The sequence below is a fragment of the Ascaphus truei genome, chromosome 5 (genome assembly GCF_040206685.1).
Source record: "Ascaphus truei isolate aAscTru1 chromosome 5, aAscTru1.hap1, whole genome shotgun sequence".
Lineage (NCBI taxonomy): Eukaryota > Metazoa > Chordata > Amphibia > Anura > Ascaphidae > Ascaphus > Ascaphus truei.
Window position 1 is genome coordinate 60,472,844 of NC_134487.1, and position 72,089 is coordinate 60,544,932.

The window sequence follows — 72,089 nt, forward strand, 5'->3', positions numbered from 1 at the left end:
AAGTTCTCCCGTCTGCAATTTTATCGCAGTCTGAGCTGCACCAGGAGACCTGCCTCTCCCTGCATATCTCTTGCAGACGATCGCAGTGTTTTTATAAAAACTTTAATACTGGTGTGGGGGAGCAAGAGGTTTGTGGAGCAGAACCACGTTCATTTCAGGTCCGGGGACCCACTGTTTCCCGAGAAACAAGCCTCGTTATGTGGCACCAGTTTAAATGTCACGGTCATGTGATGCTGGAGATTGCATGGGGATACCGGCACCCCATAATGGGGTCTGTATCTCTGGAAGCAGGGGGTCCCTGAAATCAACGCGGTTCTGCTCCGGAGACCCCCTGCTTACGCACGCTAGTATTAAAATAAAAATAAAAACACCTTTATTACCTTAGCGGCTAGTCGCTAAGGCAATGAATGGGTTAAACTTGAATAGCCTGTTTATTGGGGGCAGAGGGGGTGGATGAAGGGGGTAGTAGCCCCAGGGTGGGTGATGGTAAGGTTGCAGGAGTGGTCAACCCCTTCACTACCATAGCAGTGGGCATCACTACTCAACCAGTAGGCCTAACCACCCACCCTTGGGGCAACTACCCCCTTCACCCAATCCCTCTACCTCCATTACACATTAAAAAATACAACAACCCTAATACCCACCTCCTCTACCCCCAACACATACAGTACAGTAATGGGCAAAATTACTATTATCCAAATCTGGATAATAGCTCATTTGAACATTCAAAATTAAACATTATCCAGCCAGCAATAAAGTAAATAAAACTTCTACTTACCCCTGCCAGGATGAAGGTTGTTCTCATCACTGATCTCCATGTCCATGTCCTCCGTTGGCATGAACACAACAATAACAAATACAATCTAATGGCCCCTAACCCCTTAATCTCCTTAGTGGTTAGTAACCGCTAAAGATATTAAGAGGCTAACCCCCCTCTCTCGCTACCCACCAGGACTGCCTAACCACCCACCCCGGGGCAACTATCGCCACCCTCTATCCATTGATTTGCACAATGGTACATCATGCCCATATAATATCGGCATGATAAGCCACTGTAGCAGTCAATGGGCAACCTCACAAAATACAACAGCACCAAAAAGAAACAACAATAAAAGAAATTCTCAAACAATAAATCAATACAATTAATCAAACACCAGAAGAATAAAATTAATCTAACACCAAAACACCACAATAATAAAATTAATATAACATCTAACCACTAGAAAAATGAAAGAAATCTAACCCCTAACCAACAGAACAATAAAATAAATCTAACCCCTAACCAACAGAACTATTAAATTAATTAAACGCCTAAACAAGCCTAAAATGTAATAAAAACAAGCCCTCCAAATACATAACAAAAAATTAATTGCCTGTCAATGTATTTATCTATACTTTAAAGGGGCATAGATAAATACATTAGTAGTCAATAGGCAAGCAAAAACATAAACATTAAGAAAATACAATAAAAAACCCTGAAAAATTAATATTACATACATTCAATGTTTTTCTAAATTTCACCATCCGAATCCCAGCGTATCTGGAAGTTCTCGATCGGCAACGTGATCCTCAGCGATGCAGATATATACCACGTGACACTCTCACAATCCCATTGGTTCCTGTAACGTGAAGGCAGCATTTTTTTTAAAGGATGTGACATCATCCCTTAAAGTGAAGTCACATCCTTTTAAAAAATGGAACATGTCATATGGTACTTCAACCAATCGGATTGTCCCCAATCCAATTGGCTGTAGTACCATGTGATAGCAGCCATGTGGTTTTAAGGATGTTACGTACCTCCCTTGGGGATGTCACATCCTTCATTTTTTTTAAAAGCCTGTCACATGGCACAGCGTCCAATCGGATTGGAGTTGTACCATCTGACCCTAAAATGTGATATCACAGGCCTTATATAAGGCCTGTTCCATCTCATTTTAGCTTAAGAAGCCGACAAGACAACATTCGTTGATGGATTTACAATGGGGATTACAAGAAAAGAAGAAGATTGAAGAAATAAGTTTTTTTTTTCCTGATGCGGAGAATCACAGAGTGACTCATTCAATCATAAAATTGAATTAGAGCTTTTGGAATAGAAATATCCTAGGGGTTACTTTGTTAATTTTTCTAATTGTGTCATTATCACGGGAGACCAGACAATTTACACTTTTTTTACCAGGATCATTCACTGAGCAAAACAGGTTGATGAAATACATTGTAAATTTATTCACATGAAAAGGCATACACACATTGTAACACAAACTACATAAGAAATACACACTTACTTGGGACCTTGGCAAAAAAATAGACTTACCTATCTTAAATAGATGTGAATCAAGAGTTTTTAGTTGACCGGACTGTCCCGAAATGTCCTGGAACTCAAATCGGCATGAAGTTCCTGACGCCACTACTGTTTTTCCTCTGGAGGACTTGAAATCTTTTCACCGGGAGTTAGCTCCACTCGTCCTGGAACTAAATTCGGCTTGTAATCCCAGCCACGACCGCTACGTTCAATTCTCAGAATTTGGACACGAAAAGATGGACTTCACCTTGGATTTCTGAAGCCAGTGTCTTTGCTATTTCTTTCAGAGTATCTTTTGGTCATTTCAAATTTGTCACTGCTGTTTTGGCGCTTAGAATCTGAAGCCCGGATTGGCTGAAGGTTTCTTATAGTACTTCAGAGTTCATTCATGAAATACTACAGCCAATCCGAGCGTGGGAAATTTCCTGCTAGCCAAGTAGAGCGATGCCAGTCGGAAGCCAGGCAAGCGGTTTCTTTTTAATCAGCCAAGGTCATGCGCAAGATGGCCGTCTTGGCCACTTGGTATTCAGAAGCCACCCGCTCGGCTAGGCGCCTTCACGGCTGGGAAAGACAATGGTAGTCCGGAGGACTTTCATTCATCCCAGGACGTAGATACTTCCCCTAGCCATCCTGCCCAAATGGTCTTCACACCTCTAGCATCCTCCGCGGCTTTCATGTCCCTTGTCTGGGTAGACACAGTGGCACCAAGCTGGTAGCCCAGTGACATCGGTCCGGAAATACCCAGCTCATTATACTGTGCACAAGCATATATGTTTTAAAACACACTGTTTAATAAAAAGATACACTTTAAACTATTATGTCTGCTGGTATGGGGAATAGAATAAAAAGCTGCACTTTTTCTTACAAGCCATATTCCCCATACACTATAAAAATGGACTTATAATAAAATCCCTCACAACGTTATGTATGGTTGGAGTACCCCAGAACCCCTATAAAGGTTCTGGGTGACCTGGGCATTACGGGGGTATCCCCCTTAACCTAGGGACCCCTTGACAAGTTCAGGGACACTTCACATCCCTATGCCGCATTTACCTTTCTGGTCTGTGCTGAAGCAGGGAATCCTAGCGGTGAGTCGCACAAGTGTTTTCAAGGGGAGATTTTGCCGGAGGCCTGCTTCCCGGGTACATTTTTGGGGTATCCAGCGACTCTGGAACCCGACTAGCTAGGCACATACTGACAAGTCTTTCTCCGTAAAACCACCCCTGAAACTCATAGCCTAGCAATCTCTGCTTGCTGGCACTCCTGGAAAGGAAAAAACACATAAATTCTTTATTGTCGCATAATTTCATACAATGCAGATACAATCACTGGGTTCAAGAGCTGACACTCCAGAACCCCAATACATGGATCGTAGGTAACCAAACGGGCTTAAACCTTTATTGTGAGTCTGGTTACCACCTCATCGTCACAGTCATGTCCTGGAGACAATAATCCTCAAGTTTCCTGAATTGTTTTTCTTTCTTTCATTGATAGACTATTGCAAGGAAGACAGAATAGTATGCAACAAATGTAACCAGTTTTTATAGTATTGCGATTCTGCAACTATTTTGCAACCTGTTTGTCTTTTAAATGTTCGTAAATGTGTTATGCTAATTGTTGGTGTTTCAGTGGGCGTGGGAACCGGTATCTGATTGGTTGAGCTCTGACAGCACGCAGCCAATTCACTTCCGGCTTCTTACATAGTTACATAGTAGATGAGGTTGAAAAAAGACATACATCCAGACATACGACCTTGACAAAGCGCTTGCAGCACGAAACATGTTGGCTCGCTTTTGCCCCTTTTTGTGGTCAAATAAACTAATTTTGGCGTTACCCTCTCTACCTCGGTTTTGTTTTGGTGGTGCGACGCAAACTTTACCTACTTTTCTGCCATATCAGCGGACCACACACCTGAGGACCCTAACCTTCTACATGGTAGACAGACAGAACCCCTATAGAAAGCACTCTGATCCAGTGTGAAATGGTGAAATTCTTAAAATGACTTTATTAAATGACACTATCGTTAAAATATTGGGGTTTAAAACAATGATTAAATAGTACCAAGTGATTCTTACTCTATGGATAGGTATATCCAGATGAGTGTACAGTGGTATATTAATGTCCAGTGTTAGGATAATTCACCGGCCCTAGTAGTCCTCTATGGAGTGGGTCTGCTAGGGTTGTAATATGGAGGTAACGGCAATTATAGCCACAAATGTAGTGCCCCTGTAATTTAGTACTAATAGGTGCACTAATGAATAGGACCTGTACTAAGCTGTTATTGTACTACAGCTATTAGTACATTATAGATACGATATAACAGATCTAGGTCTAGGTGCACCTAATGTTGTGTTCCTAGCACTAACTCCTTTGATGGAGTTTATGAATATAGTAACGTAGTGCTTGACACATATAAATTCCAAGTATAGTAGGATGATACTCGAAAGAACATTAGTACTGTGTAATATATTGCAGGTGAATATGGTGGCACTGCTGTAACTACTGTATAAGCTTATACTGAGTTATCAGCTGAGTGCTGATCCTTGTAGGGTACATATACCGGTCAACTGGAAGACCTTCCCCTAATTGGATCAGTGCTCCTCACATGTGGTGGTAGTCTGGCACTCCAGGGGTTAATTCCTGGTGTGGTTGCCATTTTGCTTAGTATATTTCCCCCTTAAGCTAAATCAGCCCTCTGATTACCCAAGCCTTGACAAAGCACTCGCGAAACGTGCGCGTCGGCAAACACGTGACCACGTGCACGCGCGGCACCGGAGTTCATGTACACTGACTCAGAGAGATTCAGAGAGTCAGCGTGTCCCAGCCCGTGCACAGTAATGGACTGTCATAAGATCCAATGATCTTAAAAGTCACCCAACAGTAACGGCACACAGCAATCCTGGCAGTATATTATTACACTAACATAGGAAGCCTGAATGCTAATCCCCTACCACAGCATTTAGCTTAAGGGGGAAATATACTAAGCACTACATTTGTGGCTATAATTGCCGTTACCTCCATATAACAACCCTAGCAGACCCACTCCATAGAGGACTACTAGGGCCGGTGAATTATCCTAACACTGGACATTAATATACCACTGTACACTCATCTGGATATACCTATCCATAGAGTAAGAATCACTTGGTACTATTTAATCATTGTTTTAAACCCCAATATTTTCACGATGGTGTCATTTAATAAAGTCATTTTAAGAATTTCATCATTTCACACTGGATCAGAGTGCTTTCTATAGGGGTTCTGTCTGTCTACCATGTACTAAGTTATATGCCCCTTGTAGCACCATTTCCCAAACTTTACACATAAGCTGCAGCGGGGGTAAACCATAAGTGGACCCTAACCTTCTACCAGCAGCAGCAGCAGCAGCAGCAGCAGCAGCAGCAGCAGCAGCAGCAGCAGCAGCAGCAGCAGAGAAATACCAGTATATAAGTGAGTTTTACTCTTTCTCCTCTAAAACTGGATTTCAATTAGAAAGATCAAGGGGGATTGTTATATATATATATATATATATATATATATATATATATATATATATATATATATATATATGTGTATATAGGAAGGGCTTAGGCGTATTATTTTGCATTATCTACATGTTCTGGGAATTCACTCTCAGAGAGAGTTTATCAGGACAAATGCTATCTACAAAATATTAGCCCATAAACTAACTCCCCCTCTACAATCAAGCTTTCATTTTTGATTTGAAAGGACTACTTCTTTCAGTATCTCAAAATATATTTACACTGTTCATTAACTCTAATTGAGCCCCAGAATCCATCTGGACTTTCTTATTGACTTGTGTGGCATTTGCTGGACTTAACCTGCATGGCTGGCGCTAACATCATCTGATGCACATCTTGCTGGGAGTCGCTCCTGGCTGAGCAGCACCGTTTTTGCGGTGCTAAGAGGTGGATCACGGAAACCCATCTGACCAAGGCTGCAGATGGTTTCCCTGTAAGACAAATCTGGTGGGCAGCTCTTTCATGATTTACAGAGGACGGTTTCAACTTACCTCGATGTCCCTGATTGGATGGTGACGCGGCAACCCGCAGCTTCTCCACGATCCTTCAAACGGTTTTATATGCTTTAAACCTAATTTATTTCTGTACGTGCATATCTCGCCACTTGTTATTTCAAGATTGTACTCAATAATACGATAATACAATAATAAGAGTTCTATGAGAACTCTTTGTCCTTTTCCTTTTTATTCCTCCTAGACATGATGCGCGGTCATCAATTCCGAACCGCAGCCGACTCTCATATATCCCAAAGGGAGGTTATTTGTATTTTGTATTACATATTGCTTTTAGTTCATGTTCACAATACATCACTCTCTGTGTGATTTACCAACAATTTCTATTCATTTCACATCATAGTTTTTCTGCACTATATGTTTCAGTGTTACTACTTGGTATACACTTTTAAAAGTTATATTACTTCAAAATACAGCTCAACCCCGTTATAGCGCGGTCCTCGGGGGCCACCCGATCCAACCGCGCTATAACCGGGGTCGCGCTAATTTAAAAAAAAAAGAATGGCCGTCGTGCGCCCGATCGGGGGGAGGAGGTGGAGTGAGGCGCAGTGAGGCGCCGGCAGCCCTACACGATCCCCAGCAGCCACCGTGCTTGCCCCTGCAGCTCCGCACCAATCCCTCCCCCCCCCAGCAGCTCCGCACCGATCCCCGGCAGCAGCCCCGCACCGATCCCCGGCAGCAGCCCCACACCGATCCCCCCCAGCTCCACACCGATCACCCCCAGCTCCACACCGATCCCCCCCAACCTGCACCGATCCCCGCCAGCAGCCCCGCACCGATCACTCCCCCAGCTTTGCACCGATCCCTGTCAGGAGCTCCGCACCTTTCCCCCCCCACCCGCAGCCCCGCACCGATCCCACCCAGCAGCCCCACGATGCCCCCAGCAGCCATGACACCAGAGGTAGTGGTGTAGGGGGGGGGCAGGGTGTGTGCAGTGTGTGTGCTGGTGCAGTGTGTGCAGTGTGTGCAGTGTGTGTGCAGTGTGCTGTGTGTAGTATGTGTGTGTGCTGTGTGCAGTATTCTGTGAGTGTGTGCTGTGTGTGCTGGTGCTGTGTGTGCTGTGTGCAGTCAGTGTGCAGTGTGCTGCAAGTGTGTGTGTGCAGTGAGTGTGTGCTGTGTGCAGTCAGTGTGCAGTGTGCTGTGAGTGTGTGCAGTGAGTGTGTGCAGTGAGTGTGTGCAGTGAGTGTGTGCAGTGAGTGTGTGCAGTGAGTGTGTGCAGTGAGTGTGTGCAGTGAGTGTGTGCAGTGAGTGTGTGCAGTGTGTGTGTGCAGTGTGTGTGTGCAGTGTGTGCAGTGTGTGCAGTGTGTGCAGTGTGTGCAGTGTGTGCAGTGTGTGCAGTGTGTAAAAAAAAAAATCCGTGTTATAAGCGGATCCTCGTTACAAGTGGATCCGCATTATAGCAGATCGCGCTATAACTGGGTTGAGCTGTACTATTATTATTTGTACTCTCCAGGTTTTTCTATTTGTACTAAAATGTGTTTTAAGAAAGACTCTCCCTAAAAAGGTGGCTCCTTTGATGAATATCACCAGCAATGGGCCCCTGGACCTGATATGCATGGACTTCTTGTCTTTGGAGCCCGATCATAGTAACACCAGCAAAATTCTAGTAGACCACTAAAGATCAATGAGCTTCAACAGTTGACAAAGTGTTATGGGGAAAAAAACTTTGTACATTATGGGTTACCTGCAAGTCTTCACTCCGATCAAGGAAGACATTTTCAAAGTCGTCTCATAAAAGAATTAGTCTTTATGTGGGATAAGAAAATCTCGGACTATGCCATATCACCCACAAGGGGACCCTCAACCAGACATGTTAAACAGGACACTGGTAAATATGTTGGGAACTTTAAAGACTATAGAAAGTGGAGTCAGCATGTACACCATTTAGTACATGCATTCAACTGTACTCATAACGAGGCCACCAGATTCTCCCCTTACTACATCATGTAGGGATGAGAGGCCAGGTTACCAGTTGATGTATGCTTCGGAGTATCAGCAGATAGAACATCACCTACTACATATATGCAGTATGTTCAATGGCTGTGCATATTTTAATAATTTCGAATATTAACACCTGGGTAGAACAACTGTCTGATCAGAAATAACATTTGTCTTATGTACCTCACATGTGCTAATTGGGCTTTCTGGACAGAACTTAATTCAGTCAGGTAACTTCTTAGATCTATATAGCTGGGGACAGACTAGGGGAGCAGCCTGCTGCAGAGGCAGTAACATACATGTAAAGAAGCCCATATTTAAAGTGGCCCTTTTTAAGTGGCATGTAGTGTGAAGTTAAACACGGAGTTCAACAAGAGTGGAACAAGTAGACAACAGAAAACCTATTGGCCCTGAATTCTGGATTTGAACTGCGCTGGAAAGGGGGACATTTTCTATCCCAGACCTCACTCACATCTCAACACTAAACTATTGCTGCCATGCCGCCTCTACTATTTATATTTGCTGTGGCCTCACTTCTTTTCAAAATACGCGTTTCTTTCAACCAGCAACGTTATGTCTCTAACTCTATTCATATATCTCTATCTCTCCTTCCTTCTCCACTTCTCCGTTCACATGAACTCTTTTCCTACCTGTGCCCTCTGACACTACACAACTATATCCCCTGCACTAAAACACACCCCTACAAATCATCCTCACACCTTCTCTTTTCAGTTCCTCTCTGTACATTACTTCTTTTTTTCTCACTCTCTGCTCCTCTTTGCTATAACTGAGACTTGGCTCACTCAACCTGAATTTGCACTGGAAGCTGCCCAAACTTATGGTGACCTTTCTTTCTCCCACTCTCTGCACCCTGATGGCAAGGTTGGAAACGTAGGGCTACTCCTCTCCTCTATCTACCATTAACGAGCGCTTCCTATTCCTCCCTCTCTTTCTTTTCCCTCCTTTGAGACTAACACTCTCCAGATTTTTTCTCCTCCCCCTGTCCAGGTGGCAGTCATCTATTGCCCACTGACCTCGACTCGCCCCCTTTTGTCTTTCTCTCTCACTTTGAATCCTGTCTCTCCTTCTTTCTCTCCTCGGGCTCCCCTATTCTTGGGGACTTCAACTGCCATATTGATGACCCCTCTCACCCTTGGCTTTCCACTTTCTCTCTCTAACCTCTTCTTTTGGCCTTCAACACTGGATTGCAGCCAGCAGGTGTTGGACTATCCCCGGATACAGTCCGCAGCAGAGGCACAGGTAAAGGAGCCGCTAGGCACTTTCTCCTATAAGATTATGTAATTATCTGATATACGACTGCATTTTTTACCATCATGTGAGTGGGCATTTGCACACACATATCACTATTGATTTTTGTTATTAGCACGTCTGCATTATTGATGTGTATTTTGGTTTTTCCCCCCCAATATATCTGGAGAGTTCCTTGCGCTGTTCATGTTTTTGTGCTGGCCACTACTTAGACCTGTTTTTCACAAAAATGTAATCCCGGCTACAAATGTGTGTATACAGGCATACCCCGGTTTAAGGACACTCACTTTAAGTACACTCGCGAGTAAGGACATATCGCCCAATAGGCAAACGGCAGCTCATGCATGCGCCTGTCAGCATATCCTGGACAGCAATACCGGCTCCCTACCTGTACCGGAGCTGTGCGCAAGCAGGGAGACTATAGAGCCTGTTACAAAAGCGTTATTTATATCAGCTATGCACGTATATGATGATTGCAATACAGTACATGCATTGATAAGTGGGAAAAAGGTAGTGCTTCACTTTAAGTACATTTTCGCTTTACATACATGCTCCGGTCCCATTGCGTACGTTAATGCGGGGTATGCCTGTACTGTCAACAATGCAGAGTTGGTCTGTTCCACCTATCACAAGGTGTGATGGGGACTGGGAGACGCTGTCGCTGGTCTGCTTGGCAACACATGACAGAATATATTGATTTGGATGTGAGGAAGACTAGATGGAATATTGGAGCATGCTGTCAGTTTCCAAGACACAGAGAAAAGTTGAACTGCCATTCTGAGACTGAGAGACAGCCCAGGTGACAGTGAGAGGGGCTACAGAGAAACAGTCTGACACTCAGAGAGGTGAAAGAGGGTGATTGTATTAGACTGCTAGTCAAGGAAATAGAAAGTGAGAGACAACAGCAGAAACACATTTCTCTACATACAGAGAAAGAAAGAAAGAAAGAAAGAAAGAGAGGGGAGTGGATACCAGAGCAAGAGAGATCAAGATACTTGCCGGGCTGTCAAAGCACAACAGGATAACAGACATTGAGGAGGCCTGTGATTGTAACTTGAGTATCCATTTTTTACACAGCTCACCTTACAAATGTGTCACCATTACCAGACCTGCAAAGTGACTACACGCCATGTTGATAATAGAGCTCCAACGGAGTGCTGGAAAAAAAAAAAAAAGCTTAAGGGACTGCTATATAAGACCACTGAGATGATTTAAGGAACAACAGCGCAGCGTCCTCCTTTACTGTATATTCTGTATATAGCGGACACAATACAAATACCACACATGAATCTGGAGTATAAAATCAGAGGAAGGTTCACCTGTTCCTCCAGCAATGTCGTGTACCTCATCATGTGCATGAAATGTCCAGGGGGCTGCTACTTCATAGGGGAGACGGGACAGGGGTTAAACAAGAGAATGAATCTGTATCGCCACAGCATCACACACGGAACAAGAGACAGTCCTGTCGGCGAACATTTCTCTGACTCTGGCCATAAGATGAACAATCTGAAGGTGGCCATACTCAAAGGTAATCTTAGAACACCAAAAGAGAGATGGTTGCATGAATACAAATTTATGCAACTGTTCAGGACACATAGCGGTGGACTAAATCGAGACTGCAGCTTCATGAGTCTCTACTCTGAAACAAGAAAACTCTCTTCCCATGAGTGCTAAAGGCCATATACATACTGTGCTATATGAATGCACACACAGCTGTATTTTACACATACATATGTACTGTGCAATGTAATTATATCCTTATTTACCAATAGGGACCACATAGTATCTACACACATTAATAGTAATGCAACACCCTCTTACATTTCTACACCTACCCACACCATTGGTATACACTCCCACACACACCTTTTATAAAGCGCTGTATACACTGTGGGCACTTTATAAATGTATATTTACAAACATACATACACACACATACATCACTAACATTCAGAGACCATTTAACACCTTAATAATAATAATAATAGCATGTTCTTGTATAGGACTGCTAGTTTTACGCAGCGCTTTATAGAGACATTTTGCAGGCACAGGTCCCTACCCCGTGGAGCTTACAATCTACGTTTTTGGTGCCTGAGGCACTGGGAGATAAAGTGACTTGCCCAAGGTCACAAGGAGCCGACGCTGGGAAGTGAACCAGGTTCCCCTGCTTCAAACTCAGTGCCAGTCAGTGTCATAAATACATACACACACACACACACACACTGGTCTCGTCTGTTTTTTGTTGTCTGGTGGGTCTTACTATGATGTACTGAGGGAGGATGGACCCACACACCACCCTGACAAATACAGGCAAATGACAGGGGTTACATATGTAATGGCATGCTTATATGCAATGTATGGTTATTATTATTTCTTCAATAATTGTTGTAGACTTTACAGTACCTTCAATATGTGGTGTGTGTATTTAATTGATTAAAAAGGGTGGGAAGACAGATGGGCCCTGGGCATATGGGCATAACGAGACACATAGACACTAGCAAAAAAATAAATGTTTAGATACACACGGTACTGCGTGTATATGTGTGTGTGTGTGTGTGTGTATACACTTATTAAGGTTATGGTGGGTAAAAAAAAGTGACAAAAACCCTCCACAGTAAAGCATAAAGCAACTGTAAATATTCCTGTACATTCATTTGCATGTCTTAGACAGGTCTGCAACCCTGTCTTTCACCATTATCACCCAGCACACAGCACTTCCACTGCATATACATATATATATATATATGTATATAAAAACACACACACACACACACACACACACACACACACACACACACACACACACACACACACACACACACACACACACACACACACACACACACACACACACACACACACACACACACACACACACACACGGAAAGGTAAACTTGCACACATAACATAAGAAATGTGTGTCTCAAATGCAGACATTTACACATATGCAGTCATAGAGAAGTCACATCATGTATTCCGATGCAGAGACTAATGCCTTGGTAGAGAGGAATGCAGCCAGCTGCCGCTCCAGACCTTACTTGCACTGTTTATTCCCCCACTCCCTCCTCCTTCTTCAGTCCGGCCTGTCTGTCTGTCATCTGCATTACCGGGACAAGTACACTAGCTGCTGCTCCCAGCTCAGAACAGACAGGGGAGATATGAACGGCAGCTATAAATAATATTACAACTGCACTGAGGTAAGGGGTCATTTACCTTCATTTGAAAAGCTTAAGGGACATCTAAGGCTGACTACAACTTGATGGGGTCTTGCAATTGTCCATCCCTCCAATTATTTGCTCCTATACCATGATCTACACACACACAAGAGAATAGGATGCACAACAAGGTGTGATTTGTACTGTCTATAGCTGTGTTGGAGAGAGATGGGAGGAGGAGAGAGGAGCTAGCTCAGTCACACACAGGCGCAGAGGATAGCCTCAGCCCTGCAGGCGGGGCTATTGAGTCTTCAGTCCTTCATTGCATGCACGGCACTGACAGCACCACATTCAGGGAGCAGCAGCCTGCAAAGCAAATGCACTTCTCTTCATCTGCACCTCCACAACCGAAACACAGCCCACCCATACTAAGATCACACCCCAAGTATCATGACAAGGAGAACTACAATGGCATTGTGATGTTTCTTTTCCTGTGACTGTCCACCCTGGCCATCCCTTCATGTCCACCACTTTAATCTGACCTCATAACGTCCCTGCAACCTGTTTACTCCGAGGCGAGGAGGGATTATTTTCATTTGCGATTATCGAAAAGAGGGAGGAGAGGAGTTTCTTGGTCTCTTTGCCGTGAAGCAGAGGATATTGCTGTACAGAAGAAGAGGACGATGTAAAGAAACAACCGGGATCAAGCCCAACAGTTTGCACAACCACCGTGGCACAGAAAAAAGGGTGGAGTCCTGGGGTATCTGTGACTCTATACAGCATCAAAGACCTCAACTTTTTACAAAGCAGCCTATGCTCTCAGGCTAGGTAGAGGACACAGCCATAGCATGCCAATGTGCTTCGTATTGTATTTCTTTTGTTGTGATCAATTACCTGTAAGAAAAGGTGGAACTTGATCCAGGGGACGGTGTAATTTATTTACAAAGTATTGTTATCTTCCTGGTTCATTTTTCATTGCTATAATCTAGCAGACTGGGTCAGATGACATGTTTGGAAATACATTTTTTTCCTTCTAACGGGAGGTTTATTTTAATCATGCAGCACCCCTTGCACATTGTATTCTCCTTATCCTTTGTTTGGGCTTCTGCTGCTGCTTTAATAGTCACTGCCCATGAACGGCAAACAGGTTCAGTCAACCTGGAGCATGAAGATGTGGATAGTACAAATTGGTGGCGTGTTCATGCCCCCCCTGTTAAAGTTTATCATGACAAGAGAAACGTTCAGAGTATTTATCTGAACTCTTCCCGTGAAGGGACATTAAAGAAACTTCTTTGTAGATCCAAGGTAACTGTGTTAAAGGGGGGCTTGAATGGTCCCACCGACCCTGCATTTTTGGGGCACATTTCCCCCCAACAAGATGACAGTAGAAAAAGAGACCCCAAACCTGCACCTCATGTGCAATCTGAAACCCTTTTCCAGGACCATGGAAAGGAACATTCAGAGAGCTATGTAGCCATAGAAACGAGATATATTGTTGATGGACCTGAGAAGGAAAATAAGGATCACAGGGTTATGTTGGGCATCCATAATAAAAGAGGCAAGAGGGAAGCCAATGAATCTCAAGGGAGGAAGAGCAATGAGAACACACTCAAAGCCAGGAATAAAAACATAGTCTCTATGGATTTAAATGAAACTTTGCAAAGCCAACACGTAATGAAAGAGGCAGATCCTCAAGCTTTGCCATTAAATGACTCAGCTCCTATTGCAACCAATGATCTTAAAGTGTTCTCAGACAACATGGAAATTAATCAAGCCTTGGTACCAAAAAATTCATCAAGTAAAAGAACCCAAATAAAGAACCCTTTTTACCCACTGACAGAGGATTCATATGGTGCATATGCTGTCATGTGTCTGTCTATTATTATATTTGTCATTGGGATTATGGGCAACATGGCCGTTATGTGTATAGTCTGCCACAATTATTATATGAGAAGTATATCCAACTCACTTTTGGCAAACTTGGCATTCTGGGACTTTTTGATAATTTTTTTCTGCCTGCCATTGGTGATATTTCATGAACTTACTAAGAAGTGGCTACTTGAAGACTTCTCCTGCAAAATTGTACCATACATTGAGGTAACATTTCTAATCTGTTATACCTGTATATTAAGTATTCAGTCGCTTAATGTTTCAAATCAAAATAATTATGTGTGTCTGTTGAAAGCAGCAATTCTTCCCCCCTCCTTTTTCCTTATTTGTATATGTAAAGCCTGTGGCAATGAATAAGGCTGCGGTTATAGTGCCTGGTGACGGCGACCCAACGTTGCTCCAAAACAAATCCATTGAATCCGTCGCATGCGCTTAAACTAAGCGTGACGGCGACGGAGCGAACAAAAATTTGGAAGCCAGTGAAATTTGATTTTTTTAACATGTGACTGTCACTAAACCAATCACAGAGCGCTGCCTGCCCCCTTTAGTGACGTCACTGGCCTTGTCGCCAGCGACGTCTCTTAAAACTAAAGTTTAACTTTCGCCCAGTGGTGATGGCAACGGGTGACGTCATCGGTCGCGTCGCCGTCGCTGTCTCCGGCACTATAAACGCGGCCTAATTCTACATTCTTACCTAAGGTGGCAATCGTTTAGTGCTCCTATTAGGAATCTGTACAAATCCTTATGGTGTTACTAGCATAATGGCTGCTTCAATCAGTGTAACTCAGCAACTACAATGTATCCTTATATCACTACGGTAATATTGTTTATTATTACAGTTTCCAGCTCAAGCTGCGGGAAATATTAACAGCAAATTATCACAAATAGGAAAGTGTTACAAATATCTTGCACTGCTTGAGAGGTCGGCTAAAACCTGCTATACAAATCAAAATATGCTTTAAAACTAATTAAAAATGGCATTATTAGTTGAATAATAACAATTAAAAAAAATGTAGCAACCATTATCTAATACTACAAAACTGATTTATTAAAAAAAAAAAAAAACATATATGATTTCACATGTTTTACTGCTTTAATGGTGTGTGCGCAGATGTGTGTATATACTGTATATGCAGGTATAAACACACACATGCATACAGTACATATAGCCCTTTCCTTCCAAAATCTTCACTTTAATTAGGAAAAATAGGTAACATAAAGAAAACAAGTTGAATCTACCATCTAATTTGACATCCCAAGACATTGTCTGGAATAAAAAAATGCTGAAACTTATTTTCCTGCTTTGAATTATCATGCATATTTGTTTCTTATTTAAAAGTGACCCAGCTTGAGTTCAGTGCCAGCATGTTGGCATTCACCCAGGAGCTCTGCCAAGCAAGCTTACAGCCAACTGGCTTTCGTCCTGTCACTATTCACATTGTGCATGATTTACAGAAATGGAGAATTAGTGGATATTATCATGATTGTAGCCCACCATCCACCAATGTCCAATGTCCACTGTCTGTGTGTCCACTTCCTCAAGTGTGTATGTGTGTATATGTGTGTGTGTCTATATATATATATATAGACACACACACACACACACACACACATATACAAACAAACATTTTTGGGAAACAAAATGTCTTTTTATGCATTTATAGTAAATATTTTTAGAGGCAATTACAGTTCCAAGTGGGATGTGAGGCCATAGCTAGATTGCCCACTAATGATATACATATATTTTTAGAATAATTCACAAGCTGTCTATGTTGTCATGCTGTTTTTTTCTCTCAATGTAATTTACTTTGGTCTTCATGTAGTTGTTGATGCTCCAGTTATCTGGTAAGTGAAAAGTAACATTTCAATAATTAAAGAAGATTTATGCCTCTGGTACATAATATGAATATGCACACAAATATTGAAGAAACAGACTACTGGGTTTTAACATAGATAGTGTTGTGTAAATCCGTGCATTTATTTGTGTAATGTACAATATTATTTTCACCACTTGCAAAGAAACAGAAATACATGACAGTAGAATTAATTGGATGGACAAGTCATTACACATTTAAGAATGTATTCAATGTGAAGATATTGATCATCATTTTATTTTTACATACAGTACTTCTCCAAATGTCACAGTCTTAGCAGGCAGTTATCCTGAAGGTTGTTTTTAGTAGAAAACAGGTGTGGTGTAGCATTAAAGAATAATAAATAGTGATGGCAATGTGTTCCTTTACAAAATCTAGGTGTTGTAACTTGCCCATGTCCAACATCTTTTTTTAATGCTGTGTACAGCATTTACTTTTTTTTATCTTTGTGTTGGTATTGTGTTTTTTGTCAGGTGGTAATGTACGTTTTGTTGGAGAAACATACAGATTCTTAATGAATCTACCTTTTTAGATACGATTTCAGTATATTCATAAATGGAATCCCAACTTTAAAAGAGCTGAAATTTGACACTTGGCTAGTTTATAATTTACAGTACCTACAAAGTTCCAGCTTGTGTAGACCACAAGTTCGAGGTCCAAAATGAACCAGAGGCAGAGGCATGTTTGCCAGGTTAAAACTGGGTGATTGATACATTTTGTTTAAATCACACACAGGTATATAAAAATTATTAGAAATTTAGTTTGCAATCATGGTAACTGAGGTTTTTACATTCCATTGACTATTCCTCTGTGTGTGATGATAACACGGTGTGAAGAATAGGACCTTGCACTGGCAGAGTGCAAACCTTTTGCCCTCCTCCTGATTGGTTCTGTTATATTAAGGTGAGATCAGACTGGACAAAAACCTTGATTAACCTACAGCTGCAGCGGCCGTTATTCAAACAAATCACGGCGCCGATTTCGTGTGCTCTGCTGTACTCCACGCAGCATGAACGTGGCCAATCGCCCCAGGCACCCGCGCTACTCGCGATTGCTTTGTTGAATTTCGTGGATTCTGTTTCTTCTGGTGCAATGAAATGAATGAATTGCAATGTGTACAGTACTGTGCTACGTTGTCAATTTCAGGTGTTTAAAAACCTGAACTCTAAAATGTCATTTTCTGCACTCGCCGCACTCACGTCTTAAGGCGGTAAGGATGGAAGACATCCCGTGCCATGACATCGGTATTCCGATGTACACAACGCGAGAAGTGTTTGAATAACGGCCGCTGCAGCTGTACATTGTGTTTTTCATGAAATGAAAAGTAATATTGCCAAAGCACAAATAAAATGTGTACTCTTTTTTTTTTTTTTTTTTTTTTTGTAGATACAAGATTTAATCATGTTGAAAATAATAACAATACCACTCCTAATAATAGTGTAATAATGTAATACAAGTAATAATCGTGTAATCATTACTACATTGTTTAATTAGTATTCTTTTTTTTTTTTTTTCCAAAATTTTTTATTAGGCAAATACTTATTTCACATTGTACATGTCATGTATGTTAATACAGCCTAATACAAGTTTTCTCCATTTTTTGGTTAAAGAAACCAGAAAGAGAGAGGAAAGCTCATCGCCCCCCTGACCCTCCTGGGGTTGTGAGGGGGGCGCGAGTATGGAAACAGAGAGTAAGAGTATGGAAGGGGGGAGAAGGGAAGGTGGGGAGGGGGGGGGGATACCTGTTGCTTATCGCGTCCTCAGAATATTTCTATTGGAGTTTCTAGACTCGTTCTGTTTACTTTTCGTTTTTGGGTTAGGGACGTGGGGGTGCCATATGGGTTAACCACGGGTCCCATGTTTTATTAAAGGAGTCCGTGGATCTTTTCAAAAAGGCCGATAGTTTCTCCATATTCATTACTTCTTGTATCCTATTTTTTATCGTTTGTTTTGAGGGGGGAGACACTTTCTTCCAGGCGGCCGCCACTGCACATCTAGCCGCTGTTAGGATGAAGGAGATTAATTTACTTGTTGGTCGGTCCACATTTTCTAGGGGCCTGGCCAACAGGTAGGTCAGCGGGTCAACAGGGATTTTGAGGCCGGTGACCTCTTCTATTAATTTTTGAGTGGTTCCCCAGTATTTTTGAATTTCCGGACATGTCCACCAAATGTGTGCCATGTCCCCCTTTTGACCGCAACCTCTCCAGCATAGATCGGACGCCTGGGGGTAGATTTGATTTATTCTAACTGGGGTAAGATACCAGCGGAACAGTATTTTATATATATTTTCTTTGATTGTGGTACATATGGAAGTTCCTGAGGCATTCTCCCAAATTCTTTCCCAGTCCTCTCGGTCTATAACTATTCCCAATTCTGCTGCCCAATGCAACATATAGTCATGTGTGGGGGCTTCTATAGCCCTTTCCAATTCTGCGTAAATTTGTGTTATAAGACCTTTCTGGTGGCCTGTTTCTCGACAGAGCCGCTCAAAAACTGTGAGAGGGGGAAATTTCAACGTTGGGGATAAGGTTCGAATAAAGTGCCGAATTTGTAGATACTTGAACACGTCCAACCTTGCTATTTCATATTTGGTTTGTAGATTTTGATAGCTCAGGAATTCTCCAATACTCAAGAGGTCAGCGATCGCTCTAATATTTTTTGCTTTGAATTGGTCCAATTGTCTGGGCTCACAACCAGGAGGGAATTTCGGATTTTTGTGAATTGGTATGAGTTGGGATTGGGGCGAAGTGAGCTTAAATTTATATTTGCATCTCGTCCAGGTCTCCCATGTGTGTCTCATTGGGCCTAATTTAAGTTTACTATTCTGCATGTCTTCCCTGCTCAGGGACCAAAGGCAAGCTGGCAGTGAAGGCGCTCCGGCGTAGTATGATTCTATATCTAGCCAACAGTATTGGTTTGGGTTGGCATTCCAGACTACCACCTGTCGCAATTGTGCGGCTAGGTAGTATTTTGTGATGTCTGGGACACCAAGTCCTCCTCTACCCCTTGATGCCAGGAGAACTGTCCTAGCGGTTCTGGGTTTCTTACCCTGCCAAATGAAGTGGAAGATTAGTTTTTGTATGTTCTTTAATTCTGAGCCAGGGATGTGGACCGGGAGCGTCTGGAAATAGTATAATAATCTGGGGAGTATGTTCATTTTAACCGAGATCATTCTCCCGATCCATGATATTTGATATCCTCCCCATTTCGCTAGGTCTTGTTTAATTTTCCGGAACAGGGTCGGGTAATTTTGTTGATATAGGGATTGGTAGTTCCTCGCTATCTTTACTCCCAGATATTTGATACTCGAGGAGCTCCAATGGTAATTAAAGTTTAATTTGAGGAGTTTCACCTCTGGCTCTGGCAGGCTTAAATTTAGTGCTTCTGACTTATCGTTATTGATTTTATAGCCTGATATATCTCCAAAATCTCGGAGTTCTTTTTGGAGGTTAGGTAGGGATGTTTGGGGTTGCGTCAGGGTTAAAATGACATCATCTGCGAATAGTGATATTTTGTGCTGCCTGTGTCCAATTTCTATTCCTTTGATGTCTCTATTGGTTCTTATTGCCGCTGCTAGGGGTTCTATGGTTAGTGCAAAGAGAAGAGGAGATAGGGGGCATCCCTGTCGAGTTCCATTAGTAATCTCAAATCTCTGGTTACTGCCCCCTGGTAGTTTTACTGTTGCAGATGGATTTTGATATAATCTACGGACTCCTTCTAGATATGCGTCTTTGAAGCCGAATTTGCGCATAACATGGTCCATGAATAGCCAGTCTATTCTATCGAACGCCTTCTCTGCGTCCAAGCTAAGGAGTAGTGCTTTGGTCCCTGTGAGATGGACATGTTCAATAATGTCAATTATCTTTCGGGTATTGTCCGAGGCCTGTCTGCCTGCTACGAATCCCACTTGATCTTTATCTATTAATCTTGGTAAAATGGGGTTCAATCTATTTGCGAGTATTTTGCTATATAGTTTGAGATCACAATTAAGCAGGGAGATTGGACGGTAGCTTCCACATTGCATCGGTTCCCTGCCTTCTTTATGTATTATGGCCAGGGTGGCCAGGGACATTGACGTAGGGATTTGATTTCCTTCCATAAAATCGTTAAATATTCTTAGGAGATGCGTGGATAATACTAACAAGAATCTCTTATAGTAGACATTAGTGAAGCCATCTGGGCCAGGAGACTTAGTGATTTTTAATGATTTGACCGCCTCTTCCAGTTCCTCTTTTGAAATCTCAGCATTGAGGACTGTGTTTTCCTCCTCCGTTAGTGTGGGGAGCTGACACTTATCTAAGTATTGTGCTATTAATTCGGATGCTACTGATTCGGGGCGGCCATTTTTGGATCTTAAGTTATAAAGTTCGGTGTAAAATTTTGTGAATTCGGCTGCTATTTTATTGTCACTATGTTGTATCTCACCAGACTTACTCTTGATCGCCGTGATTTGGGACCGTTTATGCACCCCTCTTAATTTAGTCGCTAGAAGTCTGTCTGCCTTGTTCCCTTTATCATAATATTGTTGGTTGGTCCATTTGAGGGCTTTCTCAACATCCTCCAGCTGGATTTGTCTAAGTTTTGCTCTAGCTGTTGTCAATGTTTTATATATTTTTTTTGAGGGGTTAGCTTTATGAGTTTGTTCTATTATTTTGATATCATCCGTGAGCTCCTTTATTAGTTTTTGGCGGGCTTTTTTCCTGTGGGATGCGATGGAGATGATTTTCCCTCTAATGGTTGCCTTATGGGCTTCCCACAGGGTTGCTGGTGAGGAGACAGATCCTGAGTTAAAAAAAAAGTAGTCTCGAATGGCAGCTCTGATCTCTCTTTCTATCTCAGGATGGTTGAGTAGTGAGTCATTTAGCCTCCATGAGTAATTTATTGTCTTTTCGAAGGGTGTTGTCAAGGTTATGGTAATCGGGGCATGATCAGACCATGTGATCGGTCCTATGTCGGAGTCAGTTGTTGCCGCCACCACATTTTTTGTGGCCAGAAAGTGGTCTATTCGAGAGTAGGTCTGGTGAGGTGCTGAGTAGAAAGTATAGTCTCTCTGGCCCTGGTGTTGAGTTCTCCAGATGTCCACCAGTGAAAACTCGCTCAAGATTCCCCTAAACCTTTTCCCTGTGATTTGGGAGGGGGTTGTACGGGGGGGACCCATTGTGGTCGATCTGTCCTCGGTAGGGTTGAGGACCATGTTTAGGTCCCCTCCCACTATCATCGATGACAGATATCCCGGGTCTATGCCCTCGAGTACTTTCTTTAGGAATTCGGTTTGGTTCTCGTTTGGGGCATACACATTGATAAGAGCGATCGCTGAGCCCGCTAAGGAGCCATATACCACTAGGAATCTACCCTCTGGGTCCGCAGTTGTTTTGATATGATTGAATGGGGTGCCCTGTCTGATCAGGACAGCTACACCCCTTTTTTTGCTAGTAAATGATGCGAAAAAACACATTGGGAACACTTTTTTGAATAAATTTGGGGGGTCTTGTGATGTGAAGTGGGTCTCCTGTAGAAATATGATGTCCCCCCCTGATCTTTTCATATCTTGGAGTGCTAGCCTCCTTTTTCGGTTATTCTGGAGGCCCTTCACATTGAGTGAGGTGAATTTAATTGTGGCTTGGCTAGCCATTTGGGTTCTTTTTTAGAAGGTACCGTAAGGCCTCATCTTTCCCATTTGAGGGGCCCTGATTCAGTAAGTCTGGGTCTAGTTTATATCTCTGTAGGTGTGGGAGTTGCGAGTTTGGTTCTTTTTTTTGGGGGGGGGTAATACCCTAAGGCCTTCTCTTTCCCACTTGAGAGGCCATGGTCCAGTAACTCTGATTCTGGTTTAAATTTCTGAGGGTATAGAGGTTGCGCGTTTTTTTCGATTAGGATAGGTATCTTAAGCTGAGGGAGGGGGGCGTGGGAAGGGGTAGGTGGGGGCAGGGCGGAGATCTGCTGGGACAGGGTCAGCAGATAGAGGTAAGTTGTATCAAGGCCTACAAAAGGCCTTAACATATTTTTACCAGCCCTAAGAACGGCCGGCATTTGGACCAGGTGGGTCCCTTGGGGGTGGTTCCGGGTTCGTCAACCGTTGGCGGTCAGCGGGGTCCAGACTCTCTATAGAATTTACTTAACCCATTTTGTATAGATCCCCAGGCCATAGGTGAGGGGAAGTAAAGAAGGCATAGGAACATTTCAAGTAATTCAAACATTTCTCCTTTCAGAGAGACAACCATATTGTAACCATGCGTTGTGGGAGTGGAGTAACCTCTTAAGTATCTAACTGAAACAGTTTCCGTTTTCTTTTGGGAGGGAGGAGGGGGGGAGAGGGGGGAGGAGGGGGGAAGGGGGGAGGGGGGGAAGGAGGGGGCGAGAGGGAGGGGGGGGCGAGAGGGAGGGAGGGGGGCAAGAGGGGGTGGAGGGAGGAGGGAGGGAGGGGGGGAGGGGAGACGAGAAGGGGTGGAGGGAGGGGGGGCGAGAGGGAGGGAGGGGCAAGAGGGAGGGGTGGAGGGGCAAGTGGGAGGGAGGGAGGGGCAAGAGGGAGGGAGGGGGGGGGGCAAGAGGGAGGGAGGGGCAATAGGGAGGGAGGGAGGGGCAAGAGGGAGGGAGGGGCAAGAGGGAGGGAGGGAGGGGCAAGAGGGAGGGAGGGAGGGGCATGGGGGAGGGAGGGGCAAGAGGGAAGGAGGGAGGGGCAAGAGGGAGGGAGGGGCAAGAGGGAGGGAGGGAGGGGCAAGAGGGAGGGAGGGAGGGGCAAGAGGGAGGGAGGGGCTGGAGGGAGGGAGGGAGGGGGAAGAGGGAGGGAGGGGCTGGAGGGAGGGAGGGAGGGGGAAGAGGGAGGGAGGGGCAGGAGGGAGGGAGGGGCAGGAGGGAGGGAGGGAGGGGCGGGAGGGGCGGGATGGGGGGGAGGGAGGGAGGGGAGGGGCTGGAGGGGGGGGGGGGGATGGGAGGGGCGTAGGGAGGGAGGGGCAGGAGGGAGGGAGGGAGGGCAAGAGGGAGGGAGGGGCAAGAGGGAGGGAGGGAGGGGCAAGAGGGAGGGAGGGGCAAGAGGGAGGGAGGGGCAAGAGGGAGGGAGGGAAGGGCAAGAGGGAGGGAGGGAGGGGCAAGAGGGAGGGAGGGAGGGGCAAGAGGGAGGGAGGGGCAAGATTAACGATACATCCTTTCAAGGCACGTTTGACTCCTGGGTGCATACAATCTCAGTTATCAGTCAGGCATATTATACAGTAGAAACGTTCATTTATAGTAAAGGCACCCCTTTCCCCCCCCCCCCTCTCAGTTCTGCGCCCCTGCACTTCTTTGAGTGGCAACATAGACAGCAGTTTATAAACTCTTTGGGGGGGGGGGAAGAGAGGGGGGGGGGAAGGGGTGTGTAGGGAGGGGAGAGGAAAGAAGGGGGGGAAGGGGAGGAAAAAGAGAGGGAGGGGGGAGGAAAAAGAGAGGGGGGGAGGAAAAAGAGAGGGGGGGGAGGAAAAAGAGAGGGGGGGGAGGAGAAAGAGAGGGGGGGAAGGAAAAAGAGAGGGGGGGAGGGAAAAGAGAGGGGGAGGTAGGAAAAAGAGAGGGGGGGGAAGGTAGTTCAGAGCCTGTTCATCCTCTGACTGTATACATTTTAAGTTAGCAATTAAGCATATATATTTTTGTGTCATCACTTCACTTTTTCACATTATTGAATTCCAGAGGAGACAGCTGTTTGAAACATTTGACATTTTCTTTCAAGAAAAGTGGGGGAGAGGTCCCATCTTCATTTAGTGTACCAATTCCATTATCCTTAACACTTAAACCTTATGATTTAGTCTTGTGGAGCATATATAGAGGGAGGGGGGGAGGGGGAGGTGAGGGGGGAGGGGGGGAGGGAGAGGGGGGGGAGGGAGGAAGGGGGAGGGAGGGAGAGAGGGGGGGGAGGGGGAGGGAGGGGGGGTTAAGGGATGGGGGGGTGAGGGATGGGGGGGGGTGAGGGATGGGGGGGGGGGGTGAGGGATGGGGGGGGTGAGGGATGGGGGGGGGGAGACCTTGCTCCTCAACTCTGTAAACATGGGCCCACAACATTGGAGCCCTTGGGAGTTTTTTAGTTCAGTTTTAACCGTACCCTGGGTCCACACTCTCCTGAGGGGGGGGGGGGGGGCAGGGGAGGCACAGTTCGGTTAATTCCTCTTCGCTGTCTCCCTCCCTCCCCCCCGTCCGCAACACGCGAGTTCCAGGCCAACAGGGGGGACGGATGGGGGAGGGGGGCTTATTATCCCGGTGCAAACCCGGGCCCGCGCCAGTGTAATCTATGGGGGCTTTATGGTTCTGCCCTGACCGAGCTCCAGGCTTGCCCGGGGGGCAAATTCCAATGCCCGTTTTGGGGTGACCTCCAGGTTCTCCTGGGGGAGGGGGGGGGGAAGGGAAGTCGCAGAGTTACTTACAGTTCGGCTGTTTTTTCCGCTTTATAGACTCTCCCCCCTTCTCCCAGACCGTAACAAATGAGATCCTGGCTACTCTTGTCACCCGGGCCTCTCAACCACTGCAACAGCACCTCGGTAGGTAACAACAACTTGGAAAAAACTTTTAAAACTTTTCAGAACTTTTTTTTTTTTTATTTTTTTATTTTTTTATAAACCAGGCTTGGGCTCGTCAGGGGATCTGTGACAGCATGTGAAGATCCCTCCTTGCTGCCTTCCGATCGGCCCACAGGTTTCGCTTTCGGTGAGATCCCTCTCCGGATCCGTAGGTTGTTCTTCCCGCAGAACTCGCGATGCGTGAGCGGGGTCGAGCAGTTCGGCGCGGCGGCGGTCAGGTGAGTAGGGCGGCGCCTCCCTATCCTCTCAGCTCCTGGCTGTTCTTGGGCGTGCTGAGGGCTCTCTTCTTCCCTGGTCGTTGTCTTCGTCTGGTTCTTCATTCTGCGCAGAGGCCCGATGCCGATCAGGTGCCCAGGAGGCTGGTGGTGTCAGACCCAGGGCTCTCACATACGGTTCCATATCTTCCGGGAGCCGGATCGTCAGGAATTTGCCTTTGTGACTCGCCGTTAACTTGAAAGGAAACCCCCAGCGATATTTTATGGCGTTGTCTCGGAGGAAAGTTGTTAAGGGTTTCATCTCCTTCCTGCGAAGCACCGTAATCCTGGATAGATCGCTGAATATTTGGAGCTGATCTTCTAAGAAGGTGAGTAATTCTTTTCCTCTGCATGCTGTGAGGATGCTTTCTTTAGCAGAATAGCTATGTAATCTGACAATCACGTCCCGCCTTCTGTTCGGGTCTTCTGATCTGGGCCCCAGAGCCCTGTGGGCTCGATCTATCTCCAAGTCTCTGTCTTCCAGGGATTCACATATAGATTTAAACAGGTCGAGTAGATATGGGCGGAGGAGGCCAGGGAGAACCGTTTCAGGGATATTTCGAATACGCAAATTCTGCCTTCTATCCCGGTTCTCCTGGTCCTCTAGTCCATCTCTGAGCCGTTGGAGTTCCCTTTTCAGATTGAATATCTCCTCCTCCATTCCAGTTTGGCGCAGGTGACTTTCCTCCATTTTAGCTTCCAGCGTGGTGGTCTTTTCAGCTAGCCCGTTTATCTCCTGCTTAAGGTCGTGGACTGCTGATTTTATCTCTAATTGTAGGGAGGTGTACAGTTTAGTATGCATTGCTGCCATCAGGTCCTCCATGTATGTTCTAGTGAGGGGTTCCTCTGGAGCGGAGGTCTCTTTAGAGCGGGGTGCTTTACTCCTTGTAGCCGGTTCCCCTCGTGGGCTGTCGCCATTTTGTTTTTCGTGCTGCGGCTCAGGGCTCTTCTGTTGCGGCGGGAAAAATTTAGTAACCGCTTGGGTCACAGATTTCTTTTGCTGCTTGGACATTCCCCTGTTGTTGCCCCAGCCGGGGAACAAAAAATCAGGTGAAATTATTCGGTGAAAGGGTGCGTTTATCTGCCGTTAATCAGGAGAGTCTCTGGAGCTCCCAAACTACTCCACCATGTCGGGTGACGTCACCGGAAGTTCCCCCAAAATGTGTACTCTTAAGATGGTCACATTTGCTTAAGGGATCCAATTATATTGTGATATTGCTTACAAAGTGAGATTTGTGAAACTGTGCCTAAGGCAGATATATGACTTTATGAGAGCACTCTAAGGATTTCACCAATACCAGAATTGCATATCAAAATAAGCAAGATATAGAATGGAAGCAATGATTGGCTGCATATATTTTAACCTGCAAAAATGGCATGCTTATATTAAACACTCAACTCATTAGCAGCAACAGTAACAATATTTGTAAGCAACATACTGTATATAGTGGACTATTTGCTACCTTCTGTATGCTACTTTTGAGTTATTTTGCAAGATGCATGGGATAGGTGGGTAACCAGATGTTTTTTTAAAGGAAGACAGATCCATATTCAAAACAAACTTTAAAAATGTCACAAATACATCAAAACATGATGCAAACTGGAGTTGGGGTATCAAAACATGTGTAAGTTTTATGTATGAAAAAACAAATTAAACTACTAATAGTATGTTATTGTGTCCTTTCGAGTTCTCTGTTCTTTGTCCTTCTTGTGCAGTTAAATTCGCCATTACATACTTACTGTACATACAGCCCCTACAGATATGTACAGTATTTCATTGTTTTATTTTCTAAATAACATATTTTTTGTGTAGATATTTTAATTGTATCAATGAGCTTTTTTTCCACTGTGTGTGTCAGTTTGCTCCATTTCTTGAGTTTGAATGGAAGATCTGTTCTAGCTTGATCATTGGGATGTAAACAAGACTTAAAAAATATGTTCTTGGCCCTTTGCTGGCTGCCTTGTGTTTTGCTATTATTTGAGTTATGTGTGAAGGGTTGAGAATTGGTTCATAGTTCTGCCATTTCCAAATTATGTTCTTTCCCCAAAGCGATCTAGAACTTGGTTAAGAAATAATCATAGCTATATGTCTAGGCCCACACAATTATCTACTGTGTAGATGTGATAAAAAGCTGTATTTGTACAGTTAGTACACTGATCACATTATTCACAATGGTGCACTGGATAACACTTTCAAACACAAAAATGATTTCACTAAAAATCATGGTTGCATGTACTGTATATTGTTACAGAAATCAAGCAAGTGGGACACACAATAAAGAAAGCAATTTCATACTTGTTTAAGGAATTGCACTGAGATTTACATAAACATGCTTTATCAGCAGTGTTACTGGACACATGAGACAGAGCATCTTCCATATTCACAAATAACGTGAGGGAAATGCTTAAAAAAGAAAAAATAGTATTTGCTATTTATTCTGAACAATACATGGATCATTACTGATACATTTTTGCAAACCCCACAAGCATTTCTGGCATACTGCACATGATTAAAATGGGTACAGAGAAGCACTAAGCTCATTCTGTTCCTTTAGTATTTTTGATTTACATTGGTGCACATTCATGCTTTATTATTGGACATATTTCCTGAATACAAGTAATTGGATTGTCTAATGATTAATACTTAAATATGTGCCAAATGCATTTTTTATATTTAAAGGTGTACTCTCATTCACTTAATGAATAATTAAGTTGCTGTGTAACAACAGTTAGTCCCACAATATGCTCAGTCTTTATAATAAGAAGTCACTGACTAATGCAATGAAAAACAAAAAGTCAAGGGACCACTTATTTTCAGTCCACTACTTTAAAATATTCAGCTTTAAAAACTCTTTGAGTTGACGTTTCCTACTTAATCTGAAATATACAGTGTCATCGTCTAAACGGTGATTACTCTTTAAGTTCCATATACTGTATATGATCGGTCTGTTAAAATATAAGGCAATCCCCATTGGTCTTAACAAAAAATGCAAATAAAGAACAAGTTAAAAAAAATATATATATATAAGGCAATGAATATAACTATATATCGCTTGAATGGGAAAATAATTTTTCCCATTTAAAAAAAAAGTTGTTTTTTATGTTACCAAAAAATAATGTAGAAGCAATATCACATGATAAATATCATAATAATGTATTGCTCATTTAAATGTCCTTATTACTTTTAAGAATCACACTCAAATACAAACTCCATCAAGAACTACAACAGCCATCTTTAGGTAAACTGATTCTAATAAACAATGGCAATAATCAAAGGGCCCTAGGTACAGAATTCTTGGCTAAACACAAACTGTACTATAATTATTTCTAGCTACAGTACACCCATAACAAGCACATATTTTTCAGACTCCAAGCAGAATACTTTACATTTAGTATTGAAATATTATAACTAAAAGGTCATAACAAAGGTTCTCTGTTGTATTGTATTTTGTCAAGTAACAATGGTCTTTGTTTGTGGACTTGTGGAGAAGTACATAGGTCTTGTTAAACCACAACTCTTTTGTTCCCGTGTGACAATTGTGGAAATAAGGCACAATATCAGCATGAAGTACAGTAACTCATAGAGGATGTGACAATGTAGTACTTCCATATATTTCAGTTGCCATATAGTCATTTTGTTTTATTGATTTCTACAAAAGTTTGAATTGTGCATTTGTTTTTGAATTTGTCTAACATTGCAAGACAAACAATCTGCAGCATGACAATAATACAAGTATACTATACACTGAGGTATTTTTCATGAGCTGCAAAAAAATAAATACTTGGGTAAGAAAAAACAGCATACAATATAGTGAGGATTTTGTTCATTAGATGTGCAAATGAATCTACCAAAAAAGATAGCTGTGGGCTTTTTAAATTATGGGAAGAAATGAAACAGTTTCTTTAGGCAAGTGAGCTTTTTTCCCCACAGTTCTTCAAATGAATCCTTAGCACATCAATAAATGTATCAATATTTAGTGAAAATCCACAAATGTTACTAAAATTCGAAGATATAGCTTAAATTCTGAAGATGTGAAAGTACAGTAGCTGCTCTTGTCCAACTCTAGTTACTTCAGGAACACAATATGATGATCTTAGTAAGAGCATGTCAGAGACCAGAGATGTGCATCAGCTATAATTTGAGCCTGAAAGCAACAATATTTACTACAGTAGGTCAATTGAAACATTGTTAGCTTCTGAAAATGAAAGTCTCTAAATAAGAGAAAAACACACTGAAAAAGAATAATACATAATAACATGGTTTTTGCAGTTTGAGCTGAAAATGTCAGATTTTGTTTCAATTTCTGCAGGGTCTGCAGTTACGCTCCAAATATTGGTGTTTGATTTTTTGATCATGCATCTCTTAGTGTCAATGTATCAAATTAATTTGCACCTACTGTACTTGGATACATGGATGCCTTGTTTATCTCAGTGAGCAATTTGGGTGGTGTCAATAATACAGTAGGAATAAAGATGGAGTTACACATCCACATATGTAGTATAATGGCATATATCAGCTTCTACATTTCGTATTTATGTACCGAAGAATGATCCAACACTTTTTTTCTAGTTTGATATGTTCGCAAGCATAAAATTGCTATGTATCGAGGCACACTACATAGTTTAATACATTAACTTCTCTAAAAATTAAGCCGTTTTGTTATATTACTGTATGCATACGCAATCTATATCAGAACACCATGTGCATAGAAGTATACAACTGTTGGAGTTCCTAGTGAATTCATTTCTTTATACTGTGACTTGATACATTGTTTCGTGAACCTACTTTGTATTTTCAAGGTCATAAATGTATAAAGATTTCTGTTAATATACATAAAATTTACTTTTGTATGTTACCAGGCTTTCTAAGGCAGCTGCAGTGTCCCTCCATTGATTGCACAAGAAGACAGCATTGTAAAGGTTAAATCTAACAGTGATACTAATGCACATCACATAGACACAAAAGAAGAATTTAAAAGGACAAACACGTACTTACACATTTTGTCTAACACAGTAGTAACAGAATATTTCACAGTGAATAAATTAACTATTTGCTGTGCTAAAGATTACTCACTGCTTGTGAAAATGAATTGGGAGCTAAAAATGTGAAGTCAAGGGAATAAATAGTAATTACAGAATAAGGTCACCATTTCTGTTTCCTACCTGATTGTATTTGGTGACATGTTGCTTTTACATTTATTCACCTTATATTTTTATTCTGCTTATTCACAAGGAGAGATGCATTATGATATATATTGTCGTTTTTAAGTATTTGACGGGTTTCTGTACAAACACAATATACAAAAACACATTGCATGAAGTAGAATTCACATTTAAAGACATGCCCTGTGAATGTTGTATAGTTGATAGGGCCTTGGGAGAGTCAAGTAAATTATTAAATAAGTGAGGGGCTGAGTATGAGATGAAGGACTTGTTTTGTGTGATGTCACGGTGTGTTCAGCAAGTGCTTATAAAGCAGTGCCCACTCCCACCTTCCTTTAACTTTATTGGTTCTCTGATAGGAACTGGGTGGGATAAGGGTAAAGAAAACACTTGATGGACCGACACTCCCCCATTCAGAGGTGCAACTGTCTGACAATGTGGGATTGAACCTTAAAGAATGAACAGGTAGCTGATGAATTATCTTAAAGAAGCAGTATCACTCAGCCAGTCAAATATATAAAAAATGTATTAGTGTAACTGGCTTTCTTAGAAATATTTAATCATTCTAAAGCAACTGTTTAACGTAATTGTATCTTGTGAAAAATGTATATGGTTTCTTCTTCTAAAGGGACTGTAGATTTGAGCCTACGTATCTGTTTGACTAATGTTGGCATCAAAATTCCTTTGTAAACAAAGAACAAAGTAAAAATAATAATTTACCTGGGGCTTTGTGGACTGACAAACATTCTTATAATCAAAATACAGATGCAGCCAGATATATTGTCGAGTATTCCTCCAGGAAACCGCAGGTGGCAACTGCCTGACCACTGCCTTTTGCGGATTCCCGGTGACCAGACTAATTGCCCATCAAGATTAACAAAGCGGGGGTAACTGCTTCTAAATGGGACTCCCGCTGTGTTAGTCCTACTAGGCTGCATCAGTCTGGAAGAGATGCGCAGTGAGAGTAGACAGAATTAGTCACTCTCTCTGCACACCTCTAACAGGCGATCACACTGCTTTTATTTTAATAATGTAGGACTGAAGCAGGGGGTCTCCAAAGCTGATCCACATTAATTTCAACCCCAAGGACCCCTGCGTCCTGAGTCATAGGCCCCGGTATGGGGTGGCGGTATCTCCGCAAAGTTGAAATGTCCCGGTCACATGACGCGGGAGAATTAAACCTGCAGAGAAATACTGGCACCCCATACCGGGGCTTGTAACTCGAGAAACATTGGGTCCCCAGGGCTGAAATGAATGTGGTTCAGCTTCAGAGACCCCCTGCTTCAATACTATGTAATTAAAATAAAAGCAGCTTCATTATCTTAGCAGCTAGCCTCTAAGGCAGTGATTCCCAACCAGGGTTCCGTGGGGTAATTAAGGGGTGACTGGTGTTTTAACGGTTGGGCATCGGCGCTTACATGTTGGTGAAGAAGAGGTGGAGGATGATGGCCTTTATCCTAGCAGGGGTAAGTAAAACATTTGTTAATGTAATTTGTACTGTATTTTACTGTATACTGTATCTGAATGGGCAAAAGCACTAGTTGCCATATTTGGCAACTAGGGCATTTGTCCATTCCTTTGTGGGGGGAGTTGTTGGAAGTAGAGGAGGTGGGTAAAGTGGGTAGTTGCCCTGGGGTGGGTGTTTAGGCCTCTCAGGTGGGTAGTGGGAGGGGTTAACCCCTTAATTACCTTGGCTGTAATAACCAAAAAACAGGATAGGTAGCGCTAACTAGACTATAATGAGTAGGTTTGTGACTGGTTAAAAATGGAATATTAAATACACATAAGTGTGATACTAGAACAATAAACCTTATATATTGTAATACAGAGATATAAGTGGCTGCCTATGATACAATTCTGACCCCCTGGTCAGAGAAATACTAGATGTGCGAAGAAAATATATCTGTGGCGCCTGACATATAGATAACATGTAAAAAAGGATATGTACAGCCCAGACTGGTAGATATGCAGATCTCAGGATGTCTCGAAATGGTGATATTCGTGCTTAAAAATAATAAATAAAGTGCATAGCATAATACTGTGTGATAAACATGACAAACATAACATATAACAAACAGCTGAGATGATCAACAGGTGAACAGATTAATTGGCATTTAATAAATAGACATAAAAAATGACATATAAAAATAACAATAACATAAATTGTACATGAAATAAGTAAAATGAGATAGGTCAAACTGATATATCTGCTTCAATGGTAGAATTGCCCACACACCAGACAGATGATAAGGGCAGGCAGTGGATAATTTTGAGAGTATACCCTCTCCTCTGTGGCTTGAAGCAGCTGGGTGCGTTGTTCCTCTGTGTTGGACAAGTTCCACGCATCGGCTGGTGTGTGGGCGGAACGCCCCTATTGATGCACTACTTAGAGTGTGCAGTCAGCCGGTAAATGACGGCAACAGATTCGCCAAGCGTGACGCAATTGTCATGCAATCCGTAACAGCAGATTCAATAAAACAGCAGCCAATGGGGGGGATAAATCAGGAAATCAGCAGTATTGTCAGCGTGACCACCCTACGCGTTTCAGAAGCGCAGCTTCCTTCTTCAGGGGTAGGGGCTGTAATAACCGCTAAGGTAATGAAACATTTAACCCCTACTGAAACCCTCCTGGTAGGCCTAACCACCAATCCTTGGGCAGCTACACTGGCGACACACTTTATTCGAGCTCGGCTAGTCCCACGAATTCGGGTATACCCGGGTGTATTGAGGTTTGTGACTGTTTTCTGCCCGAGTGCATTGAGGTATTTTCCAGGCAGGGATTGAAGCATTTTATTCCCGCTGGCTGCAATACTGCACAGTATATATATATATACTGCATTACAATTCATGAATTTATGCCATCTGGTAGACACGCGAAGCATTGCAGCCTATTAAATCCTAATCATTATCATTTAACAGATCAGCCGCCCGTCAGCCAGGCATGAACCCAGGCTGGGAAGGCAAACGCAACGGGGCTTGTCAGAGGTGAGGAGCGGCTCATTCCAGGTATCTGCCAGGTACATACTGGGTATTTGCTCGAATAAAGTGTGTCGGTGCAGTACGTGCCAGATATATAGCCTACCAGGTGCAACAACCAATGGCTGCCTTACCACACAGTCAAACATTCTGAACAACCAGAATGCTTCCTCAATGAGAAGAGCAAGGAGAGGAGGAGACCAAGAGCGAGACAGCAAGGAGTGAAGGAGAGACAGCAAGGAGAGGAGGAGACAGTGAGAGACAGAGACAGTAAGGGGGGGAGGAAAGATAACGAGGGGAGGAGACGGATAGAGAGAGACAGCAAGGAGGGAAGGAGAGACAGCAAGGAGGGGAGAGGAGACAGGGAGAGACAGCAAGGAATGGAGAAAGAGTGATGGCGAGGAGGGAATGGGGAGCAGTGTGCACACAGGCAGGATGGAGTGCAAAGGGAGTAGGGGAATGACAGCATGGTGAGTAGAAGGAGGAAGCAGAGAGACAGCAAGGAGAGGATGAGACAGATAAGATGAGTAGGAGAGGAAGTAGTGTAGTGTGCACAGAGAGGATCAGACACAGTAATGCAGTGAATGCTAAGAAGGGGCCTGGCCAGTCGGCCGACCCTGAAAGTAATGTCCAACTGCCGGGCCTCCTCCGAATTGTACAAATAGACCATACACAATGTCCTTACAGCTAATGATTGGCAATATTATTTGTAAGGAAATATATATTCTGGTCAATAAATCAAAGCAGAATTTATTTGTGTAATATGCTGTATCTCCAGTTTTCAATATGATTATCAAGCCATATGATTATGGCTCATGCTAGACACCTAGTCTACTAAAGAAATGTTTGAGTGAGCATCAGCGCTGTGCATAAAAATTCTTACACTAGGATGCAATTATTATTATCATTTATTTGTAAAGTGCCATCATATTTCATAGCATACAATGGTGGAACAGTAGTTAGTTACAGAATAAAATACAAAATAAGAACAAATAAATACAAACTGATACAATAGGTGTGATGGTAAAGGGTAACCAGGCTATACAATAAAGGTTAAGCCCATCTGGTTACCCCTCAGAACCATGGGCCCCTTGCAGCTACCTAGCACCATATGCCAGGGGCCAGGTATTATAACATGGAAAGTTAAAGTTTCCCCTGATTTTCCACTTTTCATTTTCCCTGTGCCCTAGACTCATGAAACTTTCTATATGCTGGTTTTAGGTCGGGTATTTGGGTAGAAATGCAATTGTTTTGTTTGCAGGAGTTCAGGGGCAAAGATACTGGTAGTCCCCTAATTCTCCCCGGCGTGCAGGCATGATTTGCCAGTACGCAGGTTGAATGACACCGGTGCTGCCCAGTGTCCCCAGACCCCTGGTTTTCAAGCCCAGATATCCCAGTCCTATTTCCCTTAAAGCTATGGGCCTCCCCAAGTTATCATATGTATTAAAGTATGTTTTATTTCATTTGTGCTTTTACTATTAATGTCCATTCAGTCAGCCTAGGCATCCATATAGGTGCCGGGAAGTCTGGATAGACATTGGAGTCAGGATGTTGAGAGGAGTCGGGGTGTTAAGTGGCCGGGACAGGGCAGAGTACTGAGTCCAAAGAACAGAGACCCCCTGTGGGGAGGACACTCTGGTCTGCCAGGCTCAGTGTAGCCTGAGAAGTAAGTGGCAATGGGTTGACCAGGGGAAGCTGCAGAATGTCGGAAAATTTCCCATTGGTCAATTAATATGTCCCACCCATTGGGCATCCCGAGCCGGCTTGGCAAGCCCCCTGCTCTGACGTCAGCCAACAGACGAGCCCTTGTTTCTATTGGCTTGTGGGATAGGGTTGCCACGCTCTGATTGGTCGCTCCTTCTACCTCCATGCTAAGGATAGCTTAGCGGAGTGAATGTAAGGAGAAGCCCCAGTCAGAGAACCAGACCATATAGTGACTTGTGTTGATGAACTAAGGTGGGATTTTCAAAGTTGCTCTGTCACAAATAGCAGAGCAACCGGCTTCGTTTTGAAGCTAGGAAAGTCTGCCTTGCAGAGACTAAGTCAGACGCATAGTTCAAGTTCTGAAAATCGAACATAACGGTCGCGGCTTGGAACTGAAACCAAAAAGAGGACCAGGAAGCCTAGGTGTATATCCCGGTCAGGGTAAGCCTACCGAAGCATACGCCCTGCACCTAGTAGAGCATATATTTCACCCCCAGACCCCCAGTAAGTGTGCTTTTATTTGTATTTTGTGTATTCATTGTGTTGTACATGGGTTTATCCTAATAAACTGCAGTTTGTTCTTACTATCTTGTTTTGCCTAGTGAATGATCCCAGTACAAATATAAACAAATGTCAAAAGTCCTGGTCACCTGTGACAATAGGTACTGAGGACCTTACTCGTGAGAGTTTATAATCTAGAGGGAATAAGGGGCACTGTTGAAACAAAAGGTATGGGTGGCTGCTCACTGTGTGACCGAGTATGCCACAGGATGGAGTTTGGGGGGTTGGATGTCAGATAGACTTCCTCAAAGAGATGAGTTTTCAGGTAGCTTTGAAATTTTTGAAAGCAGTGGAAAGTCTGATGGTGCATGGTAGGGAATTCCAGAGATAGGGTACAGCACAGAGATCTCTTGTAAACGTGAGTGAGAGGAGGTTATAAGAAAAGAGCAGAGGTGTTGGTCATGGACAAAAGGGAGTGGGCATTTACGGTAGTGTTTAGAGACTAGTGCTGAGGTAAAAGGGGAATAGCATTATTGAGGGCTTTGTGTGTCAGAGCTACAGTAGAATTTTATATTCAATTTCAATGTATATGGGAAGCCAGTTTAGGGATTTATAGAGCGTAGCAAGCGGATGAAAAATGGTGAGTGATGTAGATGAGTCTGATAGTAGCATGTTAGATGGATTGGAGTGGTGATGGTAAGATAAAGGGAATTACAACTAGTAAAAGGTTGCACTGGTTGAGACTTTTTGAGTGAGTGAATGGAAATTTTGGTTGTGTCTTAAATGAGATAAAGACATATTCTGGCAATAATTCCTAGCTGGAGGTGGCAGGACTTAATGAGGAATGAATGAGAAGGTACAGTAGATGAAAAAATGTCTCCTAGGCAGCAAGCTTGGGTGTTGACAAGATTGTGGAGTTTTTAGTTGTGAGGGAGAATTTGTGTATAGGAGTGACAGTGGAAGGGGGAAAGATTAGGAGTTCTGTTTTGGACTTGTTAAGCGGATGAGAGTAGCGTGGAAACCTCCAGCTCGGTCACAGGGGAAAATTAACTGAGGGTGGATTTGGGTGTGCAGAGGTAGGTACTGTAGGTGGTGCATGTTTATCTTGAAAGTAGTAGGCAAGGGCTTGGACCTTGAAGGCAGGATGGGTACTAGTGTAGTTTAGGTTAGTGTGGCAGTCATGGATATTAATGCAATAAGAATAAAGTAAATAGTAACTATAACTCTTTCGTTTTCTCTTTGATACTCATACGCATAGTATGCTGTCAAATCCTCCAGAAGTAAAAAGAAATACTGATGTTAAAAATATCTACCCGTGGGACTATTTTTAAGAAATTACCTAAAAAAATCATTACAACTTTGACCACTGCAGAAAGCTTACCAGTTATGTAAGGTGGTCCCTTAACTAGGTACAAGAAAAAAGTAGAGCACAGCCAAACAGGAGCAGGGAGAAGATCCAGTAATACAAAAATAGTTTCATGGAGTATACAAAGCATGGAGCTACCCTCCTTGCTTTGAATACTCCATTAATCTTGTTTTTGTTTGTTTGGCTGTGCTCTACTTTTTTCTTCTACTTGGATTACCTAACAGCAGCAGCACCACATCTACCCAGACTAAGGAGGTGACCATGAGTACCATATCTTCATATTAAGTGGACATTCCCAATGAAACAGAGTGGGTGGTCATTCCACATCTCCGGTTTTCAGGGATTATTTGTCATATGAATTGCCTTATGAACATACTCATTCTCAATGCTGAATATTGATTCACCTTACCTATGGTTTTGGATTTAATCTATTATTACCAGCATTGTACTTGAGCACTCTTACCACGTTTCTCACCTGGTCCCTTAACTAGCTCATCCCAAAACTTCATGGATTTTACTTTCCATGAAAATATTTTTTACCAGTTTTGAAAAGCTTTAATACATGCTGTAAATTATTAAACAAAAACTTACATATTCAGCAAGTTTTTAATTTTCTGATTGCTTTCACTTTTATTGAAAAGCCAATATATGATGCTTGCTTAATGGAATTTGTTTTTCTTGGCGTTGAAATGTGTTCATTTATGGGAATATATAATACATTTATTTAACAAAATGTGAAATTCAACTTTCCCGGTACAATTGACCTCCCAGTTACCCATTTTAATGAAATATGTATCTTGAATTATACAGTGGAATTTGGAATCCCTTGCTGCAGTGGGAGCACTGTATGCTAGGTGATAATGGTGAAAGGCAGGGTTGCAGATCTGTCTAAGACATGTGAATATGCTCACAAGTGATATTCTTTATTGGCTATATATATATATATATATATATATATATATATATATATATATATATATATATATATATATAGCCAATAAAGAATATCACTTGTATATATATATATACACTATAGAATACTAAGTGCGCAAAAAGATACAATTTACATCCAAAATATTAACAATTGCTGCCTAATGTTCAGCTACACACAATAGCATATATATGGGGAAAGGGGGGAAACAACGGCGCAAATGACTGTTAACTGTATAATAAATTTGAGCATAAGTAGAATGGGGGTATGGTTTGCCAATGATTCTGAAATGAAGAGAAACAAAATATAGTGAAGTACGTTTAGTTAAAATATATGCGCAAAAGTAGATCGCTACTTACAAAGTAGCAGATGTAAACAAGCAAGTAGGATATTATAATCCTCTTCGTCCTGCTGCCTGGAGTTGCTGTATGGATCCTTCATGTAGAACGCCAAGAAGCGCCATGCTGGTTCTCCTCTGCCAGCAGCCCTTCTCTGTGACTTCCTGGTTGATCCTCTGGTCTCGCGAGACTAGCCCGCTGACGTCACTCCGCCGAGAATTTGGCCGAAATTAGGATATAATGTCCAGTAATGAGCAGGGGGTTCTGCTGGCATGTGATGTTGGATAGGGATGCTGAAAGTTTGTCTTAGAGCCTCCTCCCTACTAGTTTCGTCCTGGAACTAGGACTTCATCTGGATGAAACTAGTAGGGAGGAGGCTCTAAGACACACATGCCAGCAGAACACCCTGCTCATTACTGGACATTATATCCTAATTTCAGCCAAAATCTCGGCGGAGTGACGTCAGCGGGCTAGTCTCGCGAGACCAGAGGATCAACCAGGAAGTCACGGAGAAGGGCTGCAGGCAGAGGAGAACCAGCACGGCGCTTCTTGGCGTTCCACGTGAAGGATCCATACAGCAACTCCAGGCAGCAGGACGGAGAGGATTATAATATCCTACATGCTTGTTTACATCTGCTACTTTGGAAGTAGCGATCTACTTTTGCGCATATATTTTAACTAAACGTACTTCACTATGTTTTGTTTCTCTTCATTTCATTTCAGAATCATTGGCAAACCATACCCCCATTCTACTTATGCTCAAATGTATTATACAGTTAACAGTCATTTGCGCCGTTGTTTCCCCCCTTTCCCCATATATATATATATATATATATATATATATATATATATATATAAATATATAATCAAAAAATAAATAGATGATACCGTTCTGTGGCTAACGAAATGCTTTTATTTGTGCGAGCTTTCGAGATACACTGATCTCTTCTTCCGGCGATGTTACTGTAACATCGCCGGAAGAAGAGATCAGTGTATCTCGAAAGCTCGCACAAATAAAAGCATTTCGTTAGCCACAGAACGGTATCATCTATTTATTTTTTGATTATTGAAGCTCGGCTAACATGGTACTGATACCTCTACATATAAATATATATATATATATATATATATATAATATATATATATATATATAATATATTATTATAAGGACTCTTAAAAGGGCTGATATTTTGATTTTAATTTTACATTTTTCAATTAATCTTGCTCATGAAAATGTTGGAATATTACATCCTCTCAGTTAGCTATTGTACTTTCAGCAATAAGGCTTTGAAACTTACATTTAAATATGTTTAGTCACACCGTATGAAGCCTTAATTAATGATGTAATGCTGAAATTGTAAAGAATATGTTAGGTTACTTTATTGCATCTTCACTGTATTAAAATAAAATAAGAAAAAGGTTAAAATCATGTCAATAGCGACCGTGTATATTCACTTTGCATTTTATTTAACATATCACTATTTGAAAATAAATATATATATATATTTTTATATATATATATATATATATATATATATATTTATATATATATATATATATATATATATATATATATATATATATATATTAAAAAAAAGAAAAAACAGATGGCACACACATATTGCAGTAAAGTAGGTGCTTATCCCATATAGACAGTAGGTATAAATAAGCTCCTTATCAGGCAGGTCCAGAGTTCCAGGCCCACAAAGCAAGGAAGAGACCAACTGAATGTGCCTGTTTTCTACCAATACACTTCTTTTTTAGGATACTACTGAGTGTGCTGTCAATTCCTTGCTTTGTGGGCCTGGAACTCTGGATCTGCCTGGTAAGGAGCTTATATATATATATATATTCCAGAAAAAAAAGTTTATGTATTTCTATTACTCTCACCGGAGCAAGTCCTTTCTTGGTTTTGGATAAAATAAAGCCGCAACATACTGATAACTAATCTATTCCAAAATGTAAACCTAAATATATTCCTAAGAAAATGCTATATGACAATGGAGTGATTCTGCTGCTTTGTCAATATATAGCCTAATAGAGGCTCCAACCCAATAGTGCGAGAAGCATTGCTGCTAAAAGTTTATCATGAGAAAAAAACAAATGGCGCACAGCCAAGGAGCCAGGTGTGGAGTAAAAAGCTTTCCTTTATTGGTGCATGGTGAGAGACAAGTGTACCCCCTTGGGGACAAAGACAGGAACCTCCTACGCGTTTCGGACCCACCGGTCCTTTATCAAGGAGTACTTACTCCTTGATAAAGGACCGGTGGGTCCGAAACGCGTAGGAGGTTCCTGTCTTTGTCCCCAAGGGGGTACACTTGTCTCTCACCATGCACCAATAAAGGAAAGCTTTTTACTCCACACCTGGCTCCTTGGCTGTGCGCCATTTGTTTTTTTCTTCTGGCTGTACCTGGATTCTGGATCCTTCGTGGCTGGCACGCCAACAACCACCCCTGGAGATGACGTGAGTGGGCTTCATTGGTTTAGACTCTTATAGTTAAGTATTGACTGCTGTCATTTTGTCACTTACAAGTCTATATTTACCAACCCACTCCCACTGGTATCTCCAGGGTTAATGTTTCATTGTTTATTGAATTGGATGGAATTACCTTGGGTTTGAGCACCCTAATCCCTTTTACCTAAAAGTTTATCATGATTCATCAATTACCATTCAAGTGAATAGAATTTGATGCATTTTTAAAATATGCTTTACCACACTGGTCACTGTATTCAATAGGGGGGGGGGGATGGGGGTGGAGTCATTTGTTTAGGTAAAAGCAGGTGCTGTTATCATAAGGAAACCTAATTGAGTTTGTCTGCTAGGTGTCACATCCGATGTTATAAGAGAACAGATGCATTTAATTGGAAATGAAATACTGTATACAGAAGAAAATGTACTTTCTCTGTTACTTTGCCATATTGCGACATATCTCATAACTTCCAGTGTGGTACTATGTTTCCATGGTAACACAACTATTACATTTTTTTTTACCATTGTGACAAATAACCTTTCTGCTGATTGTATTTGTCAGCTTCGTTGAGGTCATTACGTGCAGTTTTCTTGTTTAAAGGTTGAAGATCAGCACATAAGTACAGTTACAGAATGAATCACAGAATGAATCACACTGGTGCCTGTTATTTTGTTGTATATAGGCATACCCCACATTAACGTACACAATGGGACCGGAGCATGTATGTAAAACGAAAATGTACTTAAGGTGAAGCACTACCTTTTTTCCACTTATCGATGCATGTACTGTACTGGTATCGTCATGTACGTGCATAACTGATGTAAATAACGCATTTGTAACAGGCTCTATAGTCTCCCCTCTTGCTTCGGTACAGCTAGGGAGCCGGTATTACTGTTCAGGACGTGCTGACAGGCGCATGCGTGAGCTGCCGTTTACCTATTGGGCGATATGTCCTTACTCGCGAGTGTACTTAAAGTGGGTGTCCTTAAACCGGGGTATGCCTGTACTTCAGACTTCTTTCACAAATGTAATAAAACAATAACATGAATGTTATCACTTTGTTTGAAACACCATTAATGAGTTATGCAGTAAATCCTAGCTCCATGTTTGGTGTCTAAGGGGCTGTTTCTATCTATATGGCGATCTGGCCATTTTCGGCCTAAATTCCCCATTCAGTGCCACTTTATCACATATAGAATCAGCCCCTTAAGAACAGATAACATGAAAGACAAAAGCAAAACTTTGCTTACATTCTCCTTTTTAGCAGGATCCGCACATATTTGTGATTGTGCTGTTTGTTGTTAGGCTTACATTTAAGAAGTTATCATAAATGACATGAATATCGTAATGCCAAATAATATTAATAATTATTATAATAGTATCATTATAATAAAGAGAGAGAGAGAGAGAGAGAGACATCACCCAATACTAGGTTTGATGAAGAAGGCACAGCTCTGCGATAAGTGTGATAAAAACAATAATTATTATAATTGTATTATCCATACAGCACTAACCAAAGTTTCGGTTCACTATAGGACCTTCATATGGTTAGAAGTGGGCCAAAACGTTGGTTATTGTTGTATGCTTAATACAAACTTTTGATCACATTTGTTGCATATATATATTGCAGTTCCATAATGGTTTTTACAGTACATGATGTAACATGACATGTACAATACTTTAAGAATGTTATGCATCATAAATATCAACCTTAAATATTGCAAACTTTCCAAAACAGAAATGTGCTATTTGTAGCTTCAATCTTAATTTCTTACATCAATATTGTTTATATTTTTGTCTGTCATATTTCAGATATCAATGACTATAAAAAGAGTGATACTTTTTCTGTTATTGAGAGAAAAGTTTACGTTCCATTTCATTTTAATTAGAGAATTATTTCTTATTAAAGACGATCAATAATTAATCTTAATTTCTTTCTTACAGGTAGCCTCTCTTGGAGTCACCACATTCACATTGTGTGCCCTTTGCATTGATCGTTTCCGGGCTGCCACTAATGTACAGATGTATTATGAGATGATTGAGAACTGCACTTCAACTACTGCCAAGCTAGCTGTTATATGGGTGGGTGCTCTCCTCTTAGCACTGCCCGAGGTTGTTCTACGCCAACTATCTAAGAATGAGTCAGGAGTAAGTGCCAACTCTTTCGGTGAGCGGTGTGTAGTTAAGATATCCACTGAACTTCCTGATACCATTTATGTTTTAGCTCTCACCTATGATGGTGCAAGACTCTGGTGGTACTTTGGCTGTTATTTCTGTTTGCCAACTCTTTTCACAATTACCTGCTCCTTGGTGACAGCGAGAAAAATAAGAAGAGCAGAGAAGGCTTGCACAAGAGGGAATAAGCGACAAATTCAACTTGAAAGTCAAATGAACTGTACTGTGGTAGCTTTGACCATTTTGTATGGCTTTTGCATAATTCCTGAAAATATCTGTAACATTGTAACAGCTTATATGTCTACAGGGGTCTCCAGGCAGACTTTGGATCTTCTTCATCTCATTAGTCAGTTTCTTTTGTTCTTTAAATCATGTGTTACCCCCATCCTTCTTTTTTGCCTTTGCAAGCCATTTAGTCGGGCTTTCATGGAATGTTGTTGTTGCTGTTGTGATGAATGTATTCAGAAGTCCTCAACTGCAACAAGCGATGACAATGACAATGAATATACCACAGAACTGGAACTTTCCCCTTTTAGTACTATACGTCGCGAAATGTCCACATTTGCTTCAGTTGGCACCCATTGTTGATAGTACCAATTTAGTTTTTAAAGAATCTTGGGGATTTTATTGTACTTTAAAAAAAAAAAATGCTCTATGAAATGCGTTTCCCATTTTAAGTGTATCTAGATTATCATTTTTTTCACAGAACATTTAACTACTGCAACAAGATTTTTAGGAATTTATATTTATGATGTTTTAGAACTTCTAACAGGGTATGTTTCCAGGAAAAAGTTAACTTGTTTCTGCACCTTAATTAGCTTATTGCTAGGTTTTGATAATCACGGATTGATTGGTAACTTTAGAAAATATTATACTGTATATAAAAGTAGATGACATTATTATATTTAAAGGTGGTTTCAACTCTGCACTGAAATGCAATACTGTAACTTTGTTCTCTATTTTAACATTCAAAAATTAGCATTTTAATACATTTTTGTGTGCATTCTTAAGTATTTTTCGTCAATATACTTTCAAACATGATAGATACCAGCACTGATATTGTGTAATATATCATATTGTATTTGTTCTGTAATAATTTACTAATCATATACTGTACTAATACAGTCTAAATATTGTTTGGTAATAAACACTGAGTGACTCACAGGCAATTAAAATGTAAAGTGGATTTATGTCATGCTGTCCATAATCATAAAATAACATCAAATGTTGTATTCTTCACTGTAAGGTTTATTTTGTTTCTAGCAGGGATTGTAAGCTTCAAAATGTATTCTAGGTATTTTTTACCTATATATTTTTTTTATGTGGACGATGATAAAAGATATACCTACATGATTTGCAGGTGTGATTCACTATAACATAAAACATGTGTGACCTAGTGTTCCATTACATGTGAGAACAGGACATGTTTTGTGACGGTATGAACAATAAGATTGATCACATCATTGAAAAAAAACCTGAAACATTACTTAAGTTTCACCATTAAATTCTTACATATTTGGGGATTTCTGTATCACTATACATTTAGAGAAATTATTTTCTTATGTTTATTAGATACAAGGCAACTTGTTCTACATTTGAGGATGGTGGGTGTAATTTTTTTTTCATTTATATTTTAATAATGCAAATGTAGCTCTTTTTGTGCACATGAAGGATTGAAAATTGGATGCCATTGTATTGAGCTTAACAACAAATGAGGACATTTCTTCTCTGCCCCAAATTTTAACAACTTAATTCAAACTTCTAATATTTTGTCATAATTCTGACAAAGATAAAACCAACTTTGACAAGCTATTAATTTCCTTGCCCATTCATAGTTTATTAATCTTTCAATACTCCTCATTGCTTATTTTCCACAACTTAATACCTGTCAACTTTAAATCAAGTCACGCTATCTCCATTTGTTTGATGTGCCACACAAAGTATACTTTATCCAATCCATTAGCTCACACATCTTTAAATCTCATAGGGTTGACTGGATTGTGTAATTCCTTTGTACCACTTTGATAAACTATAATTACTCTAGTATATTAAGATCATTTACTGTGCTGAAATAGATAGCAAAAACATAGTATCAAAATGTATGACTTGTACATTTTATATGTAACAGAATTGTACATCATGACTTATTCGAGTGAATATAGAATAGCATTGATTAGTAAATATGGCCCAATACTTACAATACTATCTCTTTATGCTTATTGTATATCAATATCACCCTGGTGCAGATACTGTATACTTGCAAATCTAATTCATGACCAAAGGACCTCACCAACTCTACAGCTTCATTATCTTAACTCTAAGGAGAGTAACACATTTAACAGTTGATGTCATACTACTGTATGCTTGCTTCTGTATGGTAAACACTACAGCACAATGTGCAAAGCTATTTTTGAATACCTGAACACTTTTAAATTCTCATGTTTAGTTTTGGGTCTACCCCCCAGGAGCTGGGCCTACACTGAACTCATCAAAGCAGCAATTTTAATTGTTATGCAATTTTTGTTTATCCCATAGTTTGACTTATCTAACGCAACAAGGTTTCTTGATATAGTTTGGAGGTCTAACCTAGAATGTTGTAGTAAAATCCATGTTGGAAGTACTGTATCATGAAGTTGTTGGATGGAGCAGGTTCTTCCACTCTTCTGTCCCAATAAAGGTGTGATAAAAATAAAAATTAGGCTCCCACAGCCAGATTAACTAATCAATGTAGAGTAAGCAGCTTGGCTTGATTTATCACCATTCATCAATGATTGTGTGAGCAAAACAGCTTTTGTCGCTAAACATATCTCGTTATCTTAGTCCAATGCTTTCAAATAGACAAAGAGTTACAAGTACAAAATATATTGGGTAAATGCAATGTGTATCGACTGGGCTAAAAATGAATTTCTTCATGTAAAACTGGAAAGAAAACCTTTATCTTCTAGAAAGAAAGAAAATGTTCCACTGGCTGTATTGGTCCTGGAGAAATGAATGTTTTTTGTAGGTTGCGATAACTTGTAGAGGACCAATCTTTTTGGTCAGTCCTATAAAAAATATCACAGTCTACAACAAATCTTGTTAAAACATACCTAATGCAAAAGATGGTGATTGTTTCAAGTTTTGATATATTACAAAAGGGACTGTAGATCGTTTCACTATTGATGGTCTAAAACTGTGTTGATGCTTTAAATAAATATGAAATATTAGTTTAAAAAGTTATAGACTGTTGCACAGTGGAAAATAACAAACATTTTTTTATACATTTCTTCTTTTAATAGTTTGATATTGCTTTGTTTGACAGATCCAGTCATGTTGAGTAGAATTAGTCATATGTGAGTAGGAGTTACTGGCTACTTAATTCAATGTTTAGATCTCACCTTTCATTGAATAAAAAAGGAAACTTTTGTTAAGAGACTTTATTTATATATTTGTTTTTGCAATCGTTAGCTATGTTTGCATTTTTTTTAACCTATTAACCTTGTAAGTACTTTTAAATACAAGTTTGCGTTACTGTAACATATTGAGAACATGCATAGTGAATTACAAGATAAATGCCGTGAGACAATTAAAGGGTCACTTGTATGCAACTGGCATTTGTCTTCATTAGAAAGATTCAGTCAACTTTAAAGTGACATTTTTTATTTCCTTCTTGTGTAAAACTGAACACGTGTCTATCTTCATCAGGTCTACTTTATTCTAATGTTATCAGATAGGGAAAAAAAGAATGTTCTCCGGCGCATAGGCTCAAGCAAATTTTGTAGACATAGAAGGAAGTACAGAGGAAAACGATATATTAATAAACAAGTTATTGCAATTAATTAATAATGGAACAGATGTATTCACAATTGTAGTTCAAATCTCATTTTCACAATTATGTTATATGCCCCGGAGGACATTCTGTTTTTTTTACCTGTTTACTATTTGGAGGGACGTGGAAATCCCTCTTTGGACTCTGGATGCTGGACTTAAGAATATCCCATCTTGAACATTAATAGCTATTGTGTAATTGGTATGTTTCACTTAAATAAATTTGGATTACACAATGTAACACACGTTTATTATGATTGAGTAGTTTAGTGGATAGTGCTGCTTTTCCTTTCCTTTAATGTTATCAGATAACTATTGTTCTTCCTCAGTTTCTTCTTTTTTTTAAAACTAATTATGCTTACATCATCTTTAATAAAACAACAATAGGGGAAAAGTCTGGATTAACAGTTTACCTCTATACACAACATTTGACAAACTGTTTTATTACAAATAAGATTAGGTAAAGTTCATCAAAAAAAAAAATCTACCGCATTTAGATATTAGGGTTACATTGAAAGTTTTTCAAAAAATAAATGGCGCCAATCATCTTTTTTTTCCAAGTATTTTTTATGCCACAGCTATTATTGCACTTTGGTTTCCAATAATGTAGGTTGAGCATTATGCAAAAAAAAGGTGTAATTATGTTAATTTGCGCTTGGCCTTCTAGGTTTCTAGGATTGTTTAGCCAAGGCTTTAACACTTTGAATACCAGAAGAGACTTCACGGGACTGCGCCTCGGTAGCGATCACATCATTGTGGTGTCGCTCCTCTTCCATTCTTCTTCTTGTCAGATTTCACCGAGAAAAACGAGCAAATAGAATATGACGTAGTTACTATGTTATCGGGCACCTGGAGTGCCAGATTCCATGAGCTATGTCAAATGGGTGCATTTTACAGGGTAAAACTCACACCCTTTAGCATTCTTCCATTTGTAATCCTAGGCTATCTTTATGTATCTAGAAAATAAGTCTTGCAAATTCCAGGATGCTTAAAGCAAAGAGCTAAATCCAGATGTGGCCCAAATCATTCGAAACATGTGGAGTTAGATAGCAGGTTAACCTGTTAACATTAAAGGGTTAATTTTACTGTATATTAGCCAAATCAGTGGATTGACTTGTTTTCATGCCGAAATGCCCCCAATTTTTTCCTATGGGGAATTTTAGCCGAAAACATCCACAATGGATGCTTAGACTAATATAGAATAAGCCCCTTAGCCTTTGGCAAATGTTACAAAGATTGGCGACTGGCTCTTAGAAATCACATGCTGTGAATGTCTGTTTCATTGGCTATGCCCTGCAGTGGCTCTCAGAAAGTCAAGCAGCATCTGCAGCAAGAGAGGAGCATTTCCTCTGTAATTTGGGCAGACGGAATTATTCCAAAAGTCGTAACTTACTGCAGATCACTGTGGCACCCTAAGTCATACACCCATTAAGCATCTAAAGTCAAAAATAGCAATCAGTACAACCATGGGAATGACTGAGGAATGCAAGACCTTCAACAATCAAATAATCAATTACACATAGACTTTTTTTGAAGACTATATTGTTGAAGTACCGAAGCTACATTTATTGTGGTACAGTATATGTAAGTGGCCAGTCAACAATATGCTGTAAAGCTTGCTAGAGTAAGGTACAGTAATCTGGTACTCAATGCTGCTATAAAATTGTGTTTATTTGCATTTCAAATGAATTCAACTTACATTAATACATTTGCATTGTTATTAAGCATAATGTGGGGGTTGTGAGAGTAGTGAGATTTACTAGTACGTGTCAAAATGTAAATTGTCTCTTTTATAAGCTTTTAAAGGGAAAAAGGTTTTCTCTGTTGGTTTCCTGGTTGTATGGTTATATGTTGTATGAGACATTTATAACAATGGCATTTACAGTACATTTACATTGATTTCTCCAACAGCAATATATCTTACCAAGTATGTAGTAGTTGGTAGATACAGATAAAGATTTTTTTTTTGTACTAACTGTAATCAATTTGTAAATGTACACTGACTTATTCTATCTAACATGATTTTGTAATAAAAGAGTTGGATTCGTTTATTCTGACCATTTTGCACACTCTAATACATTAAGAACTTTGAGTTATATCGTTTTGCAAATTTTTCAATAAAAAGCCTTTATTGCAAATCATCCACAAGTTTTTTTTTGTACCCTCGTTTTCTTTCCCTTTCTAATGGAAATGAAACATGGAGATAAATACAATTATAAAAGTATGAAACATGTTTTATGCACATATTCAATGTTTAATATACAGTAAATTTACTGTTCAAAAATATATAACATTTGATACAAAGATATGATCAAAAAGTAGGCGAAGAAATGGTCACCAATTATACAGCTTTGTTACGACGTGATTAAACACCTGATGATGAAACACCTTACCTATTACAATGAATCTGTTCAAAGGTATCAAAGTACATTTGAAGTAATGACTGTATTGAGCCTGAAGAAAAATAGATTATTTTACAGATAGTGATATCCTTTAAAAATAAGTATTGTGTACGCATTAGCTAACATTTAGCTTTCTATTGGACCGATATGACTTCTAGAAGGATGGCAACTAGGAAAGGCCTTGTTCTATATAGTCTGATGTTGCCATTCGGGTAATTTTAGGCTGGAAAGCCCCATTGCGGTCAATGGGGATTTTCATCCGAAAGCATCATCTAACTGCTAACTTTAAACAAAAAGAAAAAAATATTTGTCTTTCTTTTTGCGCTTCTTAAAGTAACAATCTCCCCAAAATGTTCTTACCTTACTAGAACCTTGTCCCGATGAGCTCAATCATTGACCCTCTGCACATCTACACTATGAGTAAAACACACATATAAATAAACAATTATTCCTTACCTTAGCGGCTATCCGCTATGGTAATTAAGCAGCCTTAATGTATTTTTAATAATATTGTGCAGGGGCAATATAGATAGTTTGGGATATTTATTTAAAAGAAAATTGTATTCCAAGTCTTTAGTGATGCCTAGCTATTTCTCTGTGACAAGAATATACTTTATTTTTTTTTCTGAAACTGGACTGTGGGGTCATTCTGAAGAATCCTATACGTCCCCTCATCATCCAAAATTATATTCACTTCCTTGAGATAATACTCTGAACATATGATTACAGTGCCCACACCCTTATCATCTTGTTTAATCACTATATTCTTTTTTGATTTAAATTCTTCAAGTGCCTCATTTTTAATTTTTTTTGTAAAATTATATTTTATTTTGTGTGTCCATTGGGATATCTTCTCAAAATCATTAGTAAACATGTGGAAAAAAAGTCTTGATGAAAATGCCTTTATAATGATGAGAAAAAAAGTGAATTTTGGTTTCAAATCAGAATGGATATATGGGACCTCTTTAGTATGTGTAAACTCATCCTTCATAATATTCTGTATTTCTTAATTCGTTTGAAGAAAATATATCTCTTCACTGTCAATTTCCTAAGAAACTTGTTGGCATCCACAAAGAGCTTAAACAAATTTAGCCCTAAAGTAGGGGCAAAATGAAGGCCCTTAATGAGTACTGATATTTGATTCTCAGAAAGTGCTATATTACTTATATTACTTATAACTCCTTTTCGCTGTTTCTTTTTCTCGTTTGAGGCAATGTCACCTGGGACATTTCCCTCAAAGGGCAAAAGTGATTTCTGTGGAAGCAATGTTCCCTCCTCTCTTCTACAAACTGATTTCTGTTTGGGTTTGGTACTTGTTTCTTCCCTAAAAAAAACAGAATCAGAGGAGTTTCTAATGTTATTTCTTGGTTGCTCGGACCGCACTGGAAATCTAGAATTTGGGGTTCCTGAATAGTTATTTGTTTTGATAGAAAAAACATATATTCAATTCCCTTCATTCCTTGTCAGGTGCTTATTAAAATCTCTATAAGGTCTTGGAAGATACCTTTTAGGCTCCTCCTCTCTTCTAAAATGATGGGTCCTAAAATGAACTTCCTGCCTTTTGCCCCTCTGATTTATTGGAACAAAGGTATAATCTCTATCACTTTGTCTTTCAGAGAAATTATGTCCCACCACTTCTTGGATTCTGCTAAAAATAACTTCTCTAATTTAAAAATAACTTTCCGCAATAAAGTCTACATCCCTATCCTTAATAGGTCCCTGTTCTCCTGAAAATATTTGGTCAATGTTTTTCGTATTCCTTTTAGAAAATACTGATGCATATTTGTCTTCCATAGTGGAGTCTTACAACACTAATAATGCACACGTGATAAGTGACAATTTAAAATAAATATTAAACTTAATAGTGATAGATAAAGTGTCACGGCTGTGCTCGCCACAAACCTGGGTCGGACCGCGTAGCTGAGGTGGGGTTGTAAAAGCACCGACCTTAGACCGCGCAGGCGGTTCCGGATTGCGCAGTTCGTAGTCGTACGTAGCAGGATCAGGATAGGAGAAGACAGCATCGTCGGTGGACACGCCAGGGTCAGGACTGGAGACATCAGGGTAAACGTTGTTCAAGCAAGAGTTCGGCAACAGGTAGTCAGGGGAGCCCCGCTTCAGCTTAGGAGCGTGGGAGTAGCTTCTGCGCGTGCGGCGACCATGGCCCATGGTACTGGTCTCAGGAGGTGGTAGACAGACCAGAGTAGCACACCGCCTAGCTGCACTGGTAAACCAGTGCTTCAGCGCAAGAGTCCTGAGCGGGCTGGGGAATCCTCCGTTTCAGCGCAGGAAACCAGGAGGCTGAAGATGCAGGGGAAACCTCCACTTCAGCACAGGCGACAGGAACAGACCGCTGCTTGAATATAGCAGCCGGTCACAGGAAACAAGGAGCTGAAGTAACAAGGAGAGTACTCCGCTTCAGCACAGGAACAGACCGCTGCGTGACACTAGCAGCCGGTCTCAGGAACCAAGGAGACAGACAAGACAAGGCTTATGTTGTATTGTTTTACTCGGGCGCTTACTCTAACCGTCACGTGATTAATGGATGTGTATTAAAAGATTGAAAAGGGGGTGATACAACCTTAATTGGAGTTCTCTTGGAAAGTCCTCGTGTGACTCAAAATACCCCACTGGGGTCTATCCTGGACCCTTGGTATAAATGGAACAGAAGAAAAGGTGGGGGAGCACAATGTGAGGAGGATGTAGTATCTTTCACTGACGGTCAATGCGGTGTTTTAGACTCTATTGATCCCTCATAGAAAGAAAAACTCCTTGAATAGGGAGTTTATGTATTATATGTAATCACAGGGTGTAGATGGAATAATAAATAAACTTACACGGCCTTGTGTAAGTTGTATCCCATCAAGGTTTCTTTGACTTCTTTCCGCGTCTTGCTTCTGAGTGGTAGAACTGCTTTCTTACTGGTCCTCTTTTCTCCTTTGGGTCGGTGGATTCTTGACTGTAATTCGCCTCTCGTGCGGATGTAAGTGTAAACAAAAAAGGCAATTAGTCGCATACATACATACGTTTGCTGCGGTATGGGGGTGAAACAATATGATGTTGCAAGTATCAAATATTGATGGATAATAACCCACTCACAAGGCCTAATGTGAGCGATCTCATATAGCTGTATCTTTGTAAACACCAATGCAATAAACAGATCCTTAGGTGGATAACATATAGCCAAAGACCCAGGCTCAAATGTTCAAACCTGGTGAGAGAGGGATAGAGGGATATACCAAAATACTCACACGGGCCAGTGTGAGCACACACTCATAGAGGTATCTTTGTTACTCCAACGGCAATGATGGTAGGTAGACACCTAAGGTCTACACACAATCTCAAGTGGACTCAGGGACACTGAACACTGATGGGAGGTGAAATCTTTATTTTAACTATCATATAATAAACAATACACTTTAAAACAGTATGGGGGTAGGAAATATAAAAACAAAAGAAGCCACTGATGCTTCTTGAAAAGGGAGAATAAAACAGCAAAGGGAATAATGGGTGATAGGTGGGTACAAAGTCTCTTTTCTCCGCGTCCGGATGAAGAGAGTCTCCACGGCACCTCCGTTCCCTCACTGAGTGCTGCACAGTTCCAAAGTCGATGAGCTCAAAGATTTCACCTCCCATCAGTGTTCAGTGTCCCTGAGTCCACTTGAGATTGTGTGTAGACCTTAGGTGTCTACCTACCATCATTGCCGTTGGAGTAACAAAGATACCTCTATGAGTGTGTGCTCACACTGGCCCGTGTGAGTATTTTGGTATATCCCTCTATCCCTCTCTCACCAGGTTTGAACATTTGAGCCTGGGTCTTTGGCTACATGTTATCCACCTAAGGATCTGTTTATTGCATTGGTGTTTACAAAGATACAGCTATATGAGATCGCTCACATTAGGCCTTGTGAGTGGGTTATTATCCATCAATATTTGATACTTGCAACATCATATTGTTTCACCCCCATACCGCAGCAAACGTATGTATGTATGCGACTAATTGCCTTTTTTGTTTACACTTACATCCGCACGAGAGGCGAATTACAGTCAAGAATCCACCGACCCAAAGGAGAAAAGAGGACCAGTAAGAAAGCAGTTCTACCACTCAGAAGCAAGACGCGGAAAGAAGTCAAAGAAACCTTGATGGGATACAACTTACACAAGGCCGTGTAAGTTTATTTATTATTCCATCTACACCCTGTGATTACATACAATACATAAACTCCCTATTCAAGGAGTTTTTCTTTCTATGAGGGATCAATAGAGTCTAAAACACCGCATTGACCGTCAGTGAAAGATACTACAAGACAAGACTTAAGGCAGAACACAGAGACATCCAGGAAGGACTATGCTCGGCAGGGAGCATTGTGGGAAAGCAGTACTTAAATGTCAGAGAACCGATGGCAGAAGGGGCGTGTGGCAGTATTGCTTTGGTGAGTGAATCCAGGCTGCAGTAAATATCAGGGGAAGTGTTCCAGGACCGCACAAGTCTGCAAGGTAAGGCAAACAGTAAACCGAGGAGCGGATTCCTTACAGTACCCCCCCCCCCCTTCACAAGACCACTCATAGAGTTGGGGGACCAGGAGTTGTTCCTGAACCGTCTAGGATTGGTGTTAGAGTCATGGTCCAGAGACTCGTGGTCACTCCTTTGTGTACCCCCACCCCCCGGAGAGAACTGCGGCCAGACAGGGCCATCCATGGGTCTCGGGGACATCGAGTTGTTCCTAAAGTTTTTTAGGAGGAAAGGGGATCTGTAAACGAGTAGTTCCTTGGTGAGTACTGTTCTAGGATATGAGAGTGGTGGTAGAGATATCATTGGTACATGGCTCGCCCCGCGAAATGGCTTGGGAATCCAAGGCTGTGAAGAACCAGAGGGTTCCAGAGCAGAAACGGCAGAAGAACCCCCACTGGGAACCCAGTTTATAGTAATGGGACCAGAATTTAGGATAAGCGGCCTTGATAGTTGATCGAATATACCAGGACGACCTTCGGGACAGACAAAGTCTTGGCTGACCTCTGCATGTAGGAATTTGAGAGGGACTTCTCCTCCAGAGGTCTCCCAGGTAGTGGTCAGCGAGGGTATAGGGAGGGTGGGAGCATTTCTCGGTATTGGTATGGAAGGTGACAGGGCAAGCAGTAAACCAGACATAGAGACCGAAATCTTGGGATACGTACAGAGTATTTCCAACTCAAAGGAAATAACAGGGGCAACAGAAGGTTCCGAGGGGGAAAACCATGGTTTCACAGAGGCAGAAAAGCACTCAGCAGTGGAGCTCCCAAATACTGGGGAACCCTCAGTTGGAGATAGTATTGTCTGGGGAGTAGGAATAGGCTTTGGGGCTTTAATATCAGAAACTTGAGAATCAGGCAGAGCAAGGGTAGCGGAGGGAGGGGAGCTAACCTCGGAAGCTGAAGTCTGTACTTCAGTGACAGGGACCTGAGTGACTACAAAAACAGCAGCGAGTAAAGGAATTGACTCCGGAGCTGGAGGCTCGGAATCCATAACAGAAACATCTCGCAAAGCAGGGGTACCGATAGGAGAACTAGCGTCAGGAGCTGGTGCCTGGGAATCAGTGACTGGTAATGGGAGAGTAATGATGGGAGTTAAAGAGACAATAAGCGGAAAGTTGGAACCGTGGAAACTCACAATAGCAGAAACCTTTGAAGTAAAAGGAGTCATCCAAAACTGCAAGGGCCCTAACAACAGGGGTGCTTGTCATGACAAAAACAGATTTAGGCGTGTTTACTAGTGCAAAAATTCTGATAACGGGACTCCTAGCCAGTGGTGAGGGTGTCAGGGTTTGACTAGTGAGAAAATCAGATATAGTGATAAGTGACTTAGGGCCTCATGCAGTAAGCCCCGATACAAAATTTTCGCCACGAATTGCGAAAATGTTTTTTTTGGGCGATTTGCCCTCGCAGTATTCAGTAAGGGCCGAATCCTTCCGATCCCTTCTGAAGCACTGCGAAAGCAAAGCTGCCGATGAGCTGTGGCGATACAGCCTGGCTTCTGATAAGGCTCCCGATAAGCCTTTGGTGCCGATAGATGTTTGCAGCTGAGAGAGACAAGCCGCTCTCTCAGCGCAAACTTCGGCACCAAAAAAAGTATTTAAAAACAACTTTTATTCATAGTGTACATGTGCAGGGGGTCTTCGGAGCTGAACCGCGTTGGTTTGAGGTCCGGGGACCCCCTGCCCCCCGAGATACAGGCCCCTTTATGAGGTGCCGGTATCCCTCGGCGTTTAAAGGTCCCGATCACGTGACCGCGACCTGTAAACAAACCAGAGGGATACCGGCACCCCATAAAGGGGCCTGTATCTCGGGGGGCAGGGGGTCCCCGGACCTCAAACCAACGCTGTTCTGCTCCGGAGACCCTCTGCACATGTATAGTATAAATAAAACACACACACATCAATAAAGACTCGTTCCTTACCTTGGCGGCTATGTGCAACAGTAATGAAGCAGCATGAATGTCTTTTTAATTATACTGTACAGTGAGCAGGGGGTCCCCTGAGCTGAACCGCATTGCTTTGTGGACCAGGGACCCCCTGCTTCCCGAGTTACAGGCCCCGGTATGTGTCATCGGGTGGCAGTGTCGCCGCCATGTTTATAGCGTCCCCGCAATAAACATGGCGTCCACACTGTAACCGATGGCCCAAACCGGGGCCTATAACTTGGGAGGCAGGGGGTCTCTGAGCCACAAATAAATGCGCTTCAGCTCAGGGGGCCTCCTGCTTCCGCACAATATTATTAAAATACATTAATGCTGCTTCATTACCATAGCGGATAGCCGCTAAGGCAATGAAGGGGTTAACGCATAGTAGCATGTTTATTGGGGACAAATGCCCCCAATAAACATAGCAGCAATACACAACATACAGTATAGTAATGGGCAGAATGACTATTATCCACAAATGGATAATAGTGCAGTTGTCCATTTACAATACATACACAACAATAAAGACTTTAAATACATATAGCACTCACCCATGTCCCACTGCCACGATGAAGGCCATCCTCATCTTCATCCTGCCCATGCCCCATCCGCTTCTGCAAAACAAACACAAGAATTACAACATCCAAATTAATGTCCCCTAACCCCTTAATCACCATAGCGGTTATTAACCGCTACAGTTATTAAGGGGTTAAGCCACCATCACCCACATACCCTCCCCCACAAAGCCCCCCAACCACCCTCACCCAATACCCACAGGGGAGTCCTACCAAATACCCTTGGGCCTAATACCCCCTCCCCCAGCACATACAGTACAATAATGTGCCAAATAACTATTATCCACATAGGGATAATACATTATTTGGCCATTATTAAACACATTCAATACCGTTAAAATGTAAAGAAAATTGTACTAACCTCATCAATAAGAAGTCTCCATCGCCAGCTTCATCCTTGATTTCTTCGTGGCTTGCTTCTTGGATTGGTTCCTGCACTTGTTCTTGGATTGGTTCCTGGTTTGGTTCGTGGATTTGTTCCTGGATGGTGTCGTGGATTTGTTCCTGGATGGTGTCGTGGATTTGTTCCTGGATGGTGTCGTGGATGGTGTCGTGGATTGGTACGTGAGTAAGCTGATCAACGGGAGTCGGTGGGGGCAAGTAATGGTAAGTTAAATAAAGAAATGTACTTAATGTAACTGTTTTTTTTGTTGCTTTTTCATGTTTTCATTTTTTATAATGCATATCATTTCTTCCCACTGTATGTATGTCTGTATGTATGTGTACAGATATATATACAGGGTAAGAAATGATAGTGTTGTTAAAGCTTCTTATTCTGTATTGATAATCATTGTGGCTATGCATTGATGTGTGCTAAATGTATTTTATTTTTAGACAGATGTAAGTTTTGGCCTTCCAGGCCGTACAATAGGATATGGAAAGCCTTGCTTTACTATATTGTATTTGTTGGTGTACTTTTTTCTATGTTTTGAAGTGGTTCTCTGTTAGGATAGCTTTAGTTCATTGTGTAATTGGTATGGATGGTATTTTAATTGTTTAGGGATGTAATTGATGTGTGGTAATTCATTGATGGTGAGTTTATTGGATTAAATAATATACTTCTTGTGATGTATGGCGATTTGAGTGGCATTATTGTATTGTTAACATTGATTTGCAGCGTGTACATGCAGTTTACATGTTATGCTACATGTATACACTGTAAATGCAATGTTTTATGAGGCATGTGAGCCTACAGATTGAATGATTAAATGGAATTTGGTTAGGCAATTGGTTTTTATTTCACTGAGGATGTTATGCATAACTGTTATAGGCATTGCAGGATGGCTTCACCCCTTAATTACCTTTCAGGTTAGTACCCGATAAGGTGATTAAGGGGTTCAGTGTTATGTAAATGATATTCAAATGTTGTGGCTATTTCTAATGTTGGCAACGGACCCCAAGGATGAAGCTGGCGATGGAGACTTCTTATTGATGAGGTTAGTACAATTTTCTTTACATTTTAACGGTATTGAATGTGTTTAATAATGGCCAAATAATGTATTATCCCTATGTGGATAATAGTTATTTGGCACATTATTGTACTGTATGTGCTGGGGGAGGGGGTATTAGGCCCAAGGGTATTTGGTAGGACTCCCCTGTGGGTATTGGGTGAGGGTGGTTGGGGGGCTTTGTGGGGGAGGGTATGTGGGTGATGGTGGCTTAACCCCTTAATAACTGTAGCGGTTAATAACCGCTATGGTGATTAAGGGGTTAGGGGACATTAATTTGGATGTTGTAATTCTTGTGTTTGTTTTGCAGAAGCGGATGGGGCATGGGCAGGATGAAGATGAGGATGGCCTTCATCGTGGCAGTGGGACATGGGTGAGTGCTATATGTATTTAAAGTCTTTATTGTTGTGTATGTATTGTAAATGGACAACTGCACTATTATCCATTTGTGGATAATAGTCATTCTGCCCATTACTATACTGTATGTTAGGGTGGTATAGGTGTTGTTGGGTAAATATATATATATATATATATATATATATATATATATATATATATATATATATTGTGACAAACGGCTTACTCCGGGGCTCCGTCGTTTGTCCGGGACTGTTTAGAACACGGTCTTTTAGGGTAGGTTAAATGATGAGGCGTCACGTACTGTTCCTTTAAACAGGCTATGCCTGGTTTATTCAGTCCCAGGCACTGAGACTGCCACAGTGCATACAACAGAAAACAGATCAAAACAAAAGCTGCTCACCTGAGCGATAACTTAACTTAGATATCCCTGACTCAGGGTTGGAAGTGGCTTTTCCACTTCCAACATCAAAACACAGTACTTTTGCAGTCTTACACAAATGAACAGAAAGATTGAACCTGTTTGGGGAAGAGGCTTCTCCCCTCTGTAGTTCAGCAGCCTTCCAGCCTCCTGGCTCTTGTGGGGAGACCAGAGCAAACAGGAAATCAGTCTTTCATACCTGATTCCTAATTAGCATGACAGGTGACAGAAATCAGGCAGCAGACAAACTCTGGTCTAGATCTCTCATCCCTCAGTTCCAGCGCTTGCCAAACTGTGGGATGGAGTGTATGTATTATAAGGCTGCACTCCCAGGCCAAACAGGATAGAAACTGTCTAGTATCCTGGGAGCCCTATATACGGAATTTATTACCATCCCCTGGTTTCTGTCACATATCCTCCCCCCCAGCTCAGACCTCGAGGGATGAGCGACAATGGATATTAGGGAGTGCATCCTTGACAACCCGTCAGCATTGCCATGTTTGTGCCCTGACCTGTGTTCCACAGAAAATTTAAAGGGTTGTAGGCTTAGGAACCACCTGGTCACTCTAGCATTCTTTTCCCTGTTTTGACACATCCAGGTAAGGGGTGCATGATCTGTGACCAACCGGAATTTTCTCCCCAACAGGTAGTATTTGAGCGTCTCTACAGCCCACTTTATTGCGAGACACTCTTTCTCTACTATGGAGTAATTTTTCTCCTGGGGATTTAGTTTCCTACTTAAATAAAGGATGGGGTGCTCCTCACCTTGAGACTCCTGGGAGAGTACCGCCCCCAGCCCTACCTCAGATGCGTCGGTTTGGACTACGAACTCTTTGGAGAAGTCAGGTGTGACCAACACTGGTTGGGCACAGAGAGCTTCTTTCAGGCTTCTAAAGGCCTGTTCGGTTTCGGGGGACCACTTTACCATTAGCGGTCCTCTTGCTTTTGTGAGGTCAGTTAGTGGGGTTGCCTTAGTTGCAAAATTGGGAATAAACCTTCTATAGTACCCAATTAACCCCAAAAAGGTCCTTACTTGTTTTTTTGTAACTGGCCTTGGCCAATTTTGTATCGCCTCCACTTTGAGTGTTTGGGGTTTGAGTAAACCTCTGCCAATAGAATATCCCAGATACTTGGCCTCCTCCAGACCAATAGTGCATTTAGCGGGGTTAGCAGTTAGTCCAGCAGACCGGACTGCGTCAAGCACAGCTTGGACCTTTGGAAGGTGGGATTGCCAATCTTCACTATGGATTACCACATCATCCAGGTAGGCGGCAGCATACCGAGCATGTGGTTTTAAAATTTTATCCATCATTCTTTGGAATGTGGCGGGAGCTCCATGTAAGCCAAAAGGCAACACCTTATACTGAAAGAGGCCGTCTGGGGTTGAGAAGGCTGTCTTTTCTTTTGCCCTTTCTGTGAGGGGAACCTGCCAGTACCCTTTTGTTAGGTCTAGGGTTGTGAGATATCGGGCTTTGCCCAGTCTCTCTACAAGTTCATCTACCCTGGGCATAGGATAAGTATCAAATTTTGACACCGCGTTTAGTTTCCGGTAGTCATTACAAAACCTTGTTGTACCATCTGGCTTTGGGACTAAGACTATAGGGCTGTTCCACCCACTTTGGGATTCCTCAATTACACCTAGTTTTAGCATTTTTTTAACCTCTAAACTTATAGCCTTTCTTTTGGCCTCTGGGATTCGGTACGGTTTAAGGTTAACTCGGACCCCCGGTTTAGAGACTAGGTCATGTTCAATTACGCTAGTTCTACCTGGCCGTATAGAGAAGATTTCTTTGTTTCTTTTCACTAAATTCTGAACCTCTCGTTTCTGATGAACAGACAGGGTTTCAGCTATGCTAACCTCTGGGTCAGTTTCTTGATTCTCTGACGGACCTGGGGGTACTAGGGTTAACAAGACTTCTCTATCTTTCCAGGGCTTGAGTAGGTTTATATGGTAAATTTGCTCAGGTTTCCTCCTACCTGGCTGTCTTACCTTATAATTTACTTCTCCCACTCTTTCCAAGACCTCATATGGCCCATGCCATTTAGCAAGGAATTTACTCTCCACGGTGGGAACCAGAACTAGTACCCTATCACCTGGAGAAAAAATTCTGACCCTAGCACCCTTATTATATGTATTCCTCTGTGCTTCTTGAGCTTTCTCCATGTGTTCCCTCACTATGGGTAGGACTGCAGCAATGCGGTCCTGCATCTGGGCAACATGCTCTATTACACTTCTGTAAGGGGTAACCTCGTGTTCCCAAGTCTCTTTGGCTATATCCAGTAAGCCCCTTGGGTGTCGGCCATACAATAGTTCAAACGGGGAGAAGCCAGTGGATGATTGGGGAACTTCCCTAATGGCAAATAACAGGTACGGTAACAAACAATCCCAGTTTTTCCCATCTTTATCAACCGCCCGCCGTAACATGCTCTTTAAGGTTTTATTGAACCTTTCCACTAAACCATCTGTTTGTGGATGATAGACTGAGGTTCTGAGATGCTTGATTTTTAGGAGTTTACATAGCTCTTTCGTTACTTGGGACATAAATGGTGTTCCCTGGTCAGATAGAATCTCTTTAGGAATCCCGACCCGGGAAAACAGAACTACTAACTCTTTTGCTATGTTTTTAGCTGAGGTGCTACGTAGGGGAACTGCCTCCGGATATCGGGTGGCATAATCTAATATTACCAATATATGCTGATGTCCCCTAGCAGACTTTATTAGGGGTCCTACTAGATCCATAGCAATCCGGTCAAATGGTACCTCTATTATGGGAAGGGGTACCAATGGGCTGCGGTACGCCTTGAACGGGGCGGTGATCTGACATTCTGGGCATGAGGAACAATAATTCGTAATTTCTGCCAGAACCCCAGGCCAATAGAAGCTTCGGAGAACCTTTTCTTTTGTCTTTTCCACCCCTAGGTGTCCCCCCAATGGATGACTATGTGCGAGGTGTAATACTACGTTACGGAATGTCCGTGGTACCAACAATTGTTTAGTTGTAACTGATTTCCTTTTATCAACCCGATATACTAGGTCGTTCTCTACCTCGAAGTAGGGGTAAGCAAGTGACCTATCTGGTTGGCCAGGAGTACTATTCTGGTCCCGTATATTTCCCCTTGCTACCGCTAATGTGGGGTCCTCCCACTGGGCCTTCTTAAAACTCCCAGGACTGACCTCTATGTCAGCGAGGGTCTTATCCGGTTCTGGGGTGGTAAGTGTCTGCTCAACATCTTGATTTGGGGTATTCCCTACCAAAGTAGTGATGGGGAAGGGAATTTTACAGCACTCCTCCTTTTCCCCCTTCTTATTTGGGCCCTCGTCAACCTCCATTTCTGAAAAAGGGAAAGGATTTGTTTCTTCTAATACTTCATTATGGTCCGCTATTGAACTCTGGGCGCTATTCCGAGCGGGGGACCACATTTTTAGAAAATGGGGAAAGTCGGTCCCTATTAACACATCATGTGCCAGTTTGGGTACAATACCCACCTTGAAATCTAAAGAACCAAACTCTGTTTCAAAAAAAACATCAACAGTGGAATATTCATGATTATCCCCATGTATACAACAAATTGCCACTCTTTGTGAACTGTTTCCCTGTTTCTTCTTAATGGGCAAGAGGTATTCGGACACTAGTGTGACCATGCTCCCAGAGTCAAGAAGTGCCCGAACCCTCTTACCATTAACCTTTACAAATGCCCACAGATGGTTATTCAAGGGGTCCTCTGGGCTAGGGCCCATACATTGGGACAACAGCGAATAAGGTTCCACGCTGTTGCATTGCATGGGCTCATCATTTAGTGGGCAGATTTTTGCTGTGTGGCCCCTCTCATGACAAATTACACATTTAGGTACATAGTCTGTGTCCCACTTAGAGCCTTTTCCCGGCTCCCCATGTTGGCTATTGCCCTTAGTGTGCGAACCACTGTTGCTGGTGCTGCGTGAAGGTGGTCGCCGCTCTTCAGCGCCCCTTAACCCCGGTACCCTTTTACCGTCTCTGGAAGAGTCCTGGAACCTCGGGTAGTGGGGTTGCTCCACGACTGTGGGTTGCGGGTGCTCTTCTGCTGCATTGTACCTTTCTACGAGGGCCACAAGCTCATCCGCATTGTGGGGGTCACTCCGACTGACCCAACGGCGTAAGGCAGAGGGAAGTTTCCTCAAGAACTGGTCCATGACCAACCGTTCCACGATGTGGCTGGCTGAGTTGATCTCGGGTTGTAGCCACTTCCGGGCGAGGTGGATGAGGTCATACATCTGGCTTCGGGTGGCTTTATCCATCGTGAAGGACCATGCGTGAAACCTTTGGGCGCGAACAGCCGTGGTTACGCCGAGGCGGGCGAGGATCTCGAACTTCAATTTTGCATAGACATTAGCTTCGGCTGGCTCTAGATCAAAGTAAGCCTTCTGGGGTTCGCCGCTTAGGAAGGGTGCGATTAGACCAGCCCACTCAGCTTCTGGCCATCCCTCTCTCTGTGCCGTGCGTTCAAACGTGAGAAGATAGGCTTCCACATCATCCGAGGGTCCCATCTTCTGAAGGTAGTGGCTTGCCCTGGTCATTTTCGGTACTGGGGCTGCCGCTGCCAGTGGAAGGTTACTGATAGTCCCCCTCAGGATCTCGAGTTCCTGCTGTAAGCCCTGAGCGAACCGCTGTTGCTCCTCTCTCAGCAAGCGGTTTGTCTCTTGCTGGTTTGCATTCGCGTTTTGCAGGGCTTCATTCGTCTGTTGCTGGTTTGCATTCGCCTGTTGCTGGTTGGCATTCGCCTGTTGCTGGTTGGCATTAATCTCTTGCTGGGCTATTAGCAGCTGTTGATGGGCTGCATTCGTCTGCTGCTGGTTTGCATTAGTTTCTTGCTGGGCTATTAACAGCTGTTGCTGGGTTTCATTCGCGTCTTTCTGGGCAGCGACATTGCGTACCAGCGCACCCACCACGTCTTCCATCTTGTTTGCAGAGGATGAAAAAACTTTTTTTTTTTTTTTTTTTTTTCAAAGTTCTTCAACCCGCAGACCCCCTAGTGCTCTGCCCGCATTCTCCACCATATGTGACAAACGGCTTACTCCGGGACTGTTTAGAACACGGTCTTTTAGGGTAGGTTAAATGATGAGGCGTCACGTACTGTTCCTTTAAACAGGCTATGCCTGGTTTATTCAGTCCCAGGCACTGAGACTGCCACAGTGCATACAACAGAAAACAGATCAAAACAAAAGCTGCTCACCTGAGCGATAACTTAACTTAGATATCCCTGACTCAGGGTTGGAAGTGGCTTTTCCACTTCCAACATCAAAACACGGTACTTTTGCAGTCTTACACAAATGAACAGAAAGATTGAACCTGTTTGGGGAAGAGGCTTCTCCCCTCTGTAGTTCAGCAGCCTTCCAGCCTCCTGGCTCTTGTGGGGAGACCAGAGCAAACAGGAAATCAGTCTTTCATACCTGATTCCTAATTAGCATGACAGGTGACAGAAATCAGGCAGCAGACAAACTCTGGTCTGGATCTCTCATCCCTCAGTTCCAGCGCTTGCCAAACTGTGGGATGGAGTGTATGTATTATAAGGCTGCACTCCCAGGCCAAACAGGATAGAAACTGTCTAGTATCCTGGGAGCCCTATATACGGAATTTATTACCATCCCCTGGTTTCTGTCACAATATATATATATATTTAATTATTTATTTAATTCGTTATTGTGGGGCTGGGGTGTGTTTTTTTTATTATTGTGGCTAGTGGTGGTGTGTGAAGGGGGCATTAGCCCCAACGGTGGTTGTTTAGGGCTTGCGGGTGGGTAGCGGGAGGCCTTAACCCCTTCAGGACCGTAGCGGTATTAACCGCTACGGTCATGAAGGGGTTAAGTGCCCCCGCATCCCCCCCGCAAGTCCTAAACTCACACCCAGGGCCAAATACCCCCCTCACCCATCCCTGCTACCCACAATAACGCTGGCACGGTGGGTTAAACCCTTCATTGCCTTAGCGGTTAGCCGCTAAGGTAATGAAGTGTCTTTTAAATGCCTTTTTCCTGCCTCGGATGCATGCCGGGGGGCTGCGGTGCGGGTATCAGCTCCGGAGACCCCCGGCATCAATCACAGGCAGGAAAAAGGGCTGATTTTTCCTAAGTGTCGCCCTTGCCGATGCTTCTCCTTCAGCAAGTTGCCAACTTTAGTTGGCGGGCTGGATTGGCCATAAAATCTCCAATCTGGCCTGCCGATCAGCACAGAAAAGCTGATCGGGGCTTACTGAATTCAGGCGGGAAAAAAAAGTCCCGATAAGTGGCTTATCGGCAGCCGGGTGGCGAAATTTTTTTTTCCGGAAGAATAGTTGCCGATAATTCCCACTTATCGGGGCTTACTGAATCAGGAGGGCAAAAAACGGCTATAAAATGCTGAAAAAGCCTTATCGGGGCTTACTGCATGAGGCCCTTAGAATCAATCACTGAGGTTCTATGTTTGCTGGACATGTGTGAGAAAGTACCCTTTAAGACAGGAATTTTAATTTTTACCCCGAGTAACCCAACGGTTGCTGGAGCACAATTAGCTGCAGTGCTGAGGGACTGAGGTTTAGCAAGGGCAGTAAAACTAAATAGCTCAGATTTAAACACCAGGACTTGTAATATAGGCAGGGTGGTCTCAGACTGTACTAAGGGGGTAACAACAGATATGCTGATCCCTGGAGGGTTTGCATGGGCAGAGAAATCAGGGGAACTAACAGCAAGGACGACCTCTATAGAAAGAGATTCTGAATCTGAAGGGAGGTTTTTACCTCTCCGAGTATCAGGGCCAGCAAGGCAAATTTCAGAGAGAGGGGAAACTGTGTGCAGGCTTCTAGCTAGCACATATGAAAAAGTGTCACTTTTGAGTGAAAACAGTGTGTCAGCAAACCCTCCTGGGAACACCATATGAACCCCAGGAGGGGCATACTGACCACTGTACGGTTTTAACCCTATGCTTTGAGAAGGGGAGAACACAGACAGTACACGGGGGGTAATCATAACTGTACTGGTCTCTGAAGTGGGTATTTGGTAAGGAGTGTCTGGGAAACCAGAAATGACTGCAGATTCCACAACGTGGGGACTATGTGCTGAAGCAGGAATCATCGCTCTCTGGGTGACAGACTGGTTCAGCGAAATACCGGGAATGGGAACTCCTCGACCAAGCTTAGGGAAAAACTTGGTAACTGAATACATTTAACTGGAAACAGAACTTTAGCCGAAGTTTCAGGGGGCGCAGCAGCTGAGACTTGAGCTGAAGCAGGGGTTTTATAGCAAAAACTAACTAAGGATTCAGCAACCTTGGGGAAGTCATTTAATGCAACCTCTGCTGTAGGACTTGGGGACACATTCTCTGAGGCTAGAACGAAGGCATTAGCTTTGAGGCAGCAAGAATTTACAGAAGTTAATGCAGACAGTACCAGAGAGTAGAACATAGAGAGTTTTTCCTCTGTAATAGGTGAGACAAGGGATTTTTCCTCTGGAGCTAGGGACGTGACCATGGCTGGCGGAGAACAGGGGGTTACCAAAGGGGACTCAGAGAGCTGCCCCACAGGGGTTAATACAGGAATGACCCTGGGAACAGAACGTAGAAATTCAAACTGGGTACGTGGAGGTAGGAGGGATTCGTTCTCTGACAGGAAAGGCATACAGAACTGCCTAGCAGGGGTTAAAGCAGGAAAAACTTCAAGGGCTGAAAAGGGAGATTCAGAGTTAGGAATAGAGGGACAAAGGGACTTGTTCTCGGATACTAGAGCCTTAGTGTTGGCTAGAGAAATATACGTATTTTCCAGGGGATCCTCACAGGACTGATCAGCAGGGGTTAACGTAGACGTATCATAGGTGTCAGAGTACCCGGGTGTACAATCAGGGCTAGGAACCGTGGCAGCTTCTACGTTAGGGGGCAGTGATAGTGGGTCAGTTTGGTCATTTCCTGGAGAGGGAGATACGTCCCCAGGTTTAGCGACAGGACTGGCAGTACAGGGGGACTGCCAAGCGGCAGCGTAGCTGGCGAGGAGATGGTCCTGTTCCTTTATGCAAATGTCCAAAGTTATGGAAAGTACACGGAGTGTGTCTTGAGCATGAACCAACATGAAGAGAGGGTCCTGTTGTACTAAGGGAATGTCCAATTATAAGGCCAAGGCAAAGAGTTTTTCTTGGGCGTTGGCAAGTTTGATAGTATTCACATTATCCCAGGTTAAAGGGGAACCAGGGGAGCAAACACAAGCGGCCAGAGACCGTTTTAAGTCCTTGAGGCAGTAAGCCTTAATAATGAGATCGTTACGGCATTGTCTTTGCAACGGGGTTAAACCTTCATACATAATCTGTTCTTCAATCAGGGGTAGTATTTCGCACAGATACTGGTTTTCAAACTGGGACTGGTCTACAGGCCGGGACAGGATTTCAGACAGAAACTTACCAACCCTCACCACAGGGTGGTCCGAGTTTGTGGGGCCGAGCATACTGTAACGGCTGTGCTCGCCACAAACCTGGGTCGGACAGCGTGGCTGAGGTGGGGTTGTAAAAGCACCGACCTTAGACCGCGCAGGCGGATCCGGATTGCGCAGTTCATAGTCGTACGTAGCAGGATCAGGATAGGAGAAGACAGCATCATCGGTGGACACGCCAGGGTCAGGACTGGAGACATCAGGGTAAACGTTGTTCAAGCAGGAGTTCGGCAACAGGTAGTCAGGAGAGCCCCGCTTCAGCTTAGGAGCGCGGGAGTAGCTTCTGCGCGTGCGGCGACCATGGCCCATGGTACTGGTCTCAGGAGGTGGTAGACAGACCAGAGTAGCACACCGCCTAGCTGCACTGGTAAACCAGTGCTTCAGCGCAAGAGTCCTGAGCGGGCTGGGGAATCCTCCGTTTCAGCGCAGGAAACCAGGAGGCTGAAGATGCAGGGGAAACCTCCGCTTCAGCACAGGCGACAGGAACAGACCGCTGTGTGAATATAGCAGCTGGTCACAGGAAACAAGGAGCTGAAGTAACAAGGAGAGTACTCAGCTTCAGCACAGGAAACAGAAACGGACCGCTGCATGAGACTAGCAGTCGGTCACAGGAACCAGGGAGCTGAAGACAACATGGAGAGTACTCCGCTTCAGCACAGGAACAGACCGCTGCGTGACACTAGCAGCCGGTCTCAGGAACCAAGGAGACAGACAAGACAAGGCTTATGGCAGAACACAGAGACATCCAGGAAGGACTATGCTCGGCAGGGAGCATTGTGGGAAAGCAGTACTTAAAGGTCAGAGAACCAATGGCAGAAGGGGCGTGTGGCAGTATTGCTTTGGTGAGTGAATCCAGGCTGCAGTAAATATCAGGGGAAGTGTTCCAGGACCGCACAAGTCTGCAAGGTAAGGCAAACAGTAAACCGAGGAGCGGATTCCTTACATAAAGTCAATTGGTGCAGTTCTTTAGCAGAAAACTAGCAAGTGCAAACTACTGTAACTAAAAAGCGCTACAAAACTGAAATTAAACAAGCATATGAATCAAATTGTAATTCAAATATGCGATGATGAAAATATAAGAAACAAGTGGCATAATAATGCTTTCTTTCTTCCATTCATACCCCGTTTAAGGCAAGATAAGATCTTGTTTGCCTTTGCAGCTACTGCATGACATTGGGCACTATTGCTAAGCCTGCTGTTTACAAGCACTCCTAAATCCTTCTCCATCAAGGATTCTACAAATTTTCCCCCAGTTAATCCATAAATCGCCTTTTTATTCTTGCTTCCCAAATGCATAACCTTACATTTATCTGTATTAAATCTCATCAGCCATTTGCAGTACCTGCCCAAGTTTCCAGTCTCTCCAAGTCCTTCTGGAGAGAAATTACATCCTTCTCTGATTCTACCTTTCACAATTTAGTGTCATCCGCAAAGATGGAGACTTTGCTCTCTCTGCCAACCTCAAGGTCATTAATAAATTAAAAAGAAGGGATCCCAGTACTTATCCTTGAGATACGCCACTCAAAATTTTAGCCCAACATGGTATACAGATGCAGTGCTGTTGAAGTTCCGTTTAGGGGTGAGGAAACTGCTGATGAACGTAGCCCAATTGCGGCCCAATCGCAGAGAGGGACTGATCTCTCTTCGCAACTCTTACAGACTGGGGGGACCCGGTAGGATTAATGCTGCAGTAGTTCTATTCAGTAGTAGTGACCCTGCTGTATTAATCCTTCTGTGATATTCACTATGTGCTGAGCGTGATTGCGCTTGGCTGTGATCACGGACGAACTTGGGCTGTGGTCCACGCGCTCCAAGTGCATGCCGCACGGAGAAACTTTAATCGCACCACATCGGCAGATATGATTTAACTAACATAACTTACTGTGTTGTGGTGTATCCCTCTCCTTTCCTTTTTAACTTTAGTTTAACACCTATTCAGGGTCTGTACTGTATGAGAGTAACACTACCATTAGGTAAGGCAGGCTTAACGCAATTGTATGTTAAATTAACACATGGCAGTGATAACTTAACAGGGAGTTAAGGCTATGCTAATAAGACCATTGTAACAATGGCCAGTTTTTACATTTAATTAGCTTTGTGGATATGTGTTGACCTCAGGGAAAACAACTTCTGTTAATAATTTTTATTTTGATAACGGTACGTCGTCATTAGTACTGAGTTAACAAACCTCTGTGGATCTAGGCCAAAGATGTGTAAATCCTACATACTTTTATACATTACACAAAGTAATCTAATTCTTGTCTTCAGTTCCTTTTGACTACTTGATACTTACTGTAATGTTCTTGAAGTACAACTGTATTCTCCTGATCACCGGTCATGCTTACTATTTTCTATTTTTACAATAGTTTGAAAGGAAAGTTAATAAATATTTTGTATTGAAAACACAATGAATCAATGTTGGTGTCTTGGTCTCAGTGTTCAATCACTGTCTGCCTTGCTGCTTCTATAATCTGCACATACTGTACTTCAGAAGAGTCCCTGAGGATTCCACCCTTTCCTAATTACCCTACTGATTATAAAATCTGTGACTTCTTTTGGTGACGTACCAGAGAGACAGGAAGGACACTATGCCACTTAAGCAATTTATTCTAGTCACCAAACAGCACAGCAGTGACGCTGCAAGAATAGGGTCTTTTATTAAAAATGGGAGGTACAGTAGTAGGAGCAGATGATCACCTCTGACTGGAAAGTTTCCAGACCATTGCAGCAGAGTTGATGATAATATTTTAAGGTGTTAGTACAAATGGGGTTTACCTACCTACTTTAAACTGTAAGTGGCACACTGAAGCTCTACCCCAGGTTCATCAGCATATCTTGTCCCATGTTTTTCCAGTATTATTTTTTAATCAGTTATTATTTGTGCTTTTCATTAAATGGTTCTCCAGGAATTATTAGTTTTCTTGTCATAGGAGTGAGAAATCAAGATTTGGGACATAAATACTGGTTTTCATTCAACATATTTTAAACACCAATTGGAGCCCATTGCTTTAGTTTGGCATATAGGTAGTTATATACTGTCTTGTTCAGGTGATACAGGTGCCAAACTAATTCCTGTTCATGTCAATATAATGAAACTGGTTAATAAAAAGTTTTTTATATATATATAATTTTTTTTTTGTGTGAAGAATATGGTTATTCTCTAAAGATACTATTTTAGCGGCCCCATGAAAAAGAACATCAGATTACTTATGTACCTTGTCATAATTTCAGCAAGGGGGGGAGGGATTCCAATAATTTTGATACATTTGTGGTACATTAGGTACATATACAGAATAAATACTTTATTTTCTTTGCATAATACAGGATAATGTTTTAATAATAAAAGATTTCAAATAAGCCTCAGCATAGTGATTCATACAGAGGGAGACCAACAATATTGCTCAAAGAACTAGATTGGCCATCAATTGAGTCTAGGCATTGGGTACATTTTTCCTGTCTTGCCTTCAAATACTTTCTGGGCAAGCAACATGCCTATCTGAACAAACTCCTCACTTCTACTACACGCATCATTTATCACCTGAGACCCGACTGCAAAAGATTATTCATGGTCCCAAATTTCAACACGGAATCCAGTTTCTTCTCCTTCTTTTACCATGCAACTCATGAATGGAACAACCCACCAGAGACACTCAAAACCACCTTGAATATACGTAATTTCAAGACTTCAGCTGTCTCTCATTTTAATAATGTCTGTAACTGTTACCTATACCAGTAATCACATTATCTCTTACTGTCCATGAAATGCAGTGGCGTAACCACTGTGCTACTACACCCCGCAATGCGGGGGGGCCGAGAGCGACTGGGGGACCTTGCCGGGTAGTGACAGTAATTGGGCTCAAGTTACATGCTGGCTGCTGTTCTCAGCATATGCTTGCTGTGGGAGTGGGACCTACACTGAACACAAGCAATTCCACCCCCCCTGCCTGTTTTCCCACCCTCATGGCTGAACACACAGACAGGGTATGGAGCAGCCTTATCCCTTTCCCCAGAAAATGTAGTTACGCCACTGATGAAATGTCGGTAAATTGAATGTATAACCTCTGTTCATTTAATGTAACTATATATTGTCACCATAACTAGGTGCCCAGGACATACTTGAAAACGAGAGGCAACTCTAAATGTATTACTTCCTGGTAGAACACTTGATAAATAAACACAAACCAGGACTTTTGGTAGTTTTAGTATAACTCTAATTAAATAGAAAACAGCAATGCACCTTTAGGCACTAAACTATAAACACAATTAACAATGCTAATGGTTTATAGCCAACACCATAATGTCTTAACCTGTTGCATGGTACCGGATATGTACTTATTTTTTATGTAGGAAATATGCATACAAGTATGAGCATGTATCAAGATATGTATGAAACCAAAGTTTTTGCCTCTGTAATAAACCCTTTCAAATTCCAATGATCAAGCTTTGAACTGTTACATATATATCTTTGTTTAGTCAGCTACAATACACTACAGAGGCTCAAACTCACTAAACTCTGAAAAGCCATTTCACGTAAAGTTAAAGTCAGTTAACATAATGTTTATTGGAATACTGTACACACTAATGAATGTAATGTACAGTATCTTATGTTAACGTCAGGTTGAAAGCTCAGCAATATAAAAAAAACAGATTTTAGGAAAAATGATATGCAAATTATATGCAAATTAAATAATTTGTCTAACAAAACCCAATTTACGCAGCTCTGTTAATGTTACTGTCATCCAGACGTTAAAATACATAGGGCAACAGCAAAAGGCAGTGTGTTGCTGGGAGTAACGTCAGCTTTAGGTATGCTTTAATAATGTACTGCACCGACACACTTTATTCGAGCAAATACCCAGTATGTACCTGGCAGATACCTGGAATGCGCCGCTCCTCACCTCTGACAAGCCCCGTTGCGTTTGCCTTCCCAGCCTGGGTTCATGCCTGGCTGACGGGCGGCTGATCTGTTAAATGATAATGATTAGGATTTAATAGGCTGCAATGCTTCGCGTGTCTACCAGATGGCATAAATTCATGAATTGTAATGCAGTATATATATATATATATACTGTGCAGTATTGCAGCCAGCGGGAATAAAATGCTTCAATCCCTGCCTGGAAAATACCTCAATGCACTCGGGCAGAAAACAGTCACAAACCTCAATACACCCGGGTATACCCGAATTCGTGGGACTAGCCGAGCTCGAATAAAGTGTGTCGCCAGTGTAGTGTTGTTTCCCTGCTTTATTTCGTCTCTCTTCCAATAGCCTTACTGCTGCGGCACAGTTTATTCGAGCATTTGCCCGTTCTGTGCCGCAGCAGTAGCCT

At 42.2% G+C, this 72,089-nt stretch overlaps 1 protein-coding gene across 1 annotated transcript; it reads left to right on the forward strand.

Annotated features, from left to right (window-relative positions):
• The first annotated feature begins 12,690 nt into the window (after positions 1-12,690).
• On the forward strand, positions 12,691-48,850 carry GPR37 (G protein-coupled receptor 37). Its single transcript, XM_075599880.1, has 2 exons — positions 12,691-14,812; positions 42,665-48,850. Exons 1-2 carry the CDS (start codon positions 13,718-13,720, stop codon positions 43,481-43,483), a joined length of 1,914 nt encoding a protein of 637 aa, XP_075455995.1. The 5' UTR covers positions 12,691-13,717; the 3' UTR covers positions 43,484-48,850.
• The last annotated feature ends 23,239 nt before the right edge of the window (positions 48,851-72,089 follow it).

What these genes read in the sequence shown, in the direction of transcription:
- GPR37 (XM_075599880.1), top strand. Translation starts at nt 13,718, where the DNA reads ATGACATGTTTGGAAATACATTTTTTTCCTTCTAACGGGAGGTTTATT. An exon ending in AAATTGTACCATACATTGAG is followed by an intron (nt 14,813 to 42,664) that starts GTAACATTTCTA and finishes TCTTTCTTACAG; the next exon opens with GTAGCCTCTCTTGGAGTCAC.